The sequence below is a fragment of the Lissotriton helveticus genome, chromosome 12 (genome assembly GCF_964261635.1).
Source record: "Lissotriton helveticus chromosome 12, aLisHel1.1, whole genome shotgun sequence".
Classification (NCBI taxonomy): Eukaryota; Metazoa; Chordata; class Amphibia; order Caudata; family Salamandridae; genus Lissotriton; species Lissotriton helveticus.
In genome coordinates, this window is record NC_136073.1 from 408,007,895 (window position 1) to 408,079,983 (window position 72,089).

Below are 72,089 nucleotides of genomic sequence, written 5' to 3' on the forward strand. Positions count from 1 at the left end.
TGCTGCTGCAGGAGTATGGGCCGGAAGAGTGGAAGCCTGTCGCCTATGCCAGCAAGGCCCTGTCCGACACGGAGACCAGGTATGCCCAAATTGAAAGGGAGGCGCTGGCCATCAAGTGGGCATGCCAGCACTTTCACCTCTATCTCTGTGGACAGGACTTCACGGTGGTCACAGACCATAAACCCCTGTTGCCCCTCTTTGCGGGGACATCCCGGCTTGCTCCCCCACGCATCGAGAGGTGGGCTGTCCAGCTGCAGGGTTACCGGTTCAAGGTGGTGTTCAGGCCAGGAGCACACAACCCTGCCGACTACTTGTCGCGTCATCCGGATGTCACACCCCCACCGGCCCTCGATGCTGAAGGAGATGTAGTGGAGGAGATAGTGCACATGGTCACCCTAGCGGCGTGCCCCGAGAACATGTCGCTCCAGGAAATTAGCGACGCCACTGCGACGGACGAGACCCTGGCGAAGGTTAGGGAGGCACTCGAAGGAAATCGTTGGGCCCATTTCCTTGATGGCGCTTCGTGCCTCCGGCCGGAGGTGCGTCATGCCAGGCAGCAGCTGTGGCAGATACGGAGTGAACTTAGCGTCGGAGATGAGGGGGTGGTGCTGCGTGGGCACCTCATCGTCATGCCCGAAAGCCTCCAGCAACGAGCCCTGAGCCTGGCTCACGTGGGACACCAAGGGATGGCAAAGACCAAGGCCCGCCTGAGGAGCAAGGTGTGGTTTCCCGCGATGGACAGCCAGGTGGAAGCCATGATACAGGCCTGCCACGCATGCACGATCACGGGCGGAGACCCTGCCCCAGCGCCCGTGCTCACGGAAGAAGCGCCCCAGGCCCCGTGGGCTCAACTCAGCATAGACTTTGGCAGTTTTCCAGACGGGCGGCACATGCTAGTGCTGGTAGACTCTTTTTCCAAATTCCCAGTTGTGGAAGTCATCGCATCCACTGCGTTCCCGCAGGTCAAGAAAGTCCTAAACCGAGTGTTTGCTACGATGGGGCTTCCTGAAGAAATCAAGTCCGATAATGGGCCCCCCTTTCAAGGGAGAGAGTTTCAGGCTTACTTGGAGGCTCTCCGGATCAAACATCGGAAAATCACACCCCTGTGGCCTCAAGCCAACGGGGAAGTCGAGAGGTTGATGCGGACATTAAACAGAGCGCTGCGGATTGCAGTGGATAATGGCGAAGACCCGGAGGCCGCCCTGGACGACTTCCTTGGAGCCTATCGGCAGACACCCCACTCAACGACAAAGTGTGCTCCCTCTCATGTTCTGTTCAAGCGAGCTCCAAGGGATGGCATTCCCACTGTCAACACGTGGGTGCCGGGAGAAAGGGACGCTGAGGCCATACAGGCCCGGCGACAGGCCACCAACATCAAAGCAAGCGCACATCGGCATGCCAAAGAACCAGCCCTCCGGCAGGGGGACACTGTCGTTGTCAAGGATCGCCATCCTGGGTGGAAGTTTCGGACTCCTTTTGAGCCAGAAGTGTGGACAGTGGAGCGAGTGCAAGGGACTATGATTACAGCTAGGAGGAATGGCCAAACCGTGACGAGGAATGCCTCCTGTTTCAAGAAGGTACTGGACAATGTCAATGTGCGTCAACGGACCGAGGGAATGGAACATGGAGACCAAGAAAACATGGACTTTGATAATTGTTCTGATCCAACTCCTACTCTGCCGCGAATGGCCACCCCACCAAGGCCAGTGTCACCAGGCCCTGCGGCCGGGCGGAGTCAGCCAAGGGTCGAGGATGCGAGCGAGGGTCCGAGGACAACCCCGGCTGGGGTTGTCGAACTACCTCGGACCCAGGATCGTCGCTACAACCTGCGGCCCAATCCTAGGCCGAGTCAACGGTTGTTGGACTTTGCTTGTTCGTCTCCATGAGTAAGAGACTATGAATGTGCCTGCAGAAAGAGACTAAAATAAAGGAGGGATGTAGAGAGCCATCCGGGCTCTCACATACATTGTATCCTTACACGCACGCACGCACACGCAACCTTGGGGCGGGCTCGCCCCTCGGTATAAATAAACAAGCGGAAGACCGCTCGGGGTCTTTCCGGCTGAGTGCAAGCAAGTGTTGGTGTAGTTATTCAGTGCATATACATACACGTGGTAGGCCCAGCCTCACCACTCTACAAGTCCCTGGACAGTTAACCATTTTGTAGGTCGACGGATAGAAATGACAAGAGCCTGATACAAAGTCTTTCAGTCTACCGACGGAATCGGGGATTGTGATCGCACTGTGCTGGTGTTTTTTTTTCAGAACGTTTGTTGTGACAGTCGCGATCTGTGTGTCCGAGAGTGATTTCTCCCGTGTGCCAGCAGCCCCGCGAGGCTGAGGAGGGCCAGGCTTTGGCAGTGGCCGCGCGAGACTGCTGTCCCTGAGGGGGACGACACGGATGGGGGCAGCTGCGACATCCGAGCACCTGCTGCTGCTCTCACTTTAGAGCATGTTTTGACTTTTGCTAATCACTTGATTGTTGCTGTCGGGAGAGGCAAATTAGGGAACAAGGTGCTCTCGTTTGACCCCATTGATCTGGTGCCAGAGGGTCAGGTGAAATACTACTGCGGCCTTAGGAGCAATGGAGAGGGAATCAGCCACTCACACGCGATTACCGATGCTAGTGTGAATCTAGAAGCCATTTACTGCACCCGGTAAATGCCATTACCGCTAGGTGAGATACTCATGTTTGCCTCGGAATGCGGCATCTTCTGTTTATCGCGCTGAAACATGCATCCAAGTTTTATCTTTTTTTGGGCGTTTCCCCTGATATATATTTCACCAGGTTTACTGATAAAATGCGATAGGAGAAAACTGCAGGATGTTATAATGATTGAGGGATCAGATTGTACTTTTAACTAGTAATCAGGCCCTAAGGAGCAACGGTGAATGAATAAAACATCTAAGCCAGTTTTTCACTATCCTCTGGACACTAGTCTAATGTTTGAATGCCCTAAGAAGTACATAGAAGACCTTATTCCCATTAATTTCTTCTGCAGAATATTAGTACAGACAAACATTTTATTTCAGCAGCTTTATATCACATTCAAAAAGGTTTGCAATGGAGCAAATCTGTAAATGTCTGTGCCATCCTTAATATGTCCATGTCTGAATTATTGTTTCAGTTCATTAAAACATAACAATTTTACTGATTAAAAACAGAAGAATTATGATATGTTAAGAAGACCTAGTCCAATCACATAACATTTTTAGTAGAGAGTGGGAAAACGTGATTTGTTTAAAACTGTTGAACAGTTTCCTGGACTAAGCCTTTTCTTCATGACATAAGCTTTCACCAGGGATACAATATATTTCAGTAATGAAATAACGTGCATGTCTTGCTTTCCTTTTTAAATCGACTTCTCCGGTTGTGGGATTTCTCGTTTGCATGCTTAGGCCTGGCATTGCGCTTGGAAGAGGTGTCACACTCCATTACGCTGGCATGTTGTATAACATGACTGTAAACGTTTGTCTACAAGGGCGCTCCGAAGGCTTTGAACTGCAGCCTGGAAGTCGAAAAGACAAATTAGAGCTCAGAGAGGGCCTGAACTCCCAAATTACCAATCACGAATCTAAGCCAATGTAAGCAGAAACTGGAGCGCGCGGCCGCTGTGCTACCAGTGGAAGAACAGAGATTGAAAGCGAGGCTCGGAACACACATTGCATAAATGATCAACATTTGGTTTGCTCCTGGGACTTTAATTTCAGGTTTGGGAAACTAGCGCCGGGCGGTAAAGCGTTTTAACAAGAGTTACAGATTGGCCCAGTGGTAGAATGAAAGAAGACATAAGGTAGATTCAAATGCTGAAAAAAAAGAATAGCACTGTCCGTTGCAACATCCAACCACGGGCTCCTAAAAATACCATAAATACGGTATGGCTGCCCGAACAAGAGCCCTGAAATCATACTAAGCGCAGGTCATAGTTCAAGAAATGCCTTTGGAGGGGTACATTGATGAACCTCTCTTCGTTGTAGGGATTTCAATGGGCACTCTGCACCACTGATTGACTGCACATGGTTCACGGACTGGATGACTTATTTTCAAGTTATTGAGGTTTCACACAATCTGTGTTCAGCACGTGCCCAGAATCTGATATCAGGAGGTCTATTGCCCCAAAAATCTCAGGCTGCTTTGCAAACAGTGAGCAGCCCAGGATCAGTATATGTAAGGACCCTGCAATTTTGCCTACACTAATATAGTCATTCCCCGTTTATAAATACAATTAATACGATATATTGTCGGGAAACTTTCTCAACTACATATGCTCCCCAATTGTATGTATACTTCTATGCCATCTCAAACGTCTTTGACATGCTCAAAAGTTTTACTTACAAGGGAACATCAGTCGAGGCTCTTAACAATTTTGTTTGCTCACAATTGTCACTATTACCTTTACTACCTCATGTATTTTTGGTTGCTCACAATTTTTACTACCTCATGTATTTTGTTTGCTCACAATTGTCACTATTACCTTATGTAAGTAACGTATGTTTTTGTAATCTGTTCTTTTGTAATGTTTCTCATTATGTTTCATTTCTGTTCCTAATGTGAAGCGCTCTGACGCCTTCGGGTAAAGTCCGCGCTATATAAAAATGCATAAATAAATAAAAAATAAAATAAATAACAATCTGAACAGGTGCAACACCAAAGCTTGATAGCCTTGAAACAAGTCTGCGAAGTGATCATGGAGAAGTTTGAAGTCGGCTGGATGAGTCGTTGTGTGGGCAGGAGTGAATTTTCCAAGGTCCAATAAAACATCGATAGCTGGCTGGGCTCGTACAAGGACAGTGGCAGGCTGGCACATCTCAGGAGAATGTGGCAGTACTTAATGAACTGGCAAGGGGCCCACTTGAAATCAGCCCCACCTCTCACTCTATTTTCAAATGCTGCTACTAAGTGAAGGTTGAATTCAAAGGCCTTGTTAGGTCTGGGTTTGTCAGCTGCCAAACACACCTATTGCTTGCAAAAGACATAGAGCGGGCTTTAGGCCCAACCATTGCAATTACTGACTGTTTTTACCAGCCTCTTTCCCCCATAGACCTTAGACTTTGTTAATTACATCCTGGCGCTGCCAAGTGAAGTATTCATCTCAGACCAGGCGCGCAACGCCCATTGGTTTCAAAGGGTTTCAGCCCCCACCCCCTGTTGTATGTGTCAGGAGAATACTTTCTGAGAGCTGCTGTTTGGATGCAGGCGTGATTACTGCTCTTCTTTGAAGAAACGCTCCTAAAAAGAACTGCTAGCGCCGTCACTTTGCAAGCGCTATCTGGCAGCGCTGGTGAATTACTGCTCACGTTTCCCGCTTCGCGGGAAACACTCGTTGTGTGAGGCTGTAGGCGGCTGGAGAGCGAGGAAAACAGCATTGCCCACAAGCCATCGGGGACAGGAACAACTCCCCGCCACGCCCCCCTCACCTGCCTTCAATACCGCTGGAAGTCCGCTGTGGAGCGGAGAATACTTTCTGAGAGCTGCTGTTTGGATGCAGGCGTGATTACTGCTCTTCTTTGAAGAAACGCTCCTAAAAAGAACTGCTAGCGCCGTCACTTTGCAAGCGCTATCTGGCAGCGCTGGTGAATTACTGCTCGCATTTCCCGCTTCGCGGGAAACACTCGTTGTGTGAGGCTGTAGGCGGCTGGAGAGCGAGGAAAACAGCATTGCCCACAAGCCATCGGGGACAGGAACAACTCCCCGCCACGCCCCCCTCACCTGCCTTCAATACCGCTGGAAGACCGCGCATCGCGGGACGCGCGCGGGCGACGCCGGGCTAAGCCCGGGCAAAGGGCGGGCCCTCTGTGGCCCTCAGTGGCCGAGGTAGGCCAGGCTGGGCCCCGGTATCTTTCATTTTCTTAACTGTTTTAGTTATTTGACTTTGTACGTTCGTATAAATCACGAAGATTGGTATCCTGTGAGGAAATACGCCATTCGCCTGTACGAGCGTTTACTTTCTCTCCCTGTGGTTTCATTTTTTATTTATTTTTTATCGATTGTGTGATCATACTTTGGATTTATATACCTGCTGCAGGACTAGACTTTTTTCTGGCATAATGACTGCAAAGAAATTACGATCTGGGAGAGTCTTAGGGGGGAGGTCATGCATAAAAACAAGATCCAATCCCCTGAGAAATAAATATGACAATAGCGTACAACTGAAAGGTCAGATGCAGTTGGTGCAAATTTGGGAACAAACTGTAAATAAACCCTTAGAAGGCCCAACAATAACAGATGGTGAAATACTACCACAATCACAACGGCAATCTAAGGTGGTGCAAGATCCTACTCTTGATCAAACGACGGAAACAAATAACCCTCCTTTGACTCAGTCTAACGATGTATTTCTTCCAGTATATACATCAAAAGGAATCGATTCTGAGCCCATGTCAATAAATTCACATGTACTTCAGCATAATACTTCTAAGGAAAGAGAAAATGCGGAGGAAGATTTAGGAGATGTGTCTATTTCATCGAGTATCGATTTGGAAATCTGTGGTCGCTATATGGACAAGAGATCTTTGACTCAGCTTGAGCACAATAAAACCCCAATTGGAGCAACACCATCTGGACTGCTGCTTTATAGTAGCACTCCTTCTATCAAATCTCGTGACAACCTCTCAATGCAGAGTGATTTGAAATCTCCTCAATTGGATTTATCGGGGATTTGCTCCTTCACTCCTGCTGGCTATCCAAAAAATGAAAAGCCGATTTCAGAGTCTCTGATAGCACTTGAACAAATATTGTCTTCCATATTACTTCTACTTGGTAAATTTGCAGTGAGCTCTGACTGCATTTTGGCTTCAGTCACCGAGATATTGAAGACACTATTAGCTAAAAACGCAGAGAATGAGTTTATTCCCCCTACTGAATCTGTTGTCCAAAAAGTCGTAGATAACACTAATGCACTGGGGAAAAATGAACCGTTGGGGATGACTATAAAGGTTGATATTCATGAGCCCTGTGAGAACCCTACCCCTTCCTCCGAAATACAGAGAAAAGGTTTCGATCTTATCGTTAAGGAAGAAAGTTTGGTAGAGGTACCACAAACGGTCGGAAATGAACTTTTTCCCATTTTTACCCAGGAAAAAAAAGAACCTGAAGGAACTTTGACGACTAATAAAACAGCACAAGTAAAAACTAAAGGGAAAAACAGGAAGTTGCTTCGTAAATATAAAAAGAAAAGACAGAGGCAAATAATTTTCCAAAAACACATAATATCTGAAGTGCCTGATGTTATAGAAAGTGCAGATTGTTCACTATTGGATACTCCCGCCAAAGAGGTAGCGGGGTGTATTACTAACAATGTATTGGAAGGTACCCCCACTGAAGGTACTATGAATGGCGTTGTTCCATGTGCTGTGGTAAATGTATCAGAACCCCTGGTATCAGTTGTGGAAGATAAAAGAAACACGCCTATAATAACAAAGGTACTTAATCCATCTGCACCTTCTTTCCGGCCCCAACCTGATTTTGCTCGGAGTTCAATTATCCAGCCAGTGAAAAAACCTATCAGATATGTGGATACTTTGACATTGGATTTCCTTCCGTTATTTGATTTAGATTTAAAATTGAATAGATCGTGGTTCCTTAACTGCTTTAAAGAGATAGAAAGTTTAACATTAATTCTGTCAAACGACATTGATTTGGTTTCACCAATAAGATCTGTAAATGGGCAGCGAACAAGGGTAACATTTTACTCTAAAATAATCGCTAACCTTGTATTTCAACAAGCGGAAGTTTTTCAATGTAGAGGAATTGATGTGTTACCTTTTGTTAATAGTAATTAGTGTATTCCCTCTAGAGAAAGAATTACAAAATTGGGCTCTATGCAGGATGACCCCTCTATTTGTAATAAAGACCTAAAAATCTGGGTCTCTAGAGGTAAACGAATGGTCTCTCAGGTACTTCCATTACCGGACAACATTGATATGCCCCTAACGGAAGACAACCAGAGGTGGAACTGGTTACCAGGAATTCTCTCAAATAATACATCGAACAACCCACGACTATTTCAACATCTTTAACAGTCATTTAAAAATTGTTTCTTGGAATGCTGCTGGCTTGAATAACTGCCCTGAGAAAATTGATTTTTTATTGTCTTTAAATGCAGATGTGTTATGTATCCAGGAAACATGGTGTAAAAATCTCCTATATGGAGGGAAAGATTATTTTGTCCTAGAGGCCCCTGCTACTCCTACTAAAAAAGGCCATGCTAAAGGCGGAATTGCCTGTTTGTTATCTACTTCCTTACAATGGCAATTCTCCCATTACACGGACTCTAGTAATCTTTTCCAATCTATAACTATCAATAATCTAGCGTCAGCGGGTAGACGGTCTTCATTTATAATTTTAAATGCATATATCCCCCCTGAAGATAACTTTAATACAGTATTAAAGCGCATGTTTACTTATGTCAAACAATTAGTAGAGCTCGATCACCCCCCCTATATTCTACTTGTGGGTGACTTAAATAGCAAAGTGTCTAATTTGAGTCTAGACATGTTTAGAAACAAATTTAAGGAAGAAGCCCATAATATACCTCAAGCACTCCTTCCGATTAAAATAAAAACTAATATAAGAGGAAAGATATTGCTTGAGGAACTCAGTCATTTAGAGGGACTTATCGTAAACGGTAGGATGCCTTCTGACACTCCCGCTAATTATACACACGGTTCATTTAGGGGTGAATCTATTTTGGATTACGCAATTACGGATTATGATACATTCCCTTTTATCCAAGATATGGTAATCTCTCACTCCTCTCTGAGCGATCATAAAATGTTTAACATAACTGTCTCAATAAGCCCTCCAGAAAGTAACTCTTGGTCCTTAGAGAACAAAGGAATTTCTATTAACTGTAAGTCTGGAAGATGTTTCTGGGAATCTATCTGTATGAAGGATGTACAAAATATTCTTGTCCAAACTTTAGTAGAATTAGATGGATGGCAAGGTATGGAATTTTTACATCTTGAAAATCTCATAAAGAAACTCACTAAGATAGCTAAGAAAACTGGAATTCCCAAAAAGTTACACTTCTCTCCTAGCATAATACTAACTTTAAATAAGGAGATAAATAAACTTGTGAGGCAACAGTATCTTAATAGATCTAGGGAAAATGAGCGTAAGTTAGCTCTATTAAAAAGAAGGAGGGTCAGATTGAGATCTAAGCTAAAAAGAGAAAAAGAGGATTCACTCTGGATTAGACTTAGAGAGGCTTCGACCTATAATAAATCTAGAGATTTCTGGTCCATAATAGGGAAAGGATGTGGATCAATAACAACTCCCTCCCCAATCTCTATTGCGGAAGATGTCTGGATACTATTTGTAACTACCCTATATGCACCCAACGGTACGGTGGGGGATACGTGGGATCCAGGCCTAAATAGAGAGCATACAATAGAACTCCCTACCGAGCAATCCATCGCTACCGTGATAAAGAGTATGCGTTCTTCCGGAGCAATGGGTCCGGACGAACTGCCTATGTCAATAATTAAGCAAGACGCCACCACCTGGAGTAGGATTCTTCTTCCAGTGTTTCAAGCATGTTTTATATCAAGAACAGTCCCCGACTCCTGGAGGGGAAGTATACTAATCCCCATATTTAAAAAGGGTGACCGGGATAAGCCTACAAACTATCGTCTAATAGCTTTATTGGACGCAATAGGAAAAATTTTCGCTAAATGTCTTTTAATGTTAATAACAGAATGGGTAGAACTAAAAGGTATTTTACCCATGGAACAAACTGGGTTCCGTAAAGAGCATGGAACTTTAGATAACTTAACATTATTACAGGTGATTGTGGACAAGTATGTACGTGTTCGAGGTGGTGGCATATATGCAGCTTTTATAGATTTCTCCACAGCGTTTGACAAGGTGGACCGTCCAACGCTGTGGAGAAAGCTGGCTGTATTGGGTATGCCAGTGTATCTACTTGAATTAGTTAGGTCTCTTCACTCGAACACGTGGTGTAAGGTGCTACAAGGCGGAGAAAGGGGCCTTTCTCAATCTATTCCTTCTCAGAATGGGCTAAAACAAGGGTGTATATTGGCCCCTATATTGTTTTCATTATATACGGCAGACCTACCATCTTCCATCGCAGCGTGTGAGGGATTAGCCCCGACTATTGGAGGGTCATCCCTATCGATCCTAATGTATGCGGATGACATACTTGTTTTAGACTTGACCCCGAAGGGTTTATCTAATCGTCTACATGCATTGAATCAATTTGCTGAAGCACATTACATGAAAATTAATATATCGAAAAGCAAAATCATGTGCATCTTTGGTAAGAAAAAATGTAGGTCTGGAAATTATAATTGGGCTATTGGTGGACAAAAACTTGAGGTGGTTAAAACCTACACCTTTTTAGGCAAAATAATCTCAGCAAATCTTAGTGAGAATCCCCATATTGCACACAACTCACGAAAAGCGCGGGCCGAAGGTATGGGGTTATGTTCCTTGTACAATGCTACGGGGAAGAGACATTTCTCACTTTTTCTGGATGTATTTAGAGCTAAAATTCCTGCAACTCTACTATATGGAATTGAACTAGTGGAGTTGAAACAATGGGGTTTTTTGCAAAAGATGGAAGGAAAGGTACTAAGGAAAATTTCTTCCCTTAATTCAGCATGTTCTACATCTACATGCAGACTGGAATTCGGACTCCGAAGTTGTTGGGTACAGGGGTTGGTAGCCCTTGTAAGATGGGTAACTTGTCTGGCTAGAGGTAAACCGGGTTCCTTACGTGAAGCTATCAAAAAGGAACTTTTGGGCAATTTTAATGAGTTTTCCTTGTTAGTAAAAAACTTCAGAAAAGCAGTACTTTTGCTAGAAGTGGATGAAAGCACCTTATTTTTACTTTCACCTTCTGAGCTAAAGACTACATTAAAATGTGCATCTTGGGAACTCTGTTATAAATTGGATATACTTGCCCTACCCAGACAAAAAGAACGGGAAACCCTAGTAAAAACATATATCCCAAAGCTTTCCCAACAATATCTTTCCTGGAATATCCCTCATAGAGTCCGTAGATTATGGTACCTTTTAAGACATGACTTGCTTCCACTAAATTTCGTTTTAGCAAAATGTTATGGGGTATCCCCAATATGTAATTTCTGTAATAATGCTGTACAGGATCGTAACCATGTCTTGTTTATTTGTTCCGCATTGCGCCCATTGCGCTATAAATGGTTAAAACCAATTTGTCTACAACTAGGAATTTTAAATGTAAAAATGTTCTTCCATGCACTTTACTGTCCTCCTAATGAAATGTTCTGTTTTAGAATTTTTAATTTTTTTAAAGGGTTTTTAGATATTTATTAATGATGTACAGGGAGATGTTTTTTGATCGCTTGACCAGTAGATAAGTAGTGTTCCTTTTCGTCTTGTTTTGTGATTTATTCGTTGTTACTAATGTATAAATTGTGTGTTTATTTTTATGCGGCCCTCATGCAGAGCCAAAACATAATAAACTTTGACTTGACTTGAAAAAAAATGTGTCAGCCCGGGCTAAGACAGCTTCCCGGGCACACACACAGCAGCACCCGAGTAATTCACAGGTCTTTAAAAGACCATTTACTTGCTAACGAGGTTTTGTTGTATTTTCACCCCTTCGTAGAGCCCTTGCATCTCCACTCTGCATATTGCTGGAAGAAACAGCCCCCAACAAATTTTTAGTAGCCTCACGAAATTTGGCTCTAGTTGCGCCTCTGTCTCAGACATAATCCTATTAGCTGTTTGGGTGTATCCTTCTGCCTCCACTTAAGTGGTTGTACTGAACTACAAGGGACTACTTTACAACTATACCATCAATGCTCTCACCTGCAGGCTCCCTGGATGCCAGTGGGAGGAACACTAATGTGCCAAAACTGCATGCATTAGTACTTTAAACCAAGAGCTATTGTCTTTGCTGACACTTGTTTCCAAGCACCAACTTATTCAATTGGTCAGTCTATTTCTATAGACACTTCGTTTTGGCAGATAAAGGAATCTAAATCGGGGTTGCCTATCCCACATTGGACCCCTCACTGACACCGTATCTTCCTCTGCATTTATCAAACATCTCATTTGTCTCTGATATGCTCCAGAGGTAATGTAATTTCACCATCCTAAAAATGGTCAAACGAAAGTGTTGCAAAAGGCTAATGATGCAGAAATTCATAAGATTTGTAGGCCCAGTAAGTATAGCTATATGGTAACTGTATCAACTCATCCTGTTTATGCCTCTCATCCTACCTGTACCCTGAGACACTATGTGCTCACTGCCACTGATGCTGTCCAATGCTAGCGTCTCCGAACATCAATGTTGCCTAGTCTTAATTCCACCTCATGCCTCTCTCTTACACCACCATACAATACCCGTCCCTTCCTCTCACTTTTGTATGTTATTTTTATGCCTGTTTTATACCTTTGTGACTATTTTCCTTCTTCCTCTACCCCATTCCTTCCCCATTCAGTGCCTTTCCCTCTGGGTTAAAGTCTGGTAATGAATAATAAGCCCCAGTGCCCAAAAATGAGTGCCAGTGGGCCCCATCTGCAACCACTGGCACAGATTAAGCACTGTTTTAGTGCACTTTGTGCCCCAATATCTTTTGTCTCTTAAGTCGATCTATCTCTGTACTTGTAAAGAGAAGAAAGATCGGTCATGGAGCAGCTTCTCCTATACTATGCCGCGTGGGTCCCCTGTTACTCCAGTTTTCAACAATATTTTTCTTTCAGACCCCTTATAACATGCATTTTCTGTGCCTTTGTTATGACCCAGGAAATCTACTTTGTCACAACAACATAATAACAGCCATGGAGCATGTGATGCTGGTAGGCATCAGCATATCACAGGAAGGTGGAGTATTATGCAGTGATGCTGGTTAGGCTTTACCATGCAATACTCTCACAGTGCACCTAAGATGGTCCTTGGACTACCAGAAATAAATCCATAGCTCAGTCCAGGTAGAGTGGCAAAGATAGTCAGGCTTTACTAGAGGAACATGTGTTAAGCATTTCAGAGTACCACAGTGGATGGTAAGTAATTGACATGACTTGAATGAAATAAGACCCCAATTTATTTAAAAATAGCAGATTTTTAGCTTCATTTAGACCCCAAAATGAACAAGATCAAAAACATATAGATGGAACCATGGATTTTCGAAGAAAACATAAAGCAGAGCAATTCACTACTGCAGAACTTTTGCATTGCGGTTAATGGGAAAAAGTGGTATTGACAATTGGTCACTTGCAGGTGGTGGAACCCAAAGAGGGTAAAGGTGATAAAGGTCCCAGGACTAAGCCAAGACAGTCAGTTCAATTTTACCTGGCTCGAGAAGTCTCAGTGAAGAGTTGTCCTGGCTATCCTTGGGGATCTCCCTGGAGCCTCTGGGAGAGCACCTTTTACCATATGCACGGTGCTGGTGGGGGACAGGGAGCAAAAAGTTGACAATGAAGCCTCTACTGACGTCGGGTGAAGAGTTTGGGGAGTTCCCTAGAGGTGCAGCATCAAGTAAAGGGGGTGGTTGTTGGACTAGCGACTAAAAATCCTTGGCAGTGGTAAGCACAACAGAAAGGTATTTTGATGTTTCAAGGTCCTGGGGAACACTGCAGCCACCTGAAACTTCGTGGAGGGCCAAACTGCATTTCCCACAATGGACTGGACTATCTACATCTGGGCGATCCCTCAGAGGGCCCAATGTTCAGCGATTCTTTGATTCAAGTGCATTGTTTTTATGTACGGTTTCAGGGGACTAGTGCCACTAGTCCAGGGGAATCAGAGGTTGCTTTTGGCTCTCACAGGGGTCTCTCTGTCTGGGGGAACAGTGCTTTGGTCCAGGATGAGCTGCGTTCATGCAGTTCAAAGAAGGTTGACACAGGTGCAGGTTATCACACCTTTGGTTTGTGCAGCTCCTTTTGTCGCAGATATGGGTTTCCTCTTTTGTCCTTGTTGCAAGTTAAATCAGATCTGAGGTTCTGGTGCCATCCTACATTTATGGGCGTTATAGATGTGGGTGCAAGTGGACAATGGGCTACTAGCCCGAGCGGCTAATCCATCCCTGATGTGACCACATCTGGGGTGTAGGTCTCCTTTTCTAACCAGAACCCTCCATTCTACCACTTTTAAAAATGGCAGAAGTCTTCCTCAGCTGTACAGACGAGGTAGCCCATCCTAGAGGTGTGCCATTCCTTCTAGGGGTGTACACCTCCTGACTAATTTTCCCTCTTGTCTGGGTACTAATATGCCTGGGCCTTTGGGACGCTGCCTAATTGCTTATCACAGGCAGTTCAGTCTTTTAAGGTTACTGCCTTTTATGTGCCACTTCATTAGCAAGCCTGTTGGGGGGGTCCCATCAGGCGATCGTTTCTGACACCTGGGAGAGTTTACTCCTCTTGGCAGGGTGTCAGCTTCCTGTCTTGGCGGCAGTAAGCACAGGCTGGCTGTCATCGTACAGGAAAGGCTGGGGCAACCAGGTGGGCAACCTCTAAGGTTGCCACCTGGGTGCATCGTCCTCGAAACAAGATTCATTCCAGGAGTTATGACGCACGTTGTTTGATCCAAAACATGACATATTTAGTCTGTACCGTAATGAAACTGCCAACCTCGGATTTGCCCGTGTGCCAGCTCATGTTATCCTATGGACCATTTATCACTCAAAGTGTTCTTTAATGGTAATGGATGCTATAGGAATATATAAGTTTTCCCTTACATGCCCTCACCTTTAATATAATGCACCCTGCCTCCTGGGCTTAGGAGGCCTTTCTTAGGGGGTGACTGTCATATATTAAAATAGTAAATTGACTTTGCCACACATGGTGAGGGCACAGTGAATTCGAGCAGTTGACACTGCTTTTGCAGTCTGCAATGGCAATGGCATGTCTGCTGTGAGTAGTTTTACTTGGAGCACTCAGGGTGGCTTAAACAGTGCCTCAGGGCCTTGATGACCGCTTGAACACCCATGCCCTGGGTACCGCTGGTATCATATACTAGGGAATTATAAGGGGGTTATAAGGGGGTTAAAGCCCTTGCCAATTTGGGTTACCAATTCACACATTTCAGTTTTGGGGCACAAACACTAGCACTAGGGCCTGGTTAGCGGGTTCCAGTGCACTGTCAGAGTCAAAAACCGGCATTGAGTAGTTCAAATGTAGGCACAAAAATGAGGGGCAACTGCAAAAAGGGCCTGTTTTCTAACACCCCCCCCCCTTCCCACCCAAGCCAACATGCCCAGGAGACTCGGCCCAAATATTGGAGAGTCTTCCTGACTTGTCAGTAAGGAATAATGTAAAGAACACTGGCTGAACTATTGCAGGGCCTACTCTGCCTCACATCCTTCTGTCAGGGTCACTCCTACTGGGTAGTTGACTCATCTCAACAGTAACAAGACTTAATTTAAATTGGACCTTAACTACAGATGTGTCTTTACCTTCCTCGCCTTTTGCTTTGGGTAGGGAGGTGCCCATCTCTTCTAACCCTATCTTACCTAGGGCAATACCTAGCTTACCCACAGAGGTCACACAACACTTGAGCAACCCCAACTTGACCAGCAGAGCCAGGGGGCCTAACTTGAATAAATGATGTTACAATGCAAACAATTACAACGCATGCTTTTACAGCACAGTTTTTAACTCGCAACTACCATCACTTCGCATGATTTTACAACGCATGCCATTACAATGCATTTAAAAAAAGTACCATTACACCGCATTCCATTGCAAGGCCTACCATTACAATGCATACCATTACAACGCATAATACTTTTAGTGCAACAGTAGGGTAAGTGTTGGATAGCGTAGGGGTAAAACTTACCATTCCCCCTCAAGTGAGTGCAACAGTAGGGAAAGTGTTTGATAGTGTAGGGGTAAAAATTTCTATTCCCAACTACCCCAAAACCCCTACTCACCCTAAAACTTAAAATTCACCATTACTTATCAAATGATGCGTTGTAATGGCATTCGTTGTAATGGCATGCGTTGTAGTGACATGCGTTGTAATGGAATGCTTTGTAATGGCATGCATTGTAATTGCATGCAATGTAAAGACAGTTGCGTTGTAGCAGCTGTGTTGTAAAAGCAGTGCGATGTAATGATGACTGCGTTGTAATGGATGTTTCTCGCCTAACTTACCTTTGGCCATGGAGTCTGGCTCCCATGTCAAATACAGTGATGTGATGAAGGCTAGCACCCAACAGAAGCAACTGACAGCTGTCAGAATCCAGAACCATACCCTGAGCTCTCCCTTGGCTGGTGGGTGAGCTACCTTCAGGTGAACAGTGGGTTCTTGGAGCCTTCTTTGCTGTTCAGAGTGGAGGGCAATCACTTCCTATTGAAGATAATCTTCTTCCACTCCTTCTGTCACTTCAGGGGAGACACCCTGATTCTGAACAGTGTCCTAACTTTTCAGGCCTTTCTTGGGGTTCAGGAGAGGCCAACTTTGAGGTTCTCCCTTACAGGGTCCGAATGCCTTTGGCATATTAGATCTCTGGTTGGCTTCCTTTTCCTTTTCTTACTCATTTTCTTCATGTGTTGGGGCCTAAGTCTCCTAATTTTTAGGATCTTTGGGTTGGGCTGCACCCTTGGCAACCCTCCAATCTGGTATCAGATCAACCTCCGGGAGGTCATTGCCTAGGATACAGTTTAGAGGAAGGTCAGAACTGACGATCATCCTATGGCAGCTAAGGTTATCCCCTCTGTCTATGGGCACCAAGGCTACAGGTCTGGTTGTGACCTCCCCAAGACCAACCTTGCTCTTCTTGTTTCCCTGGGTATATACTGATCTGGAGAAACTAACCTGTCTACCATTGTGGTATAACTAGCACCTGTGTCTTGCAAGGCAGTGTTAAAGATACCATTCACCTGGATGAGGTGGAGGTGCTTACTGTCACGCTCACGGATCACCATCTTCCCATCTGGACACTTCTCCCAGTTAAAAACTAAGAGGACCTCCTCATCTGAGGTGTCCTCCTGAAAGGCTTCACTGAACACCCCAGTGCTACCCACCCTTTAGGGACAGGTTACATCCCATCTGCAGTGCCCTGCCTGTTGAAGGTCAAAGCACAGCTTATTATCCAAGAGTTGTTCATGCCCTGGTACCCCCTTACTTTGCTTGATCGGGGTTGGGGTGGGTTTTACTCTGCTCCTTTTTAGGATTGTGCGGTCCTGAGGGGGTCTCTTTGGTGAGCTTACCAACTCCCTCCTTTTCTTTTTTATGGGTCTGAGCCCCGTTCTCAAGAAAACCACCCTGGGTTTTCTTGGGTTTGCCTCTCCTGATCCACTCATCGGCCTTCTTGCCCAACTCTCTAAGACTAGAAAGTTCTGAACCTACCAGATCCTGGTTTAACGTGTCTGAGGTACAATTTGTTAAAATGTTCTATTTCATAATTAAATTACACAGACCATCATAAGTGTACATCTCATTGGCTTTTATCCAGCCTTCTAGTGCTTTCACTGAAGAGTCTACAACGTATACACAAGTCTGGTTTGACCTTTATGGGTGTCTCTAAACTTCATTCTAAGCTCTTGTGTGGTAAGTCCAAATCCTCCTCTCAAGGTCTCCTTCATATGCTGATAGGACTCAACCACATCCTCATTAGAAGTCAGAGGTCTATCTCTGCCCTTCACTGAGAATAACTACCACAGTAGAGAGCTCCAGTGCTGGTGACTTATCCTCCTCATTTTGCAAGCCCCCTCAAAGGCTGAAAAACATTTGTCAATGTCATCATCACTAAACATGGGGACAATCTGTCATGAATCACAACATAGCTGTCACAAAACATGCTTGATCAGGAAGTTACACTACACTGGTTCATTGATATTTTATTGCAGGGCTGTTTTCATACTCCCTACTATTTGTGTGTACTCATTAAACTGCTTAAACAATAGACAAATACAGACATGCCACCTGTCTGATCATGTATCTCAAAAATATGCATTTGGTACCAAAAGTGTACAATTATATAGCACTAGCTGTCAATGTGGATGTAACACGTGTTCCTGAACAATAACGAATAGTAGTGTAAAACACATGTCCACATGTTTGCGTCAAACCGTTGGTGCCATCAGTAAGGACCGGCCCATGAGGATTGACACACCCACCACTTGAGTTTCTGGCACAATCAAGGCTTGATGCTATAAAACGGGGCTGGAGTACACAGAATACCCTTGGCCTTGTTCCTGGATAGGCACTTACCTGATTTCCAGCAGCGTCGTTTCCCGCGCCTCACCTCTCTGCTTCAGCTGGCGTACTACCCGATCCGCCCGGAGTCATTAGCTGCGTCTTTTTGTTTCCTGGACGACGTCCTTCATCAGCGTCTTCACTTCAGGTTTCCGGCTTCCTTGAACTTCCTGTCAAAAAAGAAACAGAGGACAACAGTTTTAGGCATTTCTCAGCACTCGCATCTTCAGAGTGCAAGTATAGAACATTTGCAGTACATTTGCAGGTATTTTCGTTTCTTATTTATTGCATCTTACGCACCAAATACTGACCATTTCTGAGTACCTTGTTTTATTGAACCCCATGATTTATAAGCTCAGGTACAGAACTTCAGAGCTTTTTCTTTGCTTGACAGAAGAACATTTAAATCCCTGAAAGGTCAAGAACTTGAGGCTTGTCATGACTCCTTCACGTTGTAGCACACAATGCCCCTTTGAAAGGAGATTTATCCCCTCATAAAACCCACCCCTGTCCCGTGCATCCAGCACGCCATTGTAGTACATGTACATGTAGGGTATACTGATTGGTGTAACATTGAAGTTTGTGCAAATTGTAAAATGTTGATGACATTAAGAATATCCTGTACTGTATAATGTTGATGACATTTGACAATATCCTGTACTGAAATCAAGGTTTTAACGTTATATTCAATGACTAGATTGATAAGTGCTCTTTCTAATACTGAATGGGCAAACCAGCATCACCTGCAAGAAAGAACAATCTAGAAATGCACGCGCACGCAGGGAAAAGGTGCGCGATGCGTCGTCAGCCGTTCGGGTGTGGCTTGAGTATAAATAGCCACGCCACAGTCTCCAGACGCTTTGCCTTCCTCTGTCTTAGAAGAAGACTTGCTTGAGAAATCTCCAGAGGACCCGACGACCTGGAAACGCCTCTAGACATCCGGAGTTGAAGAACCTTCACCTTCATGCTGCAGACTTTCCACTTCGTGCTGAAAGAAGGAAAATACAACTTTTAAGCTAAGTGAACATTTTACTTTGTCTTTTTCAAAAGGCGCCCAACGCAAGCAAGCAGCAGTCTCAGAACAGAATACTACTAACCTACCTGGCAATATTCGGAGGCTGAATCTTTAAAATCCTGCCAATGACTTGTTGAATAATCTTTAATTTATTAAGGAAAGAAAGAACTTTGAGACTTTAATCAAAGGACATTTAGAGACTTATTAAGATGGTGAATCTTATGTAGATGTATAGCATGTTGTACCTCTTGCTTGTTATGTAAATACACTGATTGTGAAGAACCCAACAATCGAGAGAGTTTACAGAGTAAGTGACGCAAGGAACAGGTAAACTGCAAAACTGGTGAACTGAGACATAGGAGAAGAATCAGTAACGTATTCTTCTTTTTAATATTTGTTTAGGAGCTTACTTATCACCAGACAGCACTCTATCTTCTCGAAGACCACCCACGCCTAGTACAAGACTCTTCACAACGACACCACGGACGCGACGCCTACGAATTGAAGTCGCAGGTAGGCTCTCACCTAATTCGACAAGAAGGAAGTACAGTTTAGATAGGTAGTTGTCTAGGAATAAAAAGAAGTCTAGATTTACAGAAGTTTTCTTGTTGCTTCGCAGGTTGACAATCAAGAAACAAGTAGCGTCCCCCGATCCGGCCTTCCTCCCGAAATTCTATTTAATTACCTTAGTGTAATATTTAAATCACTGGGTGTTGCTTAGAGCTCTGGGAAGTTGGTCTATAACGTCTCTGCGAAATCAATCAACAAGCATCCTACAGGTAAGAGTGCTTGTAATCTGACAGAAGGCAAAGCCCACGAAGAATATTTCGCCCAGACGCTATGGATCCAACTGCCTCGGTTTCTTTGCAAGACATTGCAATTATTTTAACTGACATTAAATCTGAAAATGCCACCCTTAGAAGGGATATTACAGCCTTACAAAACAGTATACAAGGAGCGGATGTTTCTGGTCCTAGTACTTGGAGTTTTTCTCCTACTCAGAGGTCGGTACTAAAACCACCAACATTTCAACCTGGACTTCAAACTTTATATTCGAGTTCCTCGAACACCCCAACTCAAATCCAAGTAGTCACTCCAGTGCCAGTACCCTTAGCACAACCTGAACGGTTTTATGGGGACAGTAACAAGTTTACGGTCTTTTTAAACCAATGCCATCTGCATTTCATAGCTAAACCAACAGCTTTTCCTGATGATTCTTCCAAAGTTGCGTTTATATTATCATATTTAGGAGGAGATGCTGCCCTATGGTCAGTGCCAATATTAGAGCGAGACGACCCGATCCTTTATGACCTCAGACGATTTAAGAATACAATGAAAAGATTGTTCGCTAAACATGTCTTTGTTCAGTCCGCAGATCTGAACTACTGCATTTAAAACAAGGTTCATCAGACATCATATACATTATATATCTCAGTTCAACAGATTAGTAATAGAAGCTCATTGGCCGGAAGAAAAAAGGGTTTCTCTTTTTTATAAAGGACCTTTGACAAAAGAAGAGAAAGGCAAAAGAAGAAGGTTAAATCAATGTCTTTATTGCGGCAAGTCTGGGCATTTTGTTAAGGAATGTCCGATACGCCCTAATAAACCCAAAGGAAAAAATACAGATGCAGGTTTAGTCCAGCAGTCGGAAAACTAACATGCTCGACAACACAAGAGGTCAGTTTGTCGAGTACATTATCTAGTTTGGCCTCCACAACTCCGGACATAACTTTCCAACACCTCAGTATTAAGATATCTCTACAATCTCAATCAAACGAAGGGAAGGTTTGGTCTGTAGACGCTTTGATAGACTCAGGCGCTACAGGCAATTTTATTGACACACATTTTTGCATGATTTGGAGTTTAAATCTGAACCTAAACTCCACCCGGAGGTAGTCAGAGCAGTTGATGGAAAAGAATTATCTTCTGGACTAATACAGTACCACACTGAGACTCTTCAAATGACTTGTTTATCTTTACATAAAGAAGACATTACATTTGACATCATAGATGCCCGTCAATTTCGCCTGATTTTGGGAATTCCATGGCTTGTAAAGCATAATCCTAGAATTGATTGGATGAAGAAGACTATGTTATTTAATTCAGAATTTTGTCATGCTTCTTGTCTTCAACATCAAATGCCTGACCTGTTAGTGCAAGGCTATGATTTTCCTATGGGTTCTAAGAGTGTATTGTTATTAGAAGGTGTTCCACAAGAATATTCAGATCTTCATGATGTTTTTGATAAAAAGAAAGCCAATACCCTGCCACCACATAGGGATTTTGATTGTCGGATAGATTTAATGCCCGGTGCTACTTTACCTTGTAGTCGGATATATGCCCTCACAGAAAAGGAAAATGAACATCTGAGGGAATATCTTGATGAATACCTTGCCAACGGTTTCATTCGACACTCTGAATCACCGATATCTTCCCCTCTATTTTTTATCCCAAAAAAAGGAGGTGAATTGCGTAACTGTATAGACTACCGTGCCTTAAATAATGTGACGATTAAGAACAGATATCCACTTCCACTAATTCCAACCTTATTAGACCAATTGAAGGATGCTACCATCTATACCAAATTGGACCTGCGAGGAGCCTACCATTTGGTAAGAGTCCGAAGTGGTGATGAATGGAAGACTGCATTTCGCACCAAATTCGGCTTATATGAGTACCAAGTCATGCCATTCGGACTCTGTAACGCTCCAGCAGCTTTTCAATTTTTTTTATAAATGAGGTTTTAAGAGATGTTTTGGATATTTGTTGCATTGTTCACATAGATGATATTCTCATCTATTCCAAGAACACCACAGAACATGTAAAACAAGTAAGAGCTATTCTTCAAAAACTTCTTGATAATTTCCTATTCATAAAACTAGAAAAAAGTACCTTTCATACTACAAAAGTGGAATTCCTTGGATATGTTTTAAGTCCTAAAGGAATTGAGATGGATCCTAAAAAGATTCAGGCAGTGCTCGATTGGTCAAGCCCCTCTACAGTAAAACAAATTCAGAGCTTTTTAGGATTCACCAACTTCTACCGGAGATTCATTAATAATTTTTCTCAAATCATAACACCAATAACTAGGTGGTTACGAAAAAATGTGAAATTTGATTGGACAATGGATGCTGAAAAGGCCTTTCTAAATTTAAAACAACAATTTACTTCAGCACCTATTTTAATGCATCCAGATCCGTCTATTGCCTTCATAGTTGAAGCAGACGCTTCGCAGTCTGCAATTGGGGGCATCTTATCTCGAAGACCACCCACGCCTAGTACAAGACTCTTCACAACGACAACACGGACGCGACGCCTAACAATTGAAGTCGCAAGTAGGCTCTCACTTAATTCGACAAGAAGGAAGTACAGTTTAGATAGGTAGTTGTCTAGGTATAATAAGAAGTCTAGATTTACAGAAGTTTTCTTGTTGCTTCGCAGGTCGACAATCAAGAAACAAGTAGCGTCCCGGATCCGGCCTTCCTCCCGAAATTCTATTTAATTACCTTAGTGTAATATTTAAATCACTGGGTGTTGCTTAGAGCTCTGGGAAGTTGGTCTATAACATCTCTGCGAAATCAATCAACAAACATCCTACAGGTAAGAGTGCTTGTAATCTGACAAGGCTGACATGATATTAACAGACTACTTCAATAGTAAAAGGTGGTGATGTACAACTATTGCAAATATACTCAGCACAATTTGTATAAGGTGGCATACTAACCTTTCTTAGTTCAAGAGGTATTGTTTTGATTTTTATAGTTTCCTAACCAGAATATGACCAGTCTCAGAGTGTGAAGCAATAGAAGAAAGGAGACACCCAGAGTTTCATATTGAAAGCTACGCCAGTAATTGCCCAGCATGTGTTATAGCATGTATCTGAACAAACTCAACAGTAGAGTAGTCATTCGTTAATGTTAAGTATAGTAGAGTAATGGTTTTTTGTCTCTTCAACAGATAGCTCGTTACCAGTAAAAGGTCTTGTTAGTTATTAAAAATACCAGTACCCAACATTTCCAGTTCCCAACAACCACCATCACAACCTGAGGCAGTCATGCAACATTCCAGTGCGGTTTGTCTCTCTTTTTCTTTGTCTTCCCAAAACCCTTTCCCCTTGGAGTTCTTCCCTGGCAAGGTATGTATCTTTATTACTGCTGTTGAGAAATGTCTTAGGGAGTGTTTGGTCCAATCATCACCCCAGAGGAATAACCTGGATTTCAGGTGAGTGGCTTCCTAACACAATCTCTTTGGAGATTTGAGGTTCAAAAGATTCCTCCTCCTCCCCATTAAAATTAGTATTGCTGCCACAATCTTTGGGCTTGAAGCTCATCTTGACACTTCTTACTTCAAGGGCTGGTCTCCTTTCCTCCATTCCATTCAATTGTACCTCTAGTGAGAGGAGATCAAACTGTTCCTCAAGGCTTGCTACCACCTTACCAGTAGTGGGGTCTGCTATATTGAATACTGCCACTTCCTACTGGGGACCGGGACTGGGAAAGGGTGGAGAGTTGAGGTCTTCACCTTTTTCCCATCTTCATTAAATTGGGATAGGGCCTCATCCTCAACCTCAACCTCTTCAGGGTCTGCTTCTGAAGAGTAGCCCTCGCTCAGTAGTCCTTCGTTTTGATAGGCGCTTAGGGCTTTTTCAAGTACCTCCTTTTTAGCTGTAACTCTAAAGCTAATGCCCCTTGTTTTGCACAAAACCCTCAGGTCACTGATCCACAGCACTGTCAGGTACCAACCTCGATTATGCCTAAGTTTCTACTTGGAATTCGGCACCTTAAAAAAACCTTTTCCTAACTTCCCTAAGCCTTTTTAATCTACTATTGGAATGACGGTCTACACAGGGCCCTAGAACTCCAATTTAAAAATTGTAAAAAAAATTGAAAAAAATATTATTTAGCCTAAAGTTAATTAGTGGATTTCTCGTGCAAAAATCCCTTATGACGAAGTGGTACTGCGAAACACAAGTTCAGGATCCCACTGCTGTAACACCTATTTAGGAAGGTGGAGTATTATGTGATGATGCTTATTAGGCTTCACCATGCAATACTCTCAGAATTCGCCAAAGATGGTCCTTGGATTCACAATAATAACTCCTTAGATCAGTCCTGGTAGAGTGGCAAAAGGCAGCCAGGCTTTAGTAGAGGGTCATGTTTTAAGCATTTCAGAGTATCGACATGGACAATAAGTGATTGACATGACTCAAAAGAAATCTGCTACCAATTTATACAAATAAAACAGATTTTCATCTTAATTTAGGGACCAAAATGAACAAGAGCAGATATATATATGTGGAGTTATGTAAAGATTGCATAAGGTTGGCATCTTTACATCGACGAGGCAATGAATGACTGACATTCATTGCCTCACCAATGTAAAGATTCCAACCGGATTGTGGAACCTTCTCTAAGAATTAACTTTTTACTGCAAACATACTTGTGACTGTAAAATGAATAGCGGTGTTCCAGCCCTTTATCAAGCCATACTTACCCTGTGTGAAATCTGACTGTGTGCAGAATTAGCTATCCACACTTCTGTTATCAGTCCGGAGGAAGGCCCTCGGTGACGCTTATTGATTTGTGCATACTCTTGGGTTGAAACATCGGCACTTCTTGTTCAGTTCATGTTTGTAGTCTCCTCACCCCAATACCAAGAACAATTTACTTTTAAGGGTGTTGTTAGAACATGTGATATAATTGGAGAAGGACAGACCCATATTGATTGATTTTATGTGTTTATGGTTGTAATCTGCACTTCTTGTATATTAATATGTAGCACTACCGTTCACCTTATGTCACTTGACTCACTAGAATCACAGTATCTATGTTGTTTGTGTTTTCTAATTTGAAATGACAGCACTCTGCTGGGACCTTGTGTCTTCTATGGCGCCAGGGGGACACCCAGGTAGCCCATGAGCTCTGTAAAACCGTGCAGTCCCACCAGGAACAAGTCGTCCAGGTAGTGCGTCACCGCCTCCTTGCCGGTGCGCCACGAAAAAACCCACTGTAGGAAGGTACTGAAATGTTCTAACAAAGCGCACAAGATGGAACACCCCATGGGCGAAGCTTTGTTGACAAAATGGACCAGTCGAACTGAATCCCCAGCAGTTGATAATCCTCCTGGTGCACCGGTAACAGACGAAAAGCTGACTTGATGTCACACTTAGCCATGAGGGCCCCCGTCCCCAACGTCACAACCAAACGTCGTGCCACATCCACTGAGGAGTAAGACACCCACATCAACTCGGCCGCTATGTAATCATTGACAGATGTCCCCTCTGGCCACGACAGATGCTGAATCAGTCAATACTGACCTGGGTCTTTCTTCGGCACCACACCTATGGGAGCAATGATCAGGTTCTGAATAGGCGTCTCTTGAAAGGGGCCTGCCATCTGCCCCTCTCGTACCTCCTTGCCCAGTTTTTCCCGCACCACCGCCTAATGTGTAGTGGCAGATTTCAGATTTTCGGCCCACCTGGCAATTCTCGGACCCATGTACCCCAGCCAGAAACCCTTCCTAAACCCTTGCCGTAGCAGCCCCGCATCTTCGGTCCGTGGGTAAGACGCTAAGAAGGTTTCTATCCTCTCCTGCTTAACTGGCATATGAGCCTTTTCCCAAAGGCCTGTGTCCTCCCCTGCCACCCCTACCCCTTGACTGCTGCCCCGTCGGCACGGACTTCCCCCTGCTGGCCTTGACCCCCGCCCCCTGTCCCCCAACATTGCACCACTGGGTGGCGTTTTGCACACTTGGAACATTCGTGTCGGAACTTGCAACATTGCCTAGTACAAGCACCCTTGTTTTAGTCCCAGCACGCCCCCACCGTGGCACCGACAGTATTCTCTCCATGTCCCACCCCACCACGGGTGGGGTGAGTTGTAAAGGGGCGGGGCGGAAGCAGCAAACTGCTGGCCGTGTAAATTGTTTTGCCGAACTTCACCCCGCCATTGTCTGCTGATATAGATCCGAATCGATTTCCCCCCATTTTGAATCCAGGTCCCAGGCCAAAAGTGCTCTGAACTCCTCATCGTAATGCGAATAAGCGGAACCCCTGTATGTGACCTGCGCCCGCCGTATCACTCCAGTTCTTCCTCCTTCTACCCCTCTTTTGCCGTGAGCTCACGATGCAGCAGCCTTAAAATATCCACGTACTCCCCCTTCCAAATCTTCTCCTTGGTAGCCAACAACAAGTGACCCCCGAAGTACGGCATGTACGGTAGCTTGCGTATCGGAACATCGTGTTTCTCCTTCCCGTCCTTACCCTCCTTGAGTGTCTTCCCATCCGCCTTCGCACCGGGGTCCCTGCTCTCGTCTGAACCAGTTTCTCCCGGCCCCACCCCTGCGTCCTTTACATACCTTCCTTTATTCAAATGCACCTCCGTCTTTGTGCCCGGGTCCCCACTCCCGTCTGAACCCGCTTCTTCTGGCCCCACCCCTGCGTCCTTCACATACGTCAAATGCATCCCTCTCTCCTCCCCCCTCGCATCTGTGCCTACCGATACCCTGACCTGTGGGGCTCCGACCGCCCCGCACCCCGCTCCTTGCCGTGCCTTACCTGGCGTCAAGGTCGGCATCCGCACCACATCTCGCCACCTAACCAGTTGAGCAGGAGGGGTCATCACTCTGTCCGCCTTTGGTCGTTGGTGCGCACCCTGAAAGAGACTATGACAAACATTACTCCGCTCCCTCATCCCGACCTTCTCCCCACCTTTGCTCCAATATCTCCCCGTCCACCATGCTCTCTTCGTCATAGTCTAACTGGGACGGGACGCCCTCCTCGGACTCCAGCCCTGTTGGCCTCATGTGTTCGTGCACTAGGCCGCCCTCTGCGGGCTCCAGCATGCTCAGCCCCACCCGTTCCCTACATATGCGAAGCAGCTCCCTCAGCTCCCCACTCTCTCTCCTTTGTCCTGTGTGTGAACTCTTCTGGGTCCTGATTCGGACTGACGGACCTCTGCCCCCATCTCCTGGTGGCCGCCTCTACCCTTCGGGGTGGGGCTTGCGGGGACCTACCTACCCACCTCCCGTAGGACACGACCATCATATCCCTTGTGGGAGTGCGACCGCCCGCATGAGGCAGAGCCGGCCCATCCACTAGGTGGAGTGGAGCCGCATGCTGCTCTCCCGAGCCCCTCACCAAGCAGTCCTGTTGAAAGAAAAAAGTGGAGTCCAACATGCCAGGGTTAAAACCATCCCCCGTGCCGCCGCACCCCCAGCGTCTTCCCAGGATCCCCCCCAATCGCCCCCTGCCCCTGACGAGTGTCCCCCCTGGTGCGACAGCATCGACCTCCAGGCCCATGCCCCCCCTACCTAGAGAGCTCCATCCCCCTGTCCCCCACCCGGCCGTACTCTCCTCTCCATCGCTCCAAACCAAAGCCTCCAGCTCCCGGCAGACCGCACCACTCTCTTGTGGCACCCCTGACGCCCCTGCACCCCTCGAAGCCCAACAAACCTGCCCGCTCCCCCCAGGCCCCCACGCCCACCCACCGCTCCCCCAACCCGCGGCCGCCCTCCTCTGCCACCCCCAGGCTTGGCATGGACCCCCATCGCAGAAACTCCCAGTCCCCCTCCCCCAGAGGAACCCCCCATCCGATGCCTGGCCTCCCCCTCCCACTGCTGACCTTGGACAACCCCTCTGCATCCCGATCCCGTGGCCCCTCCCGGTCCCCCAGGCTGGGTGACCTAGGCCGCACGCCAGAAACCCTGCCATCCCCCCCCTGAAACCTCCACCACTCCCTGGCCCCCTTCTGGCACCTCCCCCTCCCCTTCCTCCTCCTCTGTACTGTCTATGTAGAACAGGTGAAAAACCCTCCTTGGTCGCCGTGGGGGGCGCGTCCCCGCTCTCAGCCCCATGCCTGTGTGCACCACTACTCCTTTCTTTCCCCGCCCCTCCTTCCCCCCGCCCCCTCACTCGCTCGCGTCCCTCCCTGTGTCCCCTGCGCTTTCCTGGTCTGCGCTGCCTCCCCCGCCGTAGCGTCAATACCCAGCCTTGTCTCCCAGATAGTCTTTGCCCGACCCCCGCCTTGAATTCCAGGCTGGGCCTCTTGGTCTTGCGCCGCCTTGCCGTACGCGGGCACCTCAGCGGCACGGCTGCGTGTGCTCCACGGCCGCGCCCCCCGTGCCTCTGCCGTAACGCACTTCAGCGCCCGCAGCGGATCACAGGCGAGCAATGCCGCAGCGACGCCACTCGCTTCACGCCGCGGGGGCCTCACCTTAATGTCGGGCCGCAATATATCGCTGCGGCCCACATCCTCAAGAAGACGGATGGCCTCCAGCACGCGGGGGTCATCAAGATGCGCCATCATGTCCCGCGAGTTGCCGTGCAGGTAAGCCTGGCTCTCGCTGCTGCCCACACGGTCTGTACTTCCCTAACGCGATGCCCAACCAAGGCCTTCCGCTAGCAGCACACTGCCAGCAACAACAAACCCCTACGAGAAGTAGCTAATAACGCTGAAACAAACCCCTGGCAACCTAATAACGGAGCAAAAAGAAGCCCCAGAGAACCTTCCACACTGGCTGTCGTGTTACGACCACAAAATGGTGACTCGTGACTCGAAATGGCTGGTTATAAACCCATGTAGCCCAAAACCAGCCCAGCCCAACTAGCCCAAAAACAGCTCAAACTAGCCCAACAAGCCCCCCAGGTCCGGCAGCCCCCCGGCCCAAAAACCCCAGGTGGGCAGGCTTCCCTCTGGTCGGCCGACCCCCTAAAGTCCTAGTGGCCTCATTCCTGCCCTGCTTCAGGTGCAATTGTGCAGGGAGCAGGGGCGGGGGTGTCTCAAGCGTGGGCCATTACTCCCCCATTTACAGCCCTCAGCCTCTGGCAGCAAGAACCGGGGGTGCCCTAGACGTGGGCTACACTCCCCTGCATAAAACAGCGAGGCAACTGCCAGTACACACGCGGGGTTCAGCCCCACTTGTCGATATTGTAAAAGTCATGGGCCTTAGGCCGACATGTCAAGTAATGATGGACACAGACACAGAGTATATGCTTAGTCAACTGGCCAAGAGCACATGCACTTGGGACCTCTTATTAGCAGGCCCACGTCACTCACCATGCCTGTGTTGGATGGTTGTGGAGTGTGTGTAAAATTGGTGCCTGCTGAAACACTAGAATCTGTCCAGCAGGATACTGCAGATCCAAAGCCCCCTCTCTTTGTAGTTTAAATAATTGTTAACAATAGTTTGTTGAGATAATTGTGCACATGTCAGGTCTAAAAAGTGCTGCGATTTTCTGATAGACACAAACAAGTCGCAAGGAGACAACAATGGAATTAAGTGTCTCTCAAATGTACATCAAGTAGAAACAACAGACGTTTAGAAGCAAACTGAAAACAGACCTATTTGGAGACGACTTGCCAACTGACCTTTCTGTTTATATCTACATTGCGGAAGTAGTTTATAGCAACTTAAAAAAAACACCAGAGCCAAAGGTTTGTATAAAAATCTATGTTTATATTTATATGTTTTGCATAGTGCTCAAATGTCACTTTATGTCTGGTTGAGAGAGAATTTGAGCAAAAGAGGCATAGAGAGAGTTAAGAAAATAATAATATTCAGAAAATATAGACTTTTGCTTTTCCTTTATTTATGATAATATTTAATTGTATTTGTTTTTCGTCTGCATTTTAGGCATTTTCCTCTCTAAGCATCTAAACTGAAGGCTCTTTTACAAAACATTCTGCAACCTTACTTGAGCAAACATTTAATTTTACCGTTTTGAATTCCAAACCCTAATGCAACCAATCAGAATTTGTGGGTTTTTGCATAGCACAATTGCAGTGATTCAGTCAGAGACGTCTGCTTCAGTAATGGACAACTCTACATAAACACTTCTGCCATAGTCGAGAGAAAGGGTGAGGTAAGATATTTTAGAACATAATGGTGGTGGGGTCAGGTGTAGGGAGCGGGCAAAGGCATGTATAATACCAAAACGTTTTATTTTTGTGGGTAATCAAAAAAGGTTTTCTTGAACCATCCCTTGCTGAATTAACATAATAAAAAACTATTTCTACAAAAGGAAGAATAAGTGTGTTTCCAGCAATGGAGGCTGGTGGCAGGGCAGGGTGGCATGGTGGGGGAGGGGGGGGTCAAAAAAAGAAAAGAAAAATTAAGAACGTACCTTCAGCCACATCGCGTTTTTCTGCTCCTCTGCAGACAGGCTCCCAGAATCCCCTGTGGTCAATCCTGGCGCTGCTCTCACAGCATAAGAGCAGTGGCAGGATTGGCCAGAGCAACCTCGATTTGCGCCGCCAGGGAGACTGGACCCTCTGTCTGCTGTCTCCAACCCTGCAACGTTGCTCGGGTTGGAGACAGTTTCAGTGCGCATGTGGGTTTGGCCGTCCTGAGATAGCCAGCCAAACCCACATACCCACATGCGTACTGAAGGAAGCACACCTACAAGTCCGCCTCAGTGCCTGTCTTCCTCTGCCCCACCCGCAAGACTCGAGTTGAAACACTTAGAAGAAAAATATAAAGATAATACAATGGGTTTAAAACACGTTTTACTACTGCATTATTTTTCAAGTTTTTGAGGGTACTGGTGGGGGAGGGAGCACTCCCCTGCCATAGCATTGGATTCTCAGCTGCCTTTAAGAGTGGAAAAGAGAAAGGAACACACCGTAGTTCATTAAAAAATAAATCATTGTGATAATAGGAAGGGAGATACGACTTGATTTCAGAGAAAATTCCAACATTCCTGACAAAGGTTAGACTTAGAACCGTTAGGGGTTGGGTGGCCAGGGTTTAGACCCGGAAACCTACTCGTGCCATAGACTTTCTAGTGTAAACCTCTGAAATTTTGTGAAATCAAACCCCCCCCCCCCCAAAAAAAAGTTAATCTGTAAACCGCTTGTTACCAGTAACATATAACTAGCTCAATTCTTTAAATCTTTTTGGTTGAAAGGTATTACTTTTCTGAATGGGTATAGCTGAATGTTTTTCCTAAAAACAAAATGCAAAACTCAACAACGTACATTTAGTATATCATCCAAAGCATTAGGAATTCGTTGTAGCTTGTTATTTGACCACAATCGCTTTACATTCCAAGTGTATTAGTTAGATGCTTGATTACGTGTTTAGCCACTGTTGACATTCAGATGCTTTGACCATAAATACCATACACGGAAATATCCCTAATTAGCCTGTGAACTTCAAATGCATTTTCCTGCCCAAGTTTCAAAAAAACTATAAATTGAAGAGCAGACATGCAGTGAGATGGCGTCTCTGATAACATAATTACCCAAGAATATCAAAAGCTATTCCGCTCCAATCAGGGCCTACATTTGTTCTCAGGGACTTATTATGCGAGGGATTAGAAGAAAGATTATTGTGCCATATGATCTGGAAAGACCCTTGAAAATTGAGGCAAAATACAGGTGTTACAGAAACATTGAAACCCAGCAGCCCCATTCGCCAAAGGCCAACTTTCATGCAAAAAATTGACCAATGTTATGCCCCAGTGACCAATGTATCCAAAATGGTTTATTAAAATGTATGTACCAGTAGAGATTTGTTAGCTAATGTGTGAGCATAATAGAATTTTTGGCCCGTTGTTAGCCTATTACCTAATGAAGTGAACAGGAATAAATTCAACAGGTGTCCCTACCATAATATTCGTGGAATTGCATATGTCTAGGCGCTTCTTGTGTAAAGTGTTTACTTTATAGCCATATTTCATCCTGCTTGAATGAATCCTAAGCCTGTGTTTGCGGTAGGAGGAATTTTTAAATTCCTGTGTGGTTTTCGCTTCCCTGGCTCACGTCCAAGGAAATTTGGCCTTGTGCGGTTCGCTGCTCGTTAGGGTGGGTTCCATGTCTTGTCTTGTTTCGGTTTCATTAACATCATTAACCTATCATACACTGCAGGGACAGGCGAAGCCAAAATCTACAAGCCGCATAAAGCACCGAACAGCTTGGGTTGTCAGATAAACATACCCAGAGGTGCCGTTATGAAGCAGAAATTATTAGAGGAGCCATGGGAGGCCCAAAAAAATCTGTGAAACACTTCAGCCGAGAGTATAAACATAAATATCCAACAGCATGCCAGGGCGCATGTGGGTTTTATGGTGATGTCTTAATACATTATCTGCGCAGGGTTTATTTAACCCATTTTGATCTCCTCAGAAATACATTTATCTGCATAGCCTCGCGCCGCTAACAAGAGCCGGCCTCGCGCGCGAGCGTCCCCGCGCGCTCTCCGCCACCGCCGGCCATCCCTCACGCGCTCATATTTATAATTCATGAGCCGATCCGGTTTGGGAGCGTTCCCACAAAGGCTGAGCAGGGGAAGGGAGTTGTTAAGGCTCCCACTGTCACGCACGGAATCGAAATGTGCCCACTCCGGCTCCATCCATCACCGCTCAAAGACACCCTGGCAATGATATTATCCAAATATTATTAAAACTTTGAACCCTGTCGCCATAAATTATGGCAAAATGGCTTCAGAGCCATTAGGCCCAGAGGATGTATGGGCTCCGGTTGCTTCGGAGTAATTATGTGCTTAGAGGGAAGCGTGGCTGAGCATTCATCGAGGGAGAGGAGCCGGGCGCGGGCCATTTGTAACTGCTTCGCTGCTGCGCACACCACTGTTCACACGGGTCAAGCCAACCTTACAGCAGGACAAATCTCTGCCGAGGACATCAAACATCTGTTATTAAGCACATGCAGACATCGGAGCAACATGCTAGAAACCTTGTCCACTTGGCTGGTTTGGCTTCCAGTAACATACTGTACTTCAAACACTTGGCTAACCCCGCACCACTTCCCCTTCCCTTATTGTTACTTTGACAGTCCAGCTTTGAAATATGCAATACCTAAACTCCCCCATTATTTCTTTTAATATTCACACAGCTGTTGAAGGTGCTGGAGTAACTTTGGCCAAGTTTTTTTTTTAGAACTTGTGTATGATTGCATTCTTGTTCATTTATAAGTTACCAAATGAGCCGGGCTGTAGAGATAAAGTACAAACGCCAAGGTCGTTCCATGTTTGCCTTTGAAAACAAATATGTCTTTGGTTTTTTATGTTGTTTCTAATATTCAACAGGTTGCTTAACATGCATGACCACTGTTGATAACAGGCCGCGTTATATTGAAAGACTGGCTCAGATGATGTGTATTTACAGTATTTTTTTAATTATATATGATTCTATGTTAAATAATCCTGCCCCGTTAACTGAAGGTATTGTGACATGGGGTTGTTCCAAATTGGAATAATTGTTTTCTTTTAAGTAAGATAACAAATCTGCCCTTATGGAGACAAGATAAACTTGATATGCACCAGTATGCAGTTTACTAGCACATGTATTTCACTGCTGATAAATGGAAATGACAGAGCTCCAAATGTGGCTATAATACTCAATAATTTAAACCTTTGCTTAATGATGAGTAATGGTTTAAATGCAATATAACAAATTCCATTTGCACACATAACAATGCCTATAGATCTCATTAAGAGTGATGATTGTTTGGGAGGTCAAAACCCCACGAGGCAAATAATGCAGTATTTTTTAAAGAGTTTTATATAGGGCATACTTGACCGGAACCGGGTATCAGAGCGCTTTACATAGCACTAGTTGCGTTACATGAGGACACATTAATTTTTTTGTTAGGCAGGGAGAGATTAAGTGATTTGCCCAGAATCACAGGACGTTTAGCAGTGTTGGCTAAACTCATACCTTGTTCCCCAGTTTCTCAGTTTCCCAGATTCGAAGACTACTGCCCCTAGCCGTTAGGCCAACTCCTTTCCCCAGTATTATTCTTGCTTTTGGAGTTCTAAACTTTGCATTGGGAAACGATATGGCAAAGGCGTACATTTACTCGCTGCGCAAACTAAACAACTCAAATTATTGTTGGATGGACCTGCAAAAAGTCCTGGGGTGGCATTACCTGTGAGCACAAGAGAGCAATAGCATTGATTGGAAATTACCGGCTCGTTCAAACTAAACATGATCCAACTTTATGTGCGGTTGATAATAGGTAAAAAGAGTGAAACAGCAGGTGTGACTTCTCCTGTCCTGTTCACTGCAAAGCCTCACACACCCTCAGTGGAAAACAGAGAGGATGCATCAGGTGCAGTGATGGGTCTTCGAGCCAGCAGCTGAGGTCATGCAGACCATGCTGAGGCTCACACATGAGGGGCTGACCGTGGGCTTCTGGCATCCATGCACCTCCAGCCAATACAGAGAGTGATCTCGACATAGCGAGGCCTCCACTTCAGTTAGCTCACCCTCATGATTGAGGCTCAGGATGCATTGTCCCTATTCTCCTTACTTGCACCTCCATCCTCCACCAGTGATCTCAGTAGAAGAGACCTGAGCACTAGCATAGGCTCTCCCACCTTCTTAAGGCTCTGACTATGTCTGCCCCATTCATGATGGCTGCCTTGCGTTGTAAATCAATTAGAGATTTCCCAATCCACCATGGAGGCCATCAGGTTACATCTATTTTTAGCTAAGACTTTGAATTTATGGTGAGTTGAGGGTCTAGGTACATGTTTTAGAACTTAATCCAGTGTTCTTTAGGGCAGATCCCATGCTCTCTGTTTTCAGAGAATTCTTTCTGCATTTTCTGACCTTGATGTCTGTTTCCTACATTTTGCTGTGTGACTATCTTATTTGCTGTTTTCCTCAAGCCATCCTCCTGGTAGATTGATAGTTCTTAGCCTGATGTACACTATTACAGGCATTTGAGGGTTCTGGAGAAAGGGTATCTAGTGTTTCTATGGTACCAGTGCATGTGAGTAAAATTTTACTTCTATAATTTCTTAGCTCCCAGTTACTTCAACTTCCTTTCCACTTACCTCCCACAAACTAAACCTCTACTGAAGCCAGAATCCGCTCAGCCGGCCCTCCTGCACAATCATCCCTGAGTGGCATGCCTTGGTGCATTTCACCTTATCCCTATGCGGTCCTTCCATTTGCAGAACAGGAACCTGTGACAGGGTTGAATGATATCAAACTCTGCATGACCAGTGTGCCAGCTAACTGACGCACCCAGAAGTGTTTGAGGCAACTGTTCATAGCTCTCAATCGTCCATATTGAGTACTGGGCCAAAGGTGTTATTTGCCACGTCATGCACTCTGCTCCACTGATCCCAAACAAGTAGTCCATGACTTTCTGCACTGCACGTTTGTTTTGTAGTGCCCATTTTCGGGGTGTGCTGCCTGTGGCCATCAGAGAGATTTTTGGTTTTGCACTGTTAATATAACACTTTAACTTTAGATTTTTTATCGGTTTAGCGGATTTCTGACCTTTGTATACATAAATGTAAATGTGTCATGAACAATGCTAAGCACAATTAACCTCCAACCAACTTTTTTCGCTATTTGTTTTTTTTAATAATATAAACACCATGCCCCATCCCTTCCAAACAAGTAGCAAATGGCTGAAGTTCTTATGCAGAACGCTGCAGAACAGGACATGGCTTTTGATTAGGTTCTTCTGACAGTCCCCATCACACCAAAATTGGCTGTCCATGGGCCTTGACAGTAAACAGCTACTTCTGGGTTCAGAGTATGGCCTATGCCTTGGCATTGCCACCTGCCCTAGAGACGAAAACTGATAATATATCATAGCTCTAGAAACTCTCCCATTCCACTGAGTTTAGCCGGTCCATGTGCACAAGAGTGGTTAGGTAAAGGCCCTGTTCTTTGATTCACTCCCTTGCCGAGCCTCCTGTAGACATAAAGAACTATATATGGACAAAGGTTGCATGTTGCATGGATTTAGAGAGGACCAGGCAAAAGGCCATGATTTGGACTCAACTCATGACCTTCGATTTTATGCGCAAAAAAGGCCAGTCTGTGCTTTATGCCTCTGTGCAGATTTAATAAGTATACAAAATAGTGATGCACGGAGTGCTTAAATTAATCTCAGCCACTGGTAATGACTTGGGCCACATCTCAATCCATTATTATATTGCACACCATGCCACCTCAGTTTAGACTCAGCTATATTCAAACCAGTTTTGACACTGATCCAGTAGGAACAGTCCAGCCCGAACTGTCAAGCCAGGTCCTCCCTGAGTCAGAACACAAGTGACCCAGGACCGGTTTTGCCCTAGTTTTGGGCTCATCAGCCGGGTACAGCTTTGTTCCAGTGACACAGTGTGCACAGGACCCACGTCTGCGCACACTGTCCCACTTACGGCACCACAATAGGTGACATGGCGTACAAAATAGTAATGGATTGGGATGCGGCCAGAGTAATTACCAGTGACTGAGATTAATTCAAGCATTCCATCCATCACATTTTTGTGTACTTTCTGTGAAGATATAATCCACTACAAAGTGCCTTTAGCAATGCAAAAGAGAAGTTGATGGCAGCTTGGTTTTGGACAGGCAAAGCATTCACCTGCCTATATGGATATAACACATTCACAGCATTTTACTATGCAGAGTGTAGCTTGAGTGCAGGAAATGAACTCTGGCCCACTGTGCACCCAGCCCATGCTTTCAAAGAGCTCATTGCACATGACCTTTAGCTGTGTACAGGTGTACCGTCGATTTTGTATAGTTTTCTTTTTAAATCATTGACTTTTGATCTACAAATCCAAAATGGGGATGTGAATTTGCAGCTGCTGTGTGGTCTTTGATCTTTGTAAATCTGAACAAGATATGCAGAGCAAATATACATAAATAAAGGGCATTGGTGAATGTGTGGTCATAGCTGCAGGTCAGGCAGTAAACACTTCATAATGTTCTTAATTTTATGTAAGTCTCTACCCTTCTTGACTACATCATCCTCAGAGTTAGGAGATTCATCTGCACGGATGTGCTGCGGGCATGCTGCTGAGGCAAAGGTGGGCCGAAGGCAAGCCCATCTGCACCCGTCGCGCACCTGGACCGCTCCCAGTGCCAGGAATCCTGGTCCAAACACCACAGTGATACTCTGCAATACTTCATAGGTTGCTAGACCCCATCCCCCCACCTGGTGCCCCGCCACACCACATACCATGGTAGGAGCTTCACCTACATCCACTGCCAGTTCTCCAGCAGCCACCCAGCCACATCCCCATGCAAATACTAACAACATGCTAAATACCCCTTCCCAACACACACGCCACATAAGCATCAACAACTAATACACCCCACCCTACACCACATGCCACAGCAAACCCATAGGTTAACATCCACTCGCATGCATGCTTCTAAATACATGATCACTCCCCAAACACACAACCAAAATATGGGGCCTGCTGAGAATCAATGCACCGGACATCCTCTTCATCACAGAGACCTACCTCAACCCCTCTTCAACCCCATCATCGCCACGGCAATTTCAACGGGCTACAAGATCGCTCAACAGGACCATCTTCACAAGCCAGGAGGAGGACTCGCTATCATCTATAAGGAATCCATCAAATGCACAACATCCACATTGAACGCCACCCCACTCATGAAATACCTGTACTTCAAGCTGCAAGTATCTGAAAACTTCATTTGAAAAAACAGGGGACTCCTACTAATGATAGGTTCGCTACATGTAGGGTATAGCAATCAATTGAGAAAGAAAATTGTAGCAAACAATTTTTACATTATATGCCATCTCCTATGGAGTAAAACTCAAGGTCAATATAGTGCACATGACAACATAAATTTAAGAAAGGAAGAAAACATATCAAAAATTGTTTTTATGAAAAAATATAATCACATTTTATTTATATATTTCTATTTTTTGTCAGTATTATATATATTTTCATTTATGATCAATTCCAGATATTGATAACATTGTATATATATATAATTAACAAATATTAACAAAGACGACAAAGAAAACCTGCAAAAAAGACACAATTCATTATCAAAAATGACTAGATGGATTAAGGGGCTATTGAAGTAGGCAAAGCGGTTGGTTTGGAACACTACGCGCGTTTCGGCTACTGCCTTCATCAGGAGACCGTCATTTGCAATGAAACATTTATAGACAACATTTAAAAGTACCCAGGGTGAATATACTATTTCTATTGTATACAGCTTATATGACTCGTCTTTCTTCTTGGATAAAGGTTAATCACCTCTCTAAGTATCAATATCGTTTCGTGGTACTTCACACGTGATTTTTTCCCCCCAACGGCTTTGATAAATAGGACGACTACCAAGCAGCTACGTTGCCAGTCAAATCGGTAAATATAATATCCTTTTTTAATGACGGGCGTCTTTTAGGTTAAATTATCGGATGCATGATATCACAAAGATGCAGTGTAGCTGGGTTTCTGTAATAAAGGTGCCGTCAGCCGTTTGCGGATAGAGTGACGCAAACGGCAGACGGCACCTTTATTACAGAAACCCAGCTACACTGCATCTTTGTGATATCATGCAGATTTCCACTCTTTAAAGACGGCCCTCATATATCATGGCATCCGATAATTTAACCTAAAAGACGCCCGTCATTCAATAGCCCCTTAATCCATCTAGTCATTTTTGATAATGAATTGTGTCTTTTTTGCAGGTTTTCTTTGTCGTCTTTGTAGATATTGTTAATTATATATATATATATATATATATATATAAAATGTTATCAATATCTGGAATTGATCATAAATGAAAATACATATAATACTGACAAAAAAGAGAAAAGTATAAATAAAATGTGATTATATTTTTTCATAAAAACTATTTTTGATATTTATTCTTGCTTTCTTAAATTTATGTTGTCATGTGCACTATATTGACCTTGAGTTTTACTCCATAGGAGATGGCATATAATGTAAAAAATGTTTGCTACAATTTTCTTTCTCAATTGAGTATCTGAAAACTTCACCATAAAAAGAACCATTGCCTACCAACCACCTGGACCACAAGACACCTTTACATACCTCATCACCAATGTTGTCACTCCACTTACCTTCCACTCCAGACCATACATTCTCCTCAGTGACATCAACTTTAACTTGGAAGACTGAAGTGACCCCTGCCCCACTGAGCTCCTCGAAACCTTGAGCAACATTGGATGCACCCAGCTCATCTCAGAACCAACACACACTTCAGGACACACACTGGACCTCATCTTCACCATAAGCGACAGCATCAAATACAACTCCATCACATCCCTCACTCATAATGACCATTCGTTCATTGACTTCCAAATCAACACACCTCAAGTCAACAGCCCTACCAGGTTCAGCATTCCAAGCTGCAGTTGGGCCAAAATCACAGAGGCAGACGGACTCAGCACCGTCAGAATGGATCATCCTAGCCCCACAGACAACCTCGACAAGAACACCAACAATTTCAACAACTGAATCAATAACTGCCCAGACTCCCTCCCACCCATAAAACCCAACAAGCATAGCAGATCAAACAAGCATCCCAGTTGGTACACAGAAGACCTCCAAGACACCAAACAACACTATAAACAGCTAGATATGGATCGAGAGCCACTACACCACCGACAGAACTACTTCCTAGGCTGCACTCAGGAGCTATCACCAGCAAATTAGAGACACCAAGAAAAAAGCACTAGTGGACTACATTGAAGGAAGCACCAACAGCTCCAAGGATATCTTCTGATCATTAAGGATTTCACCTCACCTTCAGCCACAGTCACCAACATCGCTGCCTTCCAACAAATCTGCTACAACGTATCCAACTTCTTCCACAGCAAAATCGCAAACTTCCACAGCAACTTCCCTCACAAACTCACCCCAGAGAACTCATCACTAACCCACCTACCACCAACCAAGGTAGCCACCTGACTGACTATACAACCCTCACCAGAAGCAACACAGCGGTAATCATGCGGACCATCCACTCATGTCCCCAATGGACCCATGCCCCCACCACATCTACAACCTGGGAACAACATCAATCAGCACCACATGACCCACATCACAAACGTTTCCATCACCTTCGCCACTTTCCTGGATGAATGGCAACTTGCAGAAATCGACACCCTCCTCCAGAATCCCACAGCCGACCTGAATCAACTGAACACCTTCGGACCCTTCTCCCTGCTCCTCTACCCAGCCAAAGTAATTGAGAAGACCATCAATAAGCAACTCACAACCCACCTCAAACTTCACCATCGTCTAGACAAAACTCAATCAGGATTTAGAAAGAACCACAGCACTCATTGTGTCCACTGATGACATTTGAAATCATCCTAGCAGCCTTGCCATTGACACTGTCTCACGTAACACCCTCATCAGAAGATTCCATGAGATTGGCATACAAGGATCCACTATCATATGAATCTGTTCCTTCCTCACAGGAAGGGCCCAAAGTGTCAGGCTGACGCCTTTCACATAAGAGACCAAGAAACTGATATGCGTAGTCTCATAGGGATCATCCTTGAGACCCACTCTTTTCAACATATACATGACACTGCTCACTGTAATGAAACAGGCTATTTGCAGGGTTCCCCTCCATTTTTTGCCCCCAATTGGATTGTTAGCTGCTGGTTTATTGACTCTGAGAGTGCACTGAGGCCTGCTACCCAGAACTAAGTGCCAGTGTTCTAACCCATTACAAAGTACATGTCAAATTGGCTACCTCCAATTGGCAAGAACTGACTTACTTATAATTCCCTAGTGTATTGTACCCATGGTACCTAGGGCATGTAAGAAGGCAGAGTGTCCACCCATGGCTGAAGCACTGTTTGTGCCACCCTGTGTGTGACAATGTACAATATGGCTCCCTGCCTGCCTCTGCAGACTGGAAGAGCAGTGATAACACTTCTAATTCAACCGTGCCATTTAAGCTATTGGAAAAGTCCCCACTTCCCTTAACAGTGTCTGTAAGCCTACCCCGTGGAAAGCCTGTAGAGCCCTAAGGCATGGAGCTGTATATTATTAGGTAGAACATGTATTTTCATAGCTGTCGTAACAGCAAAACTTCGAAACTGTTTGTTTGCTTTGGAAAAGCTAGTAGCCCCATTGGCGAACACAGGGTTACCCGCTGACCCCTCAACTTTGATAACTTATGAATGGGACTACTTAATTGGGTATTGTAAGGTATTAAATTAATCATCGCATAACACCCAACCTGATGGTCAGGATGGATTTAATACCACTATAAATAAATGGAACATTTAGAAAGTTGCCACTTTGTGAGCCATCACCAAGAGGGAGGTGACCTGGTAGCCCATTGGCTAGTGACCGTACCTTCCACAACGGCACTTTCTGGGAGTAAAAATGGCATCACTTGCATCCTCCACCTCAGATCATGTTGGATCTGGAATGAGAACTGAAGAAGGACTGCCATGCTGCATATTGACCGCACAAAGAGAGGGTACACCTTCTGCAGGACTGCACCTGCTGCCCCATGAGCCAGTGAAGAGAGGACTGGCTTGTGGAAATGTTGAGCCCCAGACCAAAGCAGTGGCTCAAATTAACAGTGGACTGCTCCTTTGGAGCTCACACCGGTGTCAGCACAGTTAAAGTAGCCCACACTGGCAGGTTGCTAGCCATCCCAGAAGATTTGCTCCCATTGGATGCCCCAAGAGGCCAAGCCTTGATGGCCAAAAGTTGGACCGGAATAAGTTGGACCCAGGAGTGTCATCTGAGTCCAGATTGCTTACCCAAGAGGGACATCAACCCCCATCAAAGGATTTTTTAGGGACCGCTATACACGGAGACCTTGTTGCACAGTTTTAGCTGACCTTCTATGGTCTCAAAGAGGCCTTTGAGGGACCCCCAACTTCTGTGACCAAAGTTGACCCACTGATGCGGAACGAGGAACACCCACAAAGGCACCCCCATTGACAGCACAGCACCCGGAGCATCCTCGAGCATCTTCATCTCCTGTATATTCAGCATCAGAATCCCTCCATTGATGTCTATGAGGTTGTCCTGTGAAGTGTGGAACTGGACTCGAAAACACTCTGGTGGTCAGGTAACTGTCCAAATCTGCCCCATTCCCCCCCAGACCTTCTCCCTGTCAGATGTGGTCATCCAAGCATATCCAGAAAAGTTGAACTAACTACTACAAACTTATAAAAAGCTTTCAGGCTTTAAGGTTGCCACTGCTTGTTTGCGGTTGGATTAAGAATTAAGAGTTCTTTAAAAATCTGTATCTGTGGAACCCTCTGATGGATTTTGCTCATCTTCAACTCTAAAATTTAATAAAAATGCAATCCATTTTTATAAATTGGTGTAGTATTTCTTAAATGTTACCTGGCTTTCTTGTTCTGTTTTTTGGTACTTTAAATGTTTTACACTTTTTTCCTTTAATCAAGCTTTGCTGCTGGAAGCCATAGATAACCAGGGTTGAACTTAAGGTTGTGCAAATGAGCCTGCTGGACCTCAGACAGATTTTGTGAGTGTATTCCATGATAAGGTCACACAGCCATACCATATAATACACCCAAATCCTCACACTTGCCAACATCATCCGATCACAAGACATCACTGTCATCTCCTACTAATCTTCTCCCTGATGGACAAGACAACCGCCATCTGAACTAACTTCACCAACTGCATGACCATGGTAGCAGAGTGGATGCGAACCAACTGACTGAAGCTCAAATCTGACACCACAGAGGTACATATCTTCGGCAACAAAACTTCCCCATGGGACTCTACCTGGAGGCTGTCAGAGCTAGGATCAACACCTGATCCCAACGCCCATGTTAGAAATCCAGGGATCATCCTAAGTCAAAGCAGTGTGCACCTCTTGCTTCCACATCCTAAAAATGCTGCAAAAGATCTTCATATGGTTGCCTCAGAACACAACAAGGACCATCACACAAGCACTCATCAAATGCAGGCTGGAATACGGCAACATTCAATGCTGGAATACCCAAAATACTCCTACACAGACGCCAGATGATCCAGAACACCACTGCAAGACTCATACTTAACCTCCCATACTGCACCCACATTACATGCAGCTCAGAAAGCTTCACTGCTCCCATTCACAAGCACAGCCAATTCACATTTGTAATGCACACATGCATAGCCATACACAACACAGGACCTGAACACCTGTGCAGTCGCATACACTTTCACCAAACCACCCGACACCTATGCTCTGTCTCACTCACACACATTCCCCTCATCCACAAAAGCAGAACTGGAAGTCAGTCATTCCCCTACATTGTACCGACGACATGGAACAACTTCTCTCAATCCATCAGCCTTCTAATCACATCTTCAGTTCCTCAAGAAACTGAAGGTCCAACTGATCCGCGCCACCAAGAAAAATGCATACAAGGACCGGCTGGACAACAACGCACACAACTGCAAGGAACTCTTCAACATCGTGAAAGAGCTATCCAACCCCAACGCCGGAAACAATGACATCACCCCGTCGCAAGAACTCTGCAACTCCCTCGCGTCCTTCTTCCACAACAAGATCACGGACATACACAACAGCTTCAACAACCAACCAACGCAAGCCACAACCGCAACGACGCCACCCACCACCACCCTCCGCACCTGGACCCCGATCAGCACCGAAGACACCATCCGCACCATGAACTCCATCCATTCCGGATCTCCGACTGACCCCTGCCCTCACCACGTCTTCAACAAAGCCGACGCTGTCCTCGCACCCCACCTACGGGACATCATCAACACCTCCTTCGACTCCGCCACCTTCCCTGAGAGCTGGAAGCACGCCGAACTCAGCGCTCTCCTCAAGAAACCCACAGCAGACCCCACCGACCTCAAGAACTACCGTCCCATCTCGCTCCTCCCGTTCCCGGCCAAAGTCATCGAGAAGACCGTCAACAAACAGCTGGCCGCCTTCCTCGAGACGAATGGATCCCTCGACCCCTCACAGTCCGGCTTCCGAGCGAACCACAGCACCGAGACCGCCCTCATCGCCGCCACCGACGACCTTCGAACTCTGATGGACAACGGAGAAACAGCGGCCCTCATCCTCCTGGACCTCTCCGCGGCTTTCGACACTGTCTGCCACCGCACCCTAGTACAGCGCCTCAGCAACATCGGAATCCAGGAGAAGGCACTGGAATGGATCACCTCCTTCCTCGACGGAAGAACACAAAGAGTCCGCCTACCACCGTACAAGTCAGAGGCCACCAAAGTCATCTGCGGCGTCCCTCAAGGATCCTCACTGAGCCCCACCCTCTTCAACATCTACATGAGCCCCCTCGCGGCCATCGCACGCCAACACAACCTCAACATAATCTCCTACGCCGACGACACCCAGCTGATCCTCTCCCTGACCAACGACCCCGCCACCGCCAGAGCCAACCTGCACGAAGGGATGAGAGACGTAGCCGAATGGATGACGACCAGCCGCCTGAAACTGAACTCAGACAAGACGGAGGTCCTCATCCTGGGCTCCACGCCCTCCGCCTGGGACGACTCCTGGTGGCCCCCCGCCCTGGGCACCGCGCCCAAACCGACGGACCACGCACGCAACCTGGGCTTCATCCTGGACTCCTCCCTCTCCATGACCAGACAAGTCAACGCCGTCTCCTCGTCATGCTTCAACATCCTGCGCATGCTACGTAAGATCTTCCGGTGGATCCCCACCGAGACGAGGAAGACGGTCACCCAAGCCCTCGTCACCAGCCGACTGGACTACGGCAACGCCCTCTACGCCGGAACCACGGCCAAACTCCAGAAGAGACTCCAGCGGATCCAGAACGCCTCGGCGAGACTCATCCTCGACATCCCCCGACGCAGCCACATCTCCGGACACCTGAGAGATCTGCACTGGCTCCCGGTCAACAAGAGAATCACCTTCCGTCTCCTCACCCACGCGCACAAAGCCCTACACGACCAAGGCCCGAGCTACCTCAACAACCGGATCAACTTCTACACTCCCAAGCGCCTCCTCAGATCAACCAACCACGCCCTCGCCGCCGTCCCCCGCATCCGAAGAGAGACAACAGGAGGAAGGTCCTTCTCCTACCTGGCCGCCAAGACCTGGAACTCACTTCCCACCAATCTGCGCCTGACCCAAGACCACCTCTCCTTCAGGAAGAAGCTCAAGACTTGGCTGTTCGAGCAGTAGCGGCACCCCCCCCTCCCAGCGCCTTGAGACCCTACGGGTGAGTAGTGCGCTTTACAAATGACCTGATTGATTGATTGATTGATTCGTATAAGCACCTTAGGGACCACAGACCTACATAACTGCCAAAGTTCCTGGATACCCTCTCAGGTAATTAGTAAGCTATACAAATCAACATTACACAACACAACATCTGTGAATATGTTTGTATGTCTTTTATGACTGCATGAAAAGTTGCAGGCTGTTTGCAAATTAAGCCTAGTGCACAGATCTCAGGGTTTCTGACAACGGGAACAATGCAAAAAGAGGGGTCATAAATTATTTGCTAATAACATTGACGCAGTTAGATACATCTGCCCAAACTTTGACAGTTTACAATGATTAACTTACAGTTGGCATGTTGACTTTTTTGCCAGTCTGTCAAGCAGGGTACATTACAAAGGGCAGCTAAAGTGGTGTTAATTTGCGATTAGCGTTGGCACACTGTGCCAAATCTACTAACAATTCTGCAGACAATTACAGGTTTAGTTTTTTATTGGAATGACATGTTTTAGGAAGAAAAGGCAGAGCGGGCAAAAAGGATAGATTAGCTAATAGCTTTGACACTATTTAATGCATATGCATGTTTTATGCTGACCAGACAAGGTGGGGCACAGTTAAAAGAGGGTGGGGTGTCAAAAAAGCTTTTATTTGCTAATAATTTGGCACCATTAAATGGACCTGAATGATTGTTGAAATACCTCCATTAGACTTAACTTGCTGATTGCATGCATCACAGAGGTTTCCTGTGGTTGGATGGCTGTAGCAAAAACCGATTGAGAATCGCCCTAGGCTGAAAGTCATACACAATTAAGCTTAATTAATATGCGTTTCAGGGAATGGCATGGAAACAGGCAGGCCCCGCAGCCTACCAGCTCTGTGCACAGCCCAATGTGGTGCTCAGTGGAGATTGACCACACACTGGGTTGAGCATATGGCGAGGCAGGGTGCAGCCCACTTCTGCTGTGCATGTCCAATAGATATGTGGTGTTAGTGTTGGATGCATGGTACTTTGAATGCAAGGAGTCTGGCTCTATGCCAGATCCTGTGGCAGACCCTAGGTGTACATAATGAAAGACAGAGTGCAGTAAGGTTAAGGTTTGGTGCTAAGCCTGACTGAAGGCCAGATCATTCAGCTAATCCTCAGTTTTCTCACTGGAAGGTCATATCTTGCAGGGGGATGACCTCATGCATATCTAGGCACAGACTCTGTGACTTACTCCCACTGCTCATAGGAAAATGCTGTTGTCAGCAGAGCGTCGATTTATGTAGGGCTCAGCATAATATAATCTGAAAATATTGGAGTTGGATTGAGTATATCATTAAAATGCCCCAAATGTCTTTGTAGACATTTTGTTATGGTTACATTATTGCTTACTAATCTCATAAAACATTAATGTAGTTTAAAACAAAACCTTTAAATTCGTTGATAAAAACACAAAGTGAACATCTGGATATGATTTTCAATTGAAAAACCACAAAAATTAAACAATTATGTTTTACGTATGCAACTGATGAACTGCTCATGACTTTATGCATTATGATCAGATGACATCACAATTGACATAATCAATGGCATCACTGGTGTTAGCAAATATCACCTCGCCAGTAACATCATTGAAGACATTACTATGGACTTGCAATTGTAAGTTTATTTGCATATGTGTTCTTACGTACTGATTGTGTTGTTACGTGCTGCTATTTACTGTTCTCATTCGTCACCTCACCTTCAACCAAACACTATGCCTATCCCTTAACTGGACATTGCCCGATAGAAGCACACTTTGGATGTGCACGGAGGTGGTGGGGATTCACTAACAGAGTTACACCAAAGTTTTCATGAAAGTAAAAATTCGCTCACCAGACGGACATTTTTGTAGTTTGATGTAAGTCCATTCAGTACTTTTGAGATATTTGCTTTTGATAAGATTTCAGACAGACTCCATGAGAATGAAGCTTAAGTTTTGGGAATCCATTTAGAATTTTAAATAATATGTGCTGGGTTGAAGAAGAGCCTGTTACAACCCCTTTCAGAGGACCATGGGGCAACCAAAGTTACCTGGGCCCTACCATGGGGGTTGAGGCATTTAACTCCTGATATCCTGATGTCACGGGGGACATCTTACTATGGACTCTGAGCAACTGGGCCAAGTACCCCTTCTGCACTTGACTCTCAGGATAGCGTAGCTTAAGCAGTCCAAGGCTTCCTTGAGGGGAGGTGGATATAGATTAGTGATCATTGGCTCACAAATCAACATTCCTGTAACAGCGACAGCAATAAATTAATGTATAATCAAATATTCACTTTTATGAAAAAAGTGAAGTATTTTATTTCTGATACGCAAAGGACAAATACAACATTCACAAAAATTATTACACAGCCCGCCCTTGATGTCAGGGCTCTAGTGTTTCTTTGACGGTTCCCTCTCCCAATCACTTTTCACGTTAACAATTGTGGTTATTTCCCATTCACTACTAGTAAGTTCCAGGGTATGCCTCACTAGTAGTCTGAGTCTTAAGAGTCTACTATGACTGTGATATAAAGTTATTTAAAGTCAACAGTGTTCAAGTGCAAACATGCTCAAATTAGAAGAAAATTCACTCCGGACTCCAGGTCTGAATCAGGTCTTGTCGGCACAGAGAGATGTGGAGTGTCCCAAGTTCCAGAGTGCACCCTGTTGGGGGTGATCACAGCGACTGAAGCCAAATTCAGGAAAGTCCTTTGTACATGGCCCAGGCGGCTGCGCTTACCAGGTGCAGATTCTCTCACTCGGTCATGCTCATGAAGTGACTTTCAGCTCTTCCTGTGGGGTGAGTGCTCCTTTGGCTCCTGGTAGGCGCTGGCTCTGATGATCCTGTCTGGAGTTCCACGTCTAGGTGAAGATGAATGGGTGCACTGTTGGTGTCCTCACTTGTCTGGCAGGCGGTAAAGAACAAGTCACAGTCCATGGTGCTCCAGTAAACTCCCTCCAAAATACGGGGTCAACGCAACTCACAGTCCATGGGCTTCTGGCCTGACCAGCATGGTGAAGTTATCTGCAGCGACTCCTCCTGACATCTGGGGTTGCCACACAACTGCTTCACAAGACTTTGGCCCTTACCACATGGCAGTCTATTCCCAAGTGGCTACACCAGGCCCTTGGGTGACTGCACTACTACCACAGAAGGCTTTGGCCGTCACTGCACAGCAGTCTTTCACATAGCTATCTTGATGACAAACCTCCTCATCGCATACGGGGATCACTCATTCAGTCCTGCACATGTGCAACAACCCGATCGGTGCAACACCCATTTATTTACACCTTACATTGGGAGTTCACTCGAGAGGGCTCCCCACTGGACCTGGCTCCCTCCAATGGTCACAGGACATGCTGGCTTTGGTAAGCAGGCAGGTGATGATGCTCCAGGGCAAGTGGTCTTGGATTCCCTGGGTGATGTCCCCTCACCCAGCAATGAGACTAACAAGCCTTGGCCTCCATTCCTGGCCGAAGACAAATGTCTTGCAGATCGTCCCCTTCTCATACAGCCTGAGTAGATGCTTGGCAGATAACAATTCAGGAGGTCTCAGACTCATCTTCCTATAGTTCACTTTAAGATACCAAATGTGATTTATGGTCTGAGTCTTTGCAGTTTTATAACAGACTTCTGCTTCTTTTGAAGTGTTCTACTCCCTCTTCTGCTTGAAAAGCCGTATATCACAGCAGGAGCATCTCCAAAGCTGTTAGTCCACAACACAGGCCATGGGAGTGATTAGAGTACACACCTTGAGAAGTGCCAGGTCCCTTCCTTGTGATCTCTCACTGAATCAAACCCTTTTAAGTGTACAGGACAGGCCTGATCCTCCCATCCCCAGTGTCTGTCCCATACAGTTAACAGCAATGCAGTAATCCACAAATCTGTCTGGGGGTATCTCTCCAACTCCTCTCTCTCAAAATGGAACCCAGGGCCCTCCATGTATTGTACTATTCACATGCCCACACAACGAGTGCATGAACACAGCATACACACACTGCACAGTACTGCATCCTCCAGGTACTGTACAATTAAGAAGCACACGTACATCCAGCAGTTACATCTAACATGTGTACACTGGCCAGCACTGTATGCTTAATTTATTGTACCACTTATAGGCACACATACACCCAGCATTTACCTTTTATATGCAAGCACTGTACTCCTCATGTATGGTACAACTCACAGGCACTCAAACATCCAGAATATGCATTTGATATGCACATACTGTGTATTTCATGACTTGTACCACTCACAGGCCCACATACACTAAGCATATTAATTTATCCTGCACGCACTATACAGCATTACATCCTTCAGGTACTGTACTACTCATAGGCACATGTACATCTATCACATGCATACACCATGCACGCACTGCTCAGTGCTGCACTATCTTTGTATTGTACCCTTTCCAGGCACACATACACCCAGTGCAGATACACCACTTCTGTGCTGCGCTGCACTTCACGCCAACCTGATATAGGTCAAGGGTAGATTAAGCACAAGGCAGCAGAACATAAAAAAACGAGCGAGTCCGTAGACCTCACTCCAGTGACACAGGTTAAAAAGGACCTGTTCACTCCTACTAATCCATAAACGGCATGTTGCCACCTCTGTGCTCATGCTGCCTAAATCCTGGTGAAGGCAGTGGTTTTCCACCATTATGAGGGTAGCACTTTGGGCATCCCTCCTGGTCCAACAAGTACAGAATCTGCGAGTCAAACAATATCTTTTTGAAGACTTTAGATTTGTGATTTCAAACTGAGATCGTTGATGATCTCCCTGATGTGGGCAGGAGGGCCGGCTAGGGTAGCATGGAAGATGTAGACACTTCCTCAGCGACAGGGAGGCTTGTGGGGCACCAGATTTCCCTTTATAGGCATTTTGCGCGCAGGCGCAGTTCCAGCACTTTTGGGTACCTCCAGTCCCCTTTCAACCACATGTAGCAGTTGAATGTGCCAGAGTGGTACCAACTCCATTAGAGGTGGCACTGTACCAGTCATGCCAACGACATTGCCACACAATCAACACTACAGAAACATTGAGGTGGGCCTGGGATAATCTATGGCGCAGAGCAAACATACCTATATTATATAGAGCCTTCGATTCCTTTGGCCAAGAATCCACAAATGCCCCCACTGGATGATCAGGGTGCAGTTACACGAGCTAAGCGATTGGGCATGGCTAGATTTTCCAATTTATACCGTGAGGAGGGCTTTCTTGGACCCCGACACCAACTGACACACCGCCACCATCGTTTTCCGACATTTTGCTTTACTATCGTATACGAGTAAGTTGCACAATTCATTTCCGGATCCACCGCCCACACTAAAGGCACTTGAAAATATTCTGACTGCTCCTTCAGCAACAAAACTCATAACTCATCTGTTTACCTCCATGCAAGTGCATCACCCAGTGATAGTGCCAAAATACCAGGAGCAAAGGAACACTGACTTACATCAGCAGGTCACAGAAGAAGAGTGGAACTTCTGCTGTGCGCAGTTGGAGCAGTTGTCTCCCAACTATAAACTCCAACTAATCCATTTTAAATTCCTCAACCAATATTATAGAACACCTATCCAACTGTGCCACATGGGAATTAGATCTAATGCTGAATGTTGGAGATCGTCATTCAGATCAGGCTACCTTTTTACATTTGGCTTGGAGCTGTCCACAGATAGGAACATATTGGTCAGATATGTTTACAACTATTAGTGACATACTCATGATACATGTTCAACCCATGGCATTAATTGGGCTGCTAGGTTAAGTAAAGGAAGCACCTGTGGGTGTGTGTAAACTACTTGCCATGATGTTGCTATTAGCGAAACGCAGGATAGCCATGACATGAGGTAGATCGCGCCCCCCCCTATTGAAGAACTGGGTTACTGATGTAACATTCTGCCAGGAGCTTTCTGGGAGATAATGCCAGCTGCCTCCAGGCCTAAAGATATCTGGGGGACTTTTGTGAATTGGTTACAATAAATGAATAATGATACTCAGTACCTTGGGAGGAGGCAGCAAACATTCCATAAGCCCTGTACTTGACTATGATTGTTTTTGATGTACTTGCATTGATATTAACTGCCCTGCTAGTTCATTCCTCCAATTATATGTATGTTCAATATGTAATGTGACAGCTGTATTCGTGGGGAGAAGGCTGTGGCATACTAGCTGTTGTAATACCTGCTTATATCGTGCATATGTGCATCATGTATCTTGCAATTCGTGCCTTTTGTACTGCCAATAAAATAAAAATAAATAAATAAAAGATTGTGATTTCAACCAAACCTACAAATACCTCACTATACAAAAGAAATTTTCAAACGGAAGAGCAAGTATGAAGAATATATCTGTGATAGAGTGGTATAGATAAGTAGACAGAAGCACATGACCAACATTTTGGATTAGGAAAGAGATGCATTTTATCAAGCTCACAGATTTTGCAATACTTGTGAGTTTTCTAAGGCCACAACTTAAAACTAAACACATATTACCACTGAAAAATACTTTTAAAGATAAGGAGCAATAGAGAGAGAGGATGAATAATAAAAAGTATTGGACATTGATAACGAAAAACTAATTCAGAGGCATTAGCTTTATGATTGTGCTAAAAATGTCGAGGTCGGAATTGCAATTCTTTAGAAGTTCACTGGTATGCCAAGATACCCGTAAGCAATTCTACACATACCCAACATCACACACCCATTAAGCAATGTCAACACATTGAACATCAAATTGCCACACAACCACCATCAGATATCCTCCCTCCCAGCATCAGATAGTCAGACTTTTCAATCTAGTGCTAGCACACCAACCATTAGATAACCTTATAAAGAGCCATTATCATTGACCACTGCACTGACCACACACCCACCACACATATTCACACAATCACCAGGGAAACAGTAGAAATCATATAAAATGTACTTTTATTCTCCATGCCATGTGACCAAAGGCCATTCTGTGAAGTCTGTGTCCATAGGCCTGAATGTGTTCCCCATGCCTCCTTGATTGTTGTTGTTATGTGATCAAGTGGAAGATTGACATTTTGTGCATCCAGCCGGTGTGCCTTTGCCCCAGACATGCATAAGTTCTTTGTTTCCTATGCCTCCTGGCTTGCTGTTGTTGTTTGAGCACGTGGCACTGGCTGGCAGACATTTTGTGCATCTAACCAGTAGGCCTTTGCCATTGGCTTCAGGGCCGGACTGGCTACCGGGCAGTTGTGTGTGCTGCCGAGCTGGGGGCTAATTTCTCCGTGGTGGGGGCTTATTTCGTTGATGGGGACCTGCGTGCGCATTGAAATAAAAAAAGAAAAAAGAATTTCGTTTTTCACACGCAGGTCCCCATCAACGAAATCAGCCCCCAGCTCGGCAGCACAGACAACTGCCCGGTAGCCAGTCCGGCCCTGATTGGCTTGCATGTGTTCTTTATTCCCCATGCCTCCTTGTTTTCTGTTGTTGTTGTTTGGCCATGTGGCACTGGCTGGCAGCCATTTTGTGTATCCATCCAGTGTTCCTTTGCCCTGAGGCTTGCATGTGTTCTTTGTTCCCCATGCCTCCTTGCTTGCTGTTGTTTGACCATGTAGCACTGGCTGGCAGCCATTTTGTGCATCCAGCCAGTGTGCCTTTGCCATAGGCTTGCATGTGCTCTTTGTTCCCTATGCCTCCTTGCTTGCTGTGTTTTTGTTTGACCATGTCGCACTGTCTCGCAGCCATTTTGTGCATCTAGCCAGTGTGCCTTTGCCATAGGCTTGCAAGTGTTCTTTGTTCCCCATGCCTCCTTGCTTGCTGTTGTTTTTGTTTGACCATGTGGCACTGTCTAGCAACCATTTTGTGCATCCAGCCAGTTTGCCTTTGACTTAGGCTTGCATTTGTTCTTTAATTCCCATGCCTCCATGCTTGCTGCTGTTGTTTGACCATGTGGCACTAGCTGGCCTCCATTTTGTGTATCCAGTCATTGTACCTTTGCCATACGCTTGCATGGATGGATGTGATATCAGTTTAATAATATGCTTGAGGATCATTGTAGTATGTTTATTAAGAATATGATTTTGATGAGCAGTGCTTATATATTACATGCATTTTTATTTTTATTTTTTTATTTTGCACCTCTTTGCCTCACAATGGGATTCTACTCATCCTCCCATACAAACATCAGCAACTATTGGTTGTTTTTTATTTTTATTTTTCATTTACATTTCATCTTTTTAATTTTTACTTTTTTAAATAATAAAAAAGAAAATTTTTATTTAATTAAAAATATATATATATTATTTTGCCATCCATCCACTAAAGGCACAAAGTCATGCAACATCATTCAGTTTATTTAGGTACAATTCCATTTCCTCTTGGACACTTTGACTACGGTGCACTGCAGACACATCAGCATCATTCATTTGTTTAATGATTATTACATTTCTCCCTGGATCACAATGCCTGCCATGGGGGCACACCAATCTCCACTTTTTAAAAGATTATTATTCCATTTACCCATGCAGTTCCCTGAGTTCCACAGGTTTCTCCTTTAGGGTATATGGGCATAAAGGAAATAACTCTAGCTGTATATTGTGTGTCATCCTGAAGGGAAATTACATTTTATGGTATGGTGGTGTGAATTGACCTTTAGGTGATTATTACCTAAGTAACCAACCACACGAATATTGCCATTGTCTGTACTAATTCAAACTGCAACAATGCCACATTTCACTAAGTGTTTTTCTTGCTTGTTTGCTTTTAAGTACACAAAAGAAGAGACATCACCCACAGTACTGCTAAACAGAAGGCTTATATAGTGACATCACACGTCAGTCCTCCAATCTCTTCTGCTTGTGCGGCTTAGTGCCACTGCCAACTGAGCCCCTTAAGATGTCCCCAAAGAAAGTTGGTCCCAAGAAATTGGTCAGTGAGAAAAAGCAGCTTTCCAACAGTGGTGTGTCTGGTGAAACCTTTTTCAGATGTCATGTTCCTGTCGCACCCGCCTCCGAGGAGCAAGCTGGGAGCAACACTTCTGTATCGACAGCACCATCCCAACCTAACCCAAGACCATGTCTGTCAGTGAGGCAGCCACCGCAATCATGGTGATGCCGACGAGCAGTGACATTGAATTGGATTTGTCCCTTTCACGAAGTAGTACCCAGTCATTTCAGGAAACAGAGTAAAGTACACAGCAGCTGCAGCCAGCAATAATAGATCTTCCTGATGTTGGAGCAGAAATGGAGGTCAAGCTTTCTGCCTCGAAAGCACATCCTCATTTAGAATCATTGGCTCTCAGACCTCGAGCAAGGAAAAGGAAGGGTAGGGTAACCCATAGGAGCCCGACATTGCTATTCAACCTGCTCCAATGGTTGTAGCACATTTAGCACTGTTAGCTCCCATATTTGCAAAGCCCCAGCTGAGACCTGTACCAACAACTACCTCAATAGAAGTATGCACTGCAGAGAGGCAATTGATGACACACCCACCTACCTCCAGTTCTTCTTCAGTAAGCATGGGCGGATTTCACGGATCCACGAACCGCGGATTTTGCGGATTTGCGTATTGTTGATCCGCAAAATCCACGGATCTGCGGATTTTTTTTTTGGGGGCGGATTGCGCTCGTGAAAGTCAAGGATGCAAAGGCCTCTATCCAGCATCACAGCTGATTTTCGACGGTAGATTTGGGAAGAAAGCACACCTGCCCAGCCTCGACAATGCTCACAATTGTTTTTGGGCTGATTTATGCATCACTGAATTTGAGCTTCAACTGTCCATCATAGTGGGTAAATGGCGGGAAGACGGTTCACACCGCAAGTGTGTGGGCGGGGCCAAACAGACGGGCCTTACATGCGAGCGCACATGCCTCTGGTGTGTATAAAAGGTCAGAGACCGATCAGAGCAGCAGATGAAGAGAAAGAAGCTCCTGGTCACAGGAACAGCCAGGGGATTGCGCTCATGAGAGTCAAGGATGCAAAGGCCTCTATCCAGCATCACAGCTGATTTTCGACGGTAGATTTGGGAAGAAAGCACACCTGCCCAGCCTCGACAATGCTCATGATTGTTTTTGGGCTTATGAATGCGTCACTGAATTTGAGCTTCAACTAGGGCACATGCTTTATTGATATCTGTAAGTGCTTCTTGTCAGTGTTGAGGTTTAATTTTTGTGACAGGACCATCGTGCCAGAATGAACCCTGCCCTTCATAGCCCTTGAGTGAGCTGTCCAGCGCCATCCTGAAATAGTTACTAAGTTAGCTTCAACAGGAAGCACTAATAGATAAAATAAAGCAGGTGCTCGAGCACCAGCTTTATTTTATCTATTTGTGCTTCCTGTTGAAGCTAACTTAGTAACTATTTTAGGATGGCGCTGGCAGTTTGCCGGCGCCATCCTAAAATAGTTACAACAACTTCAAGCTTGAAGGCTTGAACTTTTGCCCCCCGGATCCGCCGCTCGCGGATTTGCGGATTTTTGGTAAATTCGCAGGAGTTCGCGGATCGCGAATTTATCGAAAATCCGCAAAATCCATGAGCGGAACGGATTTTCCGCCCATGCTTATTGTTCAGGCTTTGGCAGTGGCAGAGTAGAAAAGTACTTCTCCCCAGTTTCGGACACTTTTAATGTTATCACACAGGGGAAGCACATTGCAGTATGCAGCATTTGCAACTCGCATGTTTGTCGAGGTGAACACTTTTCACATTATGGTACTGGAGGTCAAACAACCCATTTAAAAAAAACACCATGCAATCCAGTGGGAGGAGCACCTTAAAAAAACTGCTGAACTTGGTTGTTATGGTGAAGGTGAGGAGAGCCAGGGAACATCAGCTACAAGTCCAATCATGGTGGAAGGTAATGAGGAAGACATCCTCACACAAAGAAGCCCTGTCCCCCGCAGTGAGCCAGCAGAATAATTCGCCTCAGCGACTTCACAATGGCACAAGTCTCGGAGTCAAATAGAGAGACCACGGCATTAAGTGAGTGCCCTCCATAACACGCACTGAGTCTACTACCACCTAGTACTCAAAAGTTACCTGAACCAGGGCCCCAGAAAAGAAGGAAAAAATACAGACTACTATTTTGGGCTTGTTTAGTCAGGAGGGACCCTACAACCTCAGCCACCCAACAACACGTTTGTACAATGGGAAGTTGCCGCATTTTTTTCAGTGCTAGACCTCTGCCCTTTTTCTTTTGTGAAAGGAGTGGGATTTTTAGAATTTGTGCCAGCCATCTGCCTGAAATGGAAGGTTCCAAGTTGCAATTATTTTGCCAGTTTTGCTGTTCCAGCACTGCATCACAATGTTCTGCAATTGGTTGAACAAGCTTTACAGCAAGGTGTTGTTCACACTATCCACCTGACAACAGACATGTGGACCAGTTGTCAGGCAACTGATTGCATGTGCATCACTGAACACCAGATCTCTTTTGCGGGGGTAACGCAATATATATCTACACATCTTGGCCCTGAAGAAAGGTTCAAGAGCATTTGGTGGCTTACAACAGTGGCCATGTTTACATTGGAGAAATAAACATCATCATCATCATTATACTTTCTTCGGTTTTTACATTGAAAACCATAAAAATCATACAAACATCAATAAAACCCCAACATATATACAAAAATATAGTACAATAAATCTATTTTGGGCCCATGTTTACAGGGTTAGAGAAATCACATACAGCTGCCACGGACATTGGCAGTAACATAGTCAAGGCCATGGAGATGGTGGCTATTTCAGGGTCCTGTGCTTGACCCATTGTATCAACCTGGTGGTGCAAGACATTCTATAAAAAGAAAACATTGTCGGCAACATACTGACCACCTGCAGAAGAATCTGCACTAATTTGAGTCATTCTTTTAAAACCCGGAAGCAGTTGCAGATTATTCAGCATGCTATTTGAGTACCAGTTAAAGCCCTGATACAGGAGAAGCCAACACTTTGGAACTCAACCTATTACATGTTGTAATGTCTGTTTGAGCAGTACAAACAGATCAATAAGTATGCCATTTAAAGAGGAGGGAATGCAATTGGGAAAGCTACGACCATGGATGCGGACAAATGGGGACTAATCAAATGCCTTGCAGATGTCCTACTCCCTTTTGAGGTTTTCACATAGGAAGATAGCAAGAAGGACTGTACGATGAGCCAAGCTATCCCATTGTTGCATCTGCTACACGACCAGCTAAAGAAGGTGTCTGAAAGGTTCACCCTCACTGGTGTGAACAAAAACACATAACTGGATGACTTGTTTGAGAGCTCAATCTTTTCTTGGCCTCTAATGGAAGCGTGCCAAATGACATCATCTCGTCCAAACAGTACATCTGTGCCACACTACTTGATCAATGGTACAAAAGATTGTGCCCACTTTCATTCCTTTTTTTGAAGGAGATGTTTCAACATAGAAGAGGTGGATTGGTGAGCAAGCAGGAGATCTGGAAGAAGAATGGCTAGAACTTAGAGTCCTACCCTGCAGTTCTGGGGTGTCACCTTCAACTTCCAAAGAGGGCAGTCTTGTCTCACAGCAACCAACAACACCGTCAACCAGAACACCGGCAACAACAGCAACAGAAGGATTGAACTCAACCTCTGCATTTTATTAGTATCAGATGGAAGGGCTTAAGTCCAGTGCAGAAGTGATGACAGAAGAGGTTGAGCAAGTGGCAGCATTAGTGACCATCCAGGGGATGTTCCAGGAGTATCTGGAAGATTCAAAAGTGGTTTAGGTGGATCAAAACCAATTGGTGTATTGGTATGGGAAGATGCACCAATGGCCAGAACTCAGCAGGCTGGCAATAAAGTATCTGGTATGTCCTGTAGCCAATGTGTCTTCTGATCATGTATTCAGTGCAGCTAGCACAGTTATTGCAGTAAGAAAGACCAGTCTCTCACCTCAGAACATGGAGAGATTGATCATATTCAAAAGGAACCAACATTTTATATCACACAATTACACTGTTTCTGAAACAGCACAGGAGGAGGAGGGGGAGGATTGGTCAGAATCAAGTGTGTTAGCTAACCGACTTCTGGGTGAACCACCTTAGTTCCAGGACCAACTCTACTTCTCGGACTGAGTATGCCAGTGCCACTATAGAACCTTTTAATGATTTCTTGTTGAACTTAATTCTTTGCAACAACAAAGAAAGAAAGAAAGAAAAAAAGTAGCTAGTGGAACATTATGTTTGTGTCAGATTTTTGCTGTCCCAACATTTTTTTGTCACATATATGGCTGGATTGCAGTTGGACCAGTGTGCAGTGAAGTGTGAAGAGGCCGCCACTATTCTTTAATGACATTGGAGACAATACCTGCCTCCCTTGCATGCCTATCCTTTTTTACATCACTGCGCAGGGCTGCCCCAGAAGATCTTTGATTTACAAGACTGTCATTAGCAAATTCACTGTGTTGCCTGTGTCAAAGATACAATTGTGTACCTACTACCTAGCCTACCCATGCTTGGATTGAAAGAGGTGACCACAACTAGTGCAACAATGAGTGAGGGATTGTGAGAGATGATTGATGATTCATGGGATGGCAGACAGTGAGGGAGTGTGTTCAACTGCAATGTGTAAATTTGATTGAGATAATTTGCAATGTTTGAGGCCTGAACGATGGGTGATCAGGGCTGCCCCAGAAGAACTTTGATTTATAAGACTGTTGTTAGCAAATTCACTGTGTTGCCTGCGTCAAAGATAAAATTGTGTACCTACTACCTAGCCTACCCATGCTTGAATTGGAAGAGGTGACCACAACTAGTGCAACAATGAGTGAGTGATTGTGAGTGATGATTGATGATTCATAGGGCGGCAGACAGTGAGGGAGTATGTTCAACTGTAATTTATACATTTGATTTAGATGATTTGCAATCTTTGGGGCCTAAACGATCAGTGATCATAATTCCTGAAGGTGATTGGCCTTTACAAACGTAATTAGTTGTGCACTTACCACCATGCTTGTATTGGAACAGGTAACTATTGCACCAATTAATTATATATAATTGAGAGTGTGTCAGTAATGATTGATGATTCATGTGGTGGCAGACACTGAGGGAGGGTGTTCAACTATAACTTGTCAAGTTGTGTTAGACGATTTTGAAATGTTTGGGGCCTAAATGATGGGTGATCATTTTTGCTGAAGGTGATTGCCCTTTCACACTTAGTGAGATATATGCAGGGTTCACTAATTTTTTCTCTTTCTTCAGAGACCAGACCAGTCACTTTAATCAACAAACAAAAACCTATACATAATATTGCAATTCTTTTTCTCTACTCTTTCTTCAACAGCAGCGCACTACACGTCTATGTTGCTAGGGTAGGGACTGGACCGGAATTACTCAGAGTCAGGAGGAGGATGGAAGAAGTCAGGGCGGGACTACCTCATCAACAGCTAGACAAAAGATGTTATTAACTTCAAAGGAAAACCATGACTTGGAGGCCTAGTACTCTAATTCCAAAAGTAAAACTCTGAGTCCTCTTGTTTTTTGCTCTGCCTCTGAGTCTTCTTGGTAGACTCCTCTTGAAGCTTACCTTCGGTCTGTCCTTTTCCTTGGCTCTCCAATATAGTTTTGGTTTTACAATCTGCCAGCCTTCTCATTTCCTGCATGAATAAAAGGGGAAAGCTGAGCTCAACACTCCTGCTTACCTACCAAACCGGTCCAGACAGGCACCCAAGAGCGACGAATATTTCTGAGGAGAATGCAGATGCACCACCCAATTTTGCAATGCAGTATAATTTTTCTTTTAATAATCATATTTATTGAACTGGGTGGGATCACTCCTCCATAATTTGATTTTTTCAAACCCAGAAGACAAAACATTTAGATATCTGACAAATTGGGTCTCTGAAGCAGAAGTACTGACTGCAATGCTTTTAACTGTGCTGTGTTCTACTCATTCCTTTGTTTGAACTGATTGATTACGATGATGTGCTTCTCATTGCCCAGATAAATATTGTCCTTGTGCAGTGTTTGTCTTTGTCACACCTTTCCCGAAATCCCCTTTCCCATCCATTCATCAAACCCTTAACCCTCTTCCCCTGGGCTTTGTGATTTGAGCTGTGACTTAATTTACACCATAAATGGATCACACACTTGGTGGGGTGGATTTGATGAAAGCAACACCAACTCACTGCTGGATCTTCTATTACCTGAGCAATAGCTCACACTGGCCCCATTTACCCACCTGCATATTAAAGTAATCCATATTTTAGATATAGAAAAACATCAGTAGTCAGCAAAAACATTCAACCCATGTGTTGTGTAAACGCTTAACCTTGACCACTCCCGACTTTGAGTCCACTTTTCATGCATGGATTTTGTAACTTTAGTTTTAATTAAATACTAGAACCCCGTAGCTCAGAAGAAGTTACTGTTGCTATTTTTTGTTATTTTATCTCTATCAGTTATTTTTTGTGGTGTCATGTAGTAGTCTGATCTCAATTCTTTGTAAAGCTATGATATAATTTATAACCAACTAACTCAGTGTTTTTATAGCCATTTAGTTGCCTGCAATGGATCATCTTTCCGATTAATCTTATAGTTAGAACTCACCTGGGTGGGATTGGGACCTCACTTGTGAAGTTGTGATGCCTTCCCTGTTATATATTCATCTATATTCAGGTAAAAGAACTTTGTAGTGAAATGAACAGGTTAAGTTAGTAATTAAGCAACTAACTGCTACTGCAGATAAGTAATCATTTATCTAGGTTGTTGTAGGCAATATAGGTAAGAGCAGTACCCCCCAATGGTCAAGATAGTTACAGAGGTATATAACTAATTATAACTAACTGGTACACACTTTTATAAGTTGATTAAAATAAACAGCCTGTGTAAAATGCAGCAGTACTAAGTTAAAGTAAAACACAAATAAACTAAATCAGATATAAACTGTGATGTAATCTAAATTTCTCCTTTATTTTCTTTATTAAAAAACACCCTTTCCAGTTCCACCCACAACAAACCCTTCTCTCTCCCCCAAACAAATTTACCCTTACCCATTCCACAGCCAATGTCCTTGAAAATGTCCAACAAATAAAGAAAACTAGTTTCAACTCCATTCTTACCCTCTCCAGTCACAGCAAGTCCTTCCCCTCAAAACCACAGTTTTTAAAAAGGGCTAAAAGAGGGCATTGTCCATTTGGGTCCGGAGCTGGTCCAGGCTCTGGTCTATCCTGCTGAGCAACAATGCCCTGTCAGAGTGGTAGGGGCGGCAGCAGTTCAAGTCAGGGACCCTGACAGCTGGAGGTGGCCCCCGGTGATGTAATGGCCGGGAGGATGGAGGCTATGGGTGACTGGTTGCACTGGGGATCAGCTCAGAGGCAGCTAATTCCACCTCTTCATCTGCCAGGGCCACTAGCCACCAATATTCCTGCTGGATATGATCCAGCCTCCGCAACAGCAGTCAGGCTACTATCTTTCGCCTGGTGGTTGGTACAGGTGGACCAGCAGTAGTGGCCCCATTAAGAAAAACAAAAAGAAAAAAGGCAAGTTGTAAATAATGCTCTATACAAACAATAGTGTAAAATTAGTGGGTGGCACAGTAGCAGTACTTTGCTGTCCCCTAGAGCCATTACAATTTGATTTGATTATGATTAGGAGAGTCACAAGTCCAATTTTACATTCGACACACACATTCCTCACAGATGAAGCACTGACTGTGTGGAGTAAAAGTATTAGGGTAGAATAACACCGGATAAAAAAAATTGGTGATGTTGGACCTCGTCCTTTTTGCAGGTTTATTCCACAAATTGTTGCCTCTACCTCCTTTATTTTTGACTGTGCCCTTGAGTTAGTTTTTGCTGGTTTAGGTACTTTGGGCACTTTACCACTGCTCAGTGCTAAAGTACAAGTGTAAATTGTGATTATGATTGATTATCTATGATTGGTATATCTGATCTACTTGTACGTCCCTAGTAAAATGCACTATGTTTGCCCAGAACCCGTACATCAAATGCTGTTAGTTGGCCTTCAGCACTGGTAGTTCCACCTACACGAGTAGCACTGTAAACTTCTTTCAGGCCTGCCATTTCATTGTCTGTAAGTGCAATTTTAAAATGCCATGTCAACCTGGCAAGTGCAGCCACATGCCAGGCCCTAACCGTCCTTTTTATTACATGTAAGGCACCCCTAAGGTAGGCCCAATGAACCCCCATGGGCAGAGTGCAGTGAATGGGAAAAATTTACTGGTGTATTTTGCATGTCCTGATAGTGAAATACTGCCCATGTCATTTTTCACTATTGTAAGGACTAGCTATTCCATAGGCTATCATTGAAGCCGCCTTGTAAGCTTTTACAAGTGTAACTTTCAATTGGGAACAGCTAGAGATTTGAAGTTTGGGCTCCCTGAGCTCAAAATCTTAAAATGAATCTTTTAAGGAAGGTGTTTTTTAAAATGTTTGGTTGAAAATGGCACTATTAGAAAGTGGGTATTTTCTTGCTTTACCATTCTGTGCCTCTGCTTGGCTGTGGAATCAACGTCTGATTCAGACTGACAGGGTCTGTTGGTGCATTCACTCCAGACACTCACTCAAAGGGAGCTGAGGTGTACCCTGCATATCCTGATGTTTTACCTGACCTAGAGTGGTGAGAGGAGTTGTCAATGTCACCTGAATAGGCATGTGTCTGCCTTTCAAAATGCTGTCTCTGCCCACTGTAGTGTGGCTGGACCAGAGAGGACAGAACTGGTTCTAGTAAGCAAGGGAGACTTTCTTTGAAACCTTCACACTTCAAAGGCTGGAGATAGTATAGCTTGTGGGGCCCTGAGCCCAGAACTTTAGAACCTTATGGATTAAGAGGAACCTGCCAAGAACAAGAGCTGCCAAGAGTACTGCCCCTTTGCGGTGTGTTGCTTTTCTGGGTTGGCCTGCAGTTGCTGCTTCTGTCTGTGGGCAGTGGAAAGGACTGGACTTTTACTTTGCTTTAGTATCCTGCTTAAGAAGATTCTCCAAGGGCTTAATCTAGAGGTTTCCTCCTGTTAAAATGTCTCAGGCACACAAAGACTTCAATTGCTGCATCCCTGTACTCCACTGCTGGGAGTTCTGACCTGCTGTGTGGTGCCAAGTCCAACTCTAGGCCCTTGGAGTATTTTGCTGCTGAAAACCATCAAAATCGGTGCATCACCCTTCCAGTGCATGTTTGTCTGACATAGCACTGCCTTGCAAGAGAAATTTTCATGCACCGCCATTCGGCCAAAGGAATTGGTGCAGCACCTTTCTGTAGCCTGAAAATCGACTGCACGCCGAGTTCAGTGCACCATCTCCATAGTCTGAGGTCACCGCACTGACTCTGACACAGGCCCTACTGTGTGACTGCCAAGATCAACGCATCGTGTGACCGTGGCTATAGAAATCAACGCAGTGCCTATTTGCATTCACTGCATCAATCTCCAGTGAATTCCAGATTTTGACGTATCACACCTGTGGGAGGGAGGGAGGGAGGGAAGGAAGGAAGGAAGGAAGGAAGGAAGGAAGGAAGGAAGGAAGGAAGGAAGGAAGGAAGGAAGGAAGGAAGGAAGGAAGGAAGGAAGGAAGGAAGGAAGGAAGGAAGGAAGGAAGGAAGGAAGGAAGGAAGGAAGGAAAATGTAAAGTCACAAAAACACACAATTAAAAAAATACAAAATACAAAGACACAAAAACACACACTCATATAATAAATAAAAATTAGAGGTAGATTAATTAGGAAGCCAGAGGATTGAAAGGATTAAAAGGAGATTCAATAATAGGTCCAGCACCATGAACAGAACAGATAAAAGAAGATTGCCACACCCATGCAAACTGCATGATGCCTTTCGTGCACATTTCCAATGTGAGGAATCACACCGTATTGCGTTTGATGTGAAAACGCAATGTGAACGAACGTGCCAGGCAGCACCGCCTGCTTGTGGATCGCCACATAGTGCAGCGGATTTCAGTGATCATTTCGCTGAGTTCTGCGTAACACAACTCCGCAAACTCCACCCAGGGCTACTTTGCATGTACTCAAAACAATAGACTCTTTAGAATTGTCCATCGAAAGGGAAACTGTCCTTGACTTGTTTTAGAAGTAGGTACTGTTAGAACCCAGCTCTCTCCAATGCCATGAAATATTTGCGTTTCATCTCAGCATAACACCACATAATAGAGCCTATGTCGACTTTTTATGAAAGGAAAACACAAAATTAAAGAAAAGTCATGACAGCCATGCTTCTTCAGTTGACAGTATAACCAGGCCAATGCCCATTCAATTAGTTTTTGCGGCCTACTTACAGTAACTTAAACTCACAAACACACATATATATTTAATGAAAAGTTATTTAAAACAACTGGACGTAAATTCACAAAATGACTAGCATACCAATTTCTGTTAGCTTTTTAATTCTGCAAAATATTCTGCCTATTTTTACTTAGAAAGTCTTCTTTCATTGTTCCATTTTCCAACAGCTAATAAAATGCTAAAGAAAACGAATAACTATTCCATGAGAGAAACAAAGGAACACCTATCGGTGACTCATCGCTCATAAATACAACTTTTCGTAGCGTGCAATCGGTGACCAATGCTAAAAAGTACCTTCTAGTCTGTCACACGTTTCCGAATGAGGCACAGTACTGCTGAGAATGGTTTGTATTGTTTTTTTCTACTGTCAGAATCACGACACATTCTGTCAGCATTAGGAAGTTTTCCTCATTTCAGTCCTTCTCTTGAAAGAAAAGGCACCACAAAAGCATATTGACCGGCGGTTTAGGCGAACCATCCTTTGTCTTACTTTTCCGAATGGAGTCCTAGCTGTGGAAGGAGTGCATTTTCTCAAGATCTCACATAATTGATAGAACATCTGTTAAACTGCAGGTGTCCTCCTGGTCTATCTTCCTTCGGGGTGATAACAGATTATCTAATCTCTGCCTAGACACTGGTTCCCTCTTTATGTGGGTGACAGAGACAAAGCGATTTCGTCCTTCAACTCACAGGAAAAAAATGACTTCTCTCCAAGACGTGATTATACACTAGATCGGTGGGTATGATTAATCGGCAAGTTCAGCAAACTTCTTGAGCCGCTTTTCTCTGATTAAAGAGGCATGACTGTACTTCCTCCCCTTTTTATGGGAGCATCTATGATTTCACCTCGGACATCAGCATGTGGGGTTTTGTTACACGATATTTTCACAGCCTCCGAGTATAAATAAAGCTTCATGGCTTTCTCATGAATGTATAAGCAAGCACGTAGAAAGTATCATACCTCACAACCAGTACAATATTGCGGTCATCTCACTTCATTATTATTCCTAGATATGAACAGCAGGGTTAGTCTTTTTTCCATTTTCATCAGCACCAAAGGACTTCAAGATATTACCTTTCAGAAAATGCTTTTATATTTCGTGATACATTAATGTGTCTTGCATTGGAAAGCAAACAAACCCCCCCAAGAACCTCATACCGGATGGGTATTTGATATTTAATACCAGACACCCCAGAAAAAGCAATTTATCATGTGTAATTTATAATACCTATTCAGACGTTTCCCTAATGATGCAGAACAACACGCTGATGTTAGTGCTTAGCACAACAATTCTGCATGTCCTGTTGGCTAGTGTGTCTCTTCCAGCTGATAAATTCAAGGCAGGTTTGATCTGACAAACCTTAAGGGGGTGGAGACTTTATCACACCTGTATTTATAACGTCCGCACAGCTCATAATTCTAACTCCTGTGTACAAATAGAGATTTGCACAAGGGTACGAATTTTCCCAACCAGTAAATAAACAATGTTCTTCATTGTTGCCTGGAGTATGTATTATCAAGTCACTCACAAAGTACTCTTCAAGACAATAGATGTAAACCATTATTTGTTTTCGATAAATTAAATTTTATTTCGTAAGTTTCAAAGCATGCCGAATCAGTGTACATGAACCCCAAACAGCATGAATAGTTATACTCAATAGGAGATTAAACTCTAAAATATTTTCACACATCAGAGATCCCATACACTTGTAGATTTTCATGGAGGTAGCCGGGTAAAAGAGCGGCCAACCTTCCCCTCAGCGGTAACCATAACTCTCGCAACTTGCGACATTGATTTGTCTTTATGTTGATAGACTCCAACCCATGCAATATAAACTGTTCCCACCAGCCTTAGAATCAGGAGGATTTCTTTGAAGCTAGGTCCAGGTGATGCCCAGTCTGGCTAGCAAAATTAAAACTCCTTACGATTAAGAGATATATTATAAGAGTGGCTGAACCTAAGGATCAGATCTAACATCAACACCCATTAAAGAACTTACTTTAGGAAATACCTTAGACTAATAGGAGAACAGTGCGAGGCAGGTAGAAAATACATGTGCGGAATCCAGATCCAGCCCCAGACATCTGAAGCAGCTGGATGTCGACTGGGATCCCATGTTGAACAGCTGATATGGTGTAAAATACACAACATGGAGAATCTTAAATGAATGAATTCTGAGTCGGGTCATATTGAGGGCTTCCTGAGCCAATGAGTTTGAGTAGCTAAAATCTTCAGAAGAATCCAACTTGGCCAAATGGTTGGACCACTTATCAGCCAGTTGGCCAAAATAATGTGCTTGTGGGCGATTGCTCTGCAAGATCGGATAAAAAAGTACCAGTACAACCTCGCCTAAGTCAATTACCAAAAGTACGCAAGAATGGATTTTGATTGATGGACAATGCCAGAGTGGGCAGATGACAATTGTACCCACGAACCTGAAGATAACAAAAAAAGCCTGTTTATGCTCCCCCCACAAGACTTCTGCAGTCCTTCAAAAGAATGAAAAATGCCTTCAGAAAAAATGGCCCAGTCATTCAATGTCAGCAGACCTTCAGAACTAAACATGCCCTTTCTGAAAAATAGGTGGAAGATTAGAATTGGAGCCCCGAGCAGTGTTCTCTCTTGTGTAGATCGTTGAACAGTCTGAGAATGGAGAGAATCAAGATAGGGACCTGCCAGCTACCAATTCCCTGAACGCATTACAGCAGAGAGGCATGGTTTGAACAAGCATTTTCAAAGCAACGGTCTCGCCTTTGCAAAAGTTAGAGCTATTGGCATTGTAAATGACAACATTTTTATGTATGTGTTGGTTTTGAAAACAGATAAATAAATGTCATTGTCATTTACAATGCCAATAGCTTAAGCTCTCGCAAATGCGAAACCTATTGCATTTGCAATGCAATAGGTCGCGTATTTACGTGAGTTTGAGCTATTGACATTGCAAATAACAATGAGTTTTATTAATGTTTCAAAAACCAAAACATAAATAAAAGGTCTCTCACAGTGCTGTCTCTCTCACACGGCTGTCTCTCTCACACACACAGAGCCACACACACACACAGAGCCACACACACACAAACACACAGAGCCACACACACACACAGAGCCACACACACACACAGAGTCCCACACACACACACAGAGCCGCACACACACACAGAGACACACACACACACAGCCACACACACACACACACAGAGCCACACACACACACACACACAGCCACACACACACACACAGAGCCACACACACAGATACACTGAGCCACACGCACATTCTGACTACCTATATTGTTTGTGACTATTATTTTAATGTATCGAACACCTATAGAAATCCATGTAAATAAGCTGAAAATGCTGGTACTGAAAATCGCATTGGGTGCCGGGGGAGATGAAGGTGTTTACAATTTCTGACGATGGCCAAAACGTTCGACAAAAATCCGTACTATTCCTGCTAAACATGGGGGGCGGGGAGGGGGTGTAAAATGCATATGGTGAAGTATGTAACTATAATTGGCTGCGGTGCAGGCAGTTCCTCTTTTCTTGTTCAATGACACAAGTCTGCCTGGCTTGATTCTCAATGACTTGGCGGTTGCCAGGCCAACCGGGGGTGCACAGGTGATAGTCCATTCGATGTTGTCAGGGTGAAGGGATCAACAACACTGAACTGTGCCAATGTGAAGCAAAAGTGGAAAGCATAGCCAATAGGTCTCGCTCCAAAAAAGCGAAAGTGGAAAACAAAAGCAACACAATAATTCACGTCTTTAGAACCCCTCCTGTTCAGTTGTATTTCCGATAAACACACGCACGAGAAGAACATCTAAAAGCATTCTGTATATACCTTCCGAGGACAGAGTAACCATGCAACGCACACAAACATCTACAATAACGCCCTTCCCATCCTCACCAAAGCGGGTTACTGCCCCGCGTCATCAGTTTGCTCCAATCAGCACTCAAGCCACTATCTTCCTGCTCCCTTTACAGTCAGGTCCTTGAGGGGACAAGAGCGAACAAACAAGCATAGAACCCATATACAGGGTATGAATACCATGATGCCAAACCTGCCCACATCACATCATTCAGATTTTGCCCACCCTAAACTTTTGCATGCCTGCCCAACTCTGCCGGAAACGATAGCATTGAAGAGGTTGCTATCAATTGATGTTAAATAATGTTCCTGGACCTGAAAGGGCCCGTGGGGCAGCATAAGGGCAAGTACGTAGACCTGTGTGTCTCTGGTGAGGCAGGGGTGAGGATGTGGGGTAAGGAGGGGGTGAGATGGGGGGTGAGATTGTGGGGTATGGGTGAGGCGGCGGGTGAGGTGAGATTCCAGATCCCTGCACAAGCACGTCTAGGCATTCCTCCCGGCCTAGGGGCGGCATCTCCAGCGAGTGGCAAGCCATCACGCAGCCGGCCGAACCTGGCAGGGGGACTGACCGAAATCGGTTCTCTGCACCCGTGCCAGGGCAAGGTGCCTGCGGGCCAAGGGTGAATGGAGCGCTAATTATCTCATTCATGGCTATTCCTATAGCGCGGTGAGTACTAATTCCAAGGTGTTGCGGCGCCTCCGTCAGGCACAAATTTGAACTGTCCTAGGACGCACCTGGGGATTTCCAGGTAGGCAGATAGCTCAGACATGTCTGCAAGCGAGGGGCAGTCTTTTGCCTTCTGCATGACAGAATCGACCCCAGACCTACCGGCCTCCAGCGTATTTCACTACACCCCACTCTACCTCGGAACCTGGCAGTATAGTTCATGCACTGTAAGACAGGACAACCTGTTTAGGGTCTCCAACTCCAACACTGACACCACCTTTTGTCCTTTCAAAGTTGATAAAAGGCGCACCAGAGAGTTTTCTCGATTACGAAAACCAGCTACTTAAGCAGAAAGTAGCTGGGTTTCGCACTCCATTGGCGTTGTGATCCTACATGAGCCGTCAGTCAACCTTGCAGTCAAAATGCATTTTTCAACACACTCATTTCAACAGACATCACTTTCTCTTTCACGAGCACCGAGCCACACCTTTAATCCCCCACTCCCTGGAGCCCGGTGGATCTGTAGTGAGTGTGGTGACATGCTCATTCTTCACTCAAGTCCTAGCTGAGGAAACAGGGCGTGTGTGTCAAGAACCTCTCCCTGAACGCCAGCGACATGTGCACAATAGAATACACGATGGCACGATGAAAGGCGCATGCGCAACAGGGATGAAAGCAGGAGCTCCCACCTCCAGCTGCAAGCGCAGCACAAGTCTGCTCACACCTCCTCCACGACTGCAACCTCCCTCTCAATCCTGCCCCGGCTCGCCCCCCGCCTCTCTCCTCTCAAACACCCCGGGGTGGTGGGAGCTGCCTTCCAGACGCAACGCTGCATACCGGCAGAGAAGTCTGGTTTCCAGCCACATCGTTTTCTGGAAACTATTAATAGAATTATAATTTAATTAACAGGGTGGTCATCCTTCTAGGAGAAAATTAAATTACCTCGATGTGTGAATATAAGTTGCCTACGGTTGGCGGGCAGTAAAGCCCGGCAGCTGGTGATATGAAAATGGCAAGATAAAAGACTGGCTAATGAGAGCATTTAAATAGCCAATGGCCTCAGGTGTCAGCTTTCGCAGAGCCATGCTGGACGTAACGACGCACAGATGAACATCGCGTTCATTTCTTAAGTCAACTCTTAAAGGGAAATACCATCACACAGTGAAATAGACATCAGGCAAACAAAGACATTAAAAGAGAATCACTACACCCGTCTCTTCTCGAAGAAAAAAATGCCGCCCCACAGTTAACAAGCACTCGCCATGACACAGGACATTTTAGAGCCGGACTTACTGCTGTGGTAAAAGGTTCCTTATCTTCTTTATGAGGTGAAACAGATGGCCCCATAAAAAAGATAAGAAACCTTTTACCACAGCAGTAAGTCAAGGAACCCAGTCTGAAAGACGGGGCTAAAAGAGAAAGAAGTACATCACGGGGACCTCTTTTCCAATGGCTGGCCACCGTTTAGCATGAACGGTGACGCCAGTCAATGGAAAAGAGGGGCGGGGCTTATTCTCGCTAGTGAAACTCACTCTATGTCATTAAGTCTCGCCAGCGAGACTGCGCGTGTGCGCGGTCTTACTCTAGCCGAGACCTAAAAAGGAGATAAAGTAAAGCCAAAGTGACTGTAGTGCCATGCCACCCATATCCTGAGGAATCTGCAGGTAGCGAATAGCTCACCGTGACTTTTCATATTGCCATATAAAGTGTTGCCCACTCACATCTACCTTCCTAAAAAAGGGATTAGATAAGAGAAGCAGAATTGCGCAAAATAGATATAGGAAATACAGGAACATAATCATTTTCACTAAGTTGCATCTGCCGATTATTCCCAGATGCAACCAATCCCATTCGCTAAAAACAACTGCAGATTCTTGATACAACGTATAGCAATTAAGAGTCAAGATGTCCCTAGTCCTGCAAGATATCTGAACACAAAGGTATATAGCCATTTTAACATAACAAGGTTCAAGGGGTTCCACCTCAGATTCATAATGACCTGAGTTTTGTCCATGTTAAGCTCATGACCACTGGCAATTCCACATTCAGCAGCAGTGATTTTGATATAAGGGAGGGCCTTAGATGGAGAAGAAGCCATAATGGCAATGTCATCTGCTAATGCTTATTTAGGGGAGTATAACCCCTTGACCTTCAAATGGGTAATGCACTTTGAGATTTTGAATGAATGGTTCAAGATACAGGGAAAAAAGGGGATAAAGCACATCACTGTCTAGTGTCCCGATGGATACTCACCCGGTCAGACATCCATCCCATCATGACAACTTGGGACAATAATGAGCAGTATAGGGACTTAAATGCAGATACAACAGGCCCATCTGGCCCATAACTACCCATAAGAATTACCAAGGGACACTGTCAAGTCTTTTTCTGCATTCAACAGAATCATCGCAGAAGGTTCACGTAATTCTTCCTAATGTCCAGAGCAGAAATGGCAAAATTGATATGAGCCATTGTATCCCAATCAGGGATAAACCCATGGTACAACGGATCAACCAGAGAGGTGATGATGGATGAAAGTCTGTTGGAGAGTATGTAATTAGGTGTCAGGTTCATCAATTAAATGGGTCGGCAAGAGCTGCAACAAATAGAGTCTTTCCCCTATTTTAGAACCACCACTATGTGCGCCACCCACCAAGACCTTGGTACTGAAAAAGAGAAGAAAGAGGAGTTGGCAAGCTCCACAAATGGCGGTATGCTAAATTCAGAAAAGTTCTTATCAAGAACGATTGGAATAGGGTCAGGCTTTCCCGAAATTATTAAAAGAGGGCTTTCTTAGTTTTTGCTAAATTACCGAGATGCCAAAACCGCCCACTGACTACGGGTCACCATAGGCTGATTCACTCCTGCGATATACTGAGTAGCCCCCACCACAGAAGCCTGAGTGCTCTCCTCATACAGAGCAGTCAAAAACTCCTGAAAAGCATTCAAGACCATGTATGTACCAGAGACCACTTGCCCAGAAGACGCCTGAATGCTCGTTATAATATTCTTAGACTGTCGGTCATGAAACTGGAAGGCAAAAACCTGTCCCATTTCCTCACTGTTTTCAAAACAGGTATCCTGCCTATTACGCCATTTTTGGCTACCCTTATTCTACACCCTCTGCTAAGCTAGCATCCAGGTAGCAGTCAGCGGTCCATAAATCCACTCTGCATGATGTGCCATTCAATAGGTCAGTC